This window comes from Electrophorus electricus, chromosome 10, assembly GCF_041902795.1.
Source record: "Electrophorus electricus isolate QZ-2024a chromosome 10, ASM4190279v1, whole genome shotgun sequence".
In the NCBI taxonomy this organism is placed as follows: Eukaryota; Metazoa; Chordata; class Actinopteri; order Gymnotiformes; family Gymnotidae; genus Electrophorus; species Electrophorus electricus.
The window spans coordinates 30125521-30197609 of record NC_137506.1 but is presented as its reverse complement, the minus strand read 5'-3'; the positions used below and the strand labels follow the sequence as shown (position 1 = coordinate 30197609).

At 40.4% G+C, this 72089-nt stretch overlaps 2 protein-coding genes across 7 annotated transcripts; one reads left to right on the top strand and one right to left on the bottom strand.

Annotated features, from left to right (window-relative positions):
* Positions 1–7317: 7317 nt before the first annotated feature.
* nkx2.4a (NK2 homeobox 4a) lies at positions 7318–9304 on the top strand. Of its 2 annotated transcripts, XM_027004855.2 has the most exons (3): positions 7318–7691; positions 8179–8657; positions 8703–9304. In XM_027004855.2, exons 1-3 carry the CDS (start codon positions 7322–7324, stop codon positions 8859–8861), a joined length of 1008 nt encoding a protein of 335 aa, XP_026860656.1. In that variant the 5' UTR covers positions 7318–7321; the 3' UTR covers positions 8862–9304. The 2 variants fall into 2 exon arrangements, with proteins under 2 accessions (XP_026860656.1, XP_026860655.1); XM_027004854.2 differs by having other exon boundaries at positions 8179–9304.
* A 17587-nt stretch (positions 9305–26891) lies between these two features.
* Positions 26892–53971, bottom strand: kiz (kizuna centrosomal protein). Of its 5 annotated transcripts, none has more exons than XM_027004822.3 (16): positions 53834–53971; positions 53010–53072; positions 52391–52553; positions 50759–50836; positions 48881–49068; positions 48495–48775; positions 48132–48378; positions 44020–44139; positions 43277–43444; positions 42645–42795; positions 39929–40082; positions 36158–36220; positions 33913–34020; positions 33625–33676; positions 27649–27698; positions 26892–27102 (listed from the first exon to the last, which is right to left on the bottom strand). In XM_027004822.3, the coding sequence occupies exons 1-16, from the start codon at positions 53896–53898 to the stop codon at positions 26999–27001; spliced, it is 2055 nt and encodes a 684-aa protein (XP_026860623.3). In that variant the 5' UTR covers positions 53899–53971; the 3' UTR covers positions 26892–26998. The 5 variants fall into 5 exon arrangements, 4 of the variants coding, with proteins under 4 accessions (XP_026860623.3, XP_026860624.3, XP_026860621.3 ...); XM_027004823.3 differs by having other exon boundaries at positions 48495–48815; positions 48990–49068; XR_014125557.1 differs by adding an exon at positions 30715–30742 and having other exon boundaries at positions 27046–27102; positions 48495–49068.
* Positions 53972–72089: the final 18118 nt, after the last annotated feature.

Genomic DNA, 72089 nt, shown 5'->3' with positions numbered 1-72089 from the left:
TAATCCCAAAATAGATTAACACAGTGTTATATGCACTACTAAAGGCATTCTTTCTTTAGCCATAGGTCTGACGCAATACAATTCCTACATGTCATAAAAACCTGGCACACACATTTTCTTTGCTTTTTGAAATTATTTCTCTAATAAAAATAATCACAGCTTTTAACCAGATTAGGAAAAAAGGCTTTCATTTTTGGATGTACTGGTTTGTTCATGCATACAAAACTATAACGTTAAACTCTGCTTACCATTTCTAAACAGTGAAGCACACAGTGAAGCACACTTTCCATAAATAACTCAGTTACCTTGCTTTGTATCAAATAGCAGATATCAGGTATGTAATTCTTATCCAAATTCTTTATTTCTTACATTTGTTAACCATAGCAAAATATAATTTTTAACTGGGCTATAATTGAAGTAGGCTGTGGAGCACAGATTTTATTTTTATTGACTCATATATAACATCGAAAGTTGATGGGCTTTCTCTAATAAAACTACAGCTCAGCTTTGAGATTTTTGGCCAGCGTAGATATAATAAAACTCCTGTTTATTCCAGTAGCCCCTATATTACTTTGTACACTACGTTAATATTACTCCATGCCAGGACAGCCAAGAACACTTTCTTTTTATTCAAATAAAATCGGCAAGCTACTTACAGACTATTATATGTTTTGGCTATGAATTTTTTTCATGCCTCCTAAGTGCCAGTAAGAAGTATATTTTTTTGTTCTGTGAGGTTTGCATAATCCAGTTAGTACTAGAACGATGCCGCGTCCACTGGCTTACGGCCCACTCAGTTATGCGCAATGGGCTCTGATTTCTTACATGACCTCGACCTGCTCCACAGCCACTTGCAAAACTATACGATATTGTGCTATCCAAATGTGTGTGCTTCAGTTGCAAATACAGTTAAAATCTCAGACTATTCTTGACCAATATTATTACTGACATTACGATTCTCTCTCGCTCTCTTTCTGACTCTTCTCTCTCTCGCTCTCTCGCACTCTTTCTCTCTCGTGCCCATTTATCAGAAAACATAGAAAAGTTCATTTCAAAGAGCTAATTTCTGATTGTGTCAATCTATATAACCCACTTGTAGCTAAAGTTCTAAAATCCCACCCGTACCTCACACTGGGCAAAATATAATCGATTTAATGTTTATTTGATTAATGTTTGCCAATTAGATCACGTTTGCAGTTTAGCGATTGAAACAATTGTAGCTAACCGATATGGTACATACGATGCTTAAATGGTATCCTTGTTAAAGATTTGCAGACGTATACCACTGGGAAACGGATTAGAAAAGTTACTTTTGCCTTCAGGTTAGAATTTTACTGACTCAAACCATAAGCGTTTGATAGACACCGCATAAAATAAAAATAAAGAGACCTTTAGAGACCTGCTATCAACCACAATATCAGTTTCAATAGAGACGTTCATACACAACTGCTTACTATTCTTTTTGATGTTCTTTCCTCGAAAAAGTGCGTTTATGGGGCTCACTCAAACCTAATATGTAAACAGTTTTCAATCGCCCTCATTGGTTTATCAACCAGTGGTGTAACAGTGACCGACGATAAACCAAAGAATGACCCAAAAATGTTTTATATATATGTTGTTACGTATATTAAGATGGCTTAAAGTCACATGCTTCTCTCAATTAACATATAACCACAATTACAAGAATATACAGTAAGTAGGAAGAACATTAATTCATTACCAGTGTTCTTAATACAGGTCATTTTAAACATTAAAACTGGCTGCCTTTAGCGAAGCATTGTCAGAAAATTATATGCTTGGTATACTCACATTAATGCGCACTCTCCAAGAGAAAGATATTGCAAATACTTCTCAGTGGATTGGGACAGTACTCCTCATAGATTATACATGTTCTCTAGTCTTCATCAAGGGAAAGCAATCACAAAATCGTTTCATAAACTCCGTTTGGATCACATTTCGCGCGATATGTCTGCTGCGTTACGTTAAAAATGTTAAAAGCAGATACAAGCGAGTCATGCGTTCCTAGATGGTCCTGTATCCACGCCACTGTTTTTTACAACCTATTAGCGTCATTTCGTCCATCGAGCTCCATTAATTGCATTTGAATGAAAACTTGGGCTGAAGAATAACGTTTTGGAGAGGCCTGTCAGATACTTGGTACTCTAGGGAGGACCTTTAACCTTCTTAACGGTGGCTATGCACTGCTTAAGGAGTGCTTTCTAGGCAGCTAGGGAGCTGGGACAAGCACCTGCTAGCTTTTTTAGCAAAATGGTTGACAGCGTAAGAAGTGATCATGGCTTCACATGAAACATATTTCAAAGATACTCCACACAGAAGAAAGAATTCGGGATTCAAAAAGAATAAGGAATACCGTTCCAATGTAACAAAACAGATTCTAGTGGTAAAAAAAAAGCCAAAGGGCCTCATTAGAGTAATTTATATGGTAACTGTCTGTTCATTTTATTGTGGCAAAAAGTACGATGACACAGGCATTGCACTAAAAGTTTGCAATGCCACATGTACGGTAAGAAATACGTGATGTCTAGACGAAAATATAATCATAGGATTATTTTTATCGACAATAGTACTGACAGTCCCTGACAATACAAATGGCAAAGTCTGATGTGGACTGTGGTGGAACCATTAGAGGCATAGTGGCAAGTTAATTGGCATAAAAAGGAAATGCTTAGATGTTCTTCAACTATAATTGATCACTTTACGTTGATTTCTGCAGTGCGAGTACTAAAGGGGTATTGATTACTACGTCTGGAAAACAGCTTGAAACAAGTTGCTTTTAAATACAAATGTAACCTTTTAAAGTATGATTTGGCACCATATTCTAGTTTAGTTGAAGTCCCTGCATTAAAAAAAAATTAAAAAAAATGAAAACTTAATATGTCTTCATCCAGTCCAAGTGTTTATATTAACATGCTGACACTGTATGTTAATGCATACAAACTTTCTTCTTGGCTAATAACAAAACATGAAACTAACTACCTTGTAAGCAGTCTTTTGAGGCGTATACTATTTAGATGTAATCATGTAGGGTCTGGAAATGCTGGCATTAAGTTAAAGGAATATGCAGATGTTTACATGAGATGCGAATGCTTTTATGCGTGTCAGGCCTGTTTAAGATCTAAATTATGAAGTTTATGAGCAAAACGTTAGAAAAAAGGGATATAGCGTTAGCATGTAGCAGTAAGCGCAAGTACATATGCTGAGTTACACTAAAATGCTTGCGAAGCTTTAAAATACTTTGCACAATTTAATCCAATGTATGAGCAAATACTTCACAAGCTATTTACATTAAGGCGCTTAATAAGATAAACGCGCGTCGGCGGAACAGGCAACTTTAGCACTGCACCCAGTGGGCCCTGACATCTTATTATTTTCTTGTAATTGCAAAGTTAACAGATTTGATGTGATGATCTTAATTTATGTAAACTGTGCTCTAAATTAACGAAATAGAGAGGTTCGTGTGTTGGCCGTGAATCTGTAGTTCCGGTTCCTTGTTGCACTTGGCTTCTCCTTGAGCTTGTGTCTAACTTTAATTGTGCAATTAAAAACTATTAACATGCATTGGATCTTTTTAATATTCGTGGGTGTTTAATTTAGCGAGGATAGCCGCCGTTAGTCACGACTTATTGAGGGACCTGTCGTGCGCCTTGAAAATATTAGAATTTCGAAGTGTTATTTCCTGCCATGTATTTGTCAAAGTTTTGGAGTTATCCCACATCATACTCTATTTGTCCAAACAAATAAAAATATTATTTTTGTATGGGCTGCTCCCTCTCATCATTTAAGCTCTTCTGAAAATATACAGTAAGCTACTACAGTATTGCAGATGCGGACGCTACCCTGCAAAGGAGCCCATTTTGCTCACTCCGGACACTTTGTTCCGGCGTTGGATCTTTGAGATGACGGGTCAAGACCTCACCTCTCACTCCAAGCGCTCTTGCCCCTCTGAACCCTCCAACTGCGCTCTCCGCCTTGATGCATCAAGCACTCCAGTGCACACAAGTTTTAGCCCTTTCACTCTGCCGCAGACCACAGGCGTTCCTTAAAGTTGGAAGGGTTTTTGTTTGTTTGTTTGTTTGTTTGTTTGTTTGTTTGTTTGTTTGTTTGTTTGTTTGTTTTTTAAAGTGTGACCACATTACATCGTGGTCATTCATATATCAAATATCAAAGATTAAGTGCATCTCGGGTATAAAGAGCGTATTTGATGAATACGGCACCAGTGGTTTCAATTCTGATGGCTGGCCAACGGCGCTTAGCATTTCTGCTGCCTTTATCAGGGATGGGAGGCAAAGAGTAGCTAGAGGTGATCACACAACATCTAACCATCTCAAGATCAAGAAAAAAAACCACTTCCCTCAGAAACTATACTGCAGCCTATATACGAAGTATCAGGTTATATTCTATAGCCACTTTACTGAACTTACTCTAATATGTTAAGTGTACAGCCTCCTAAACAAGCCACTTTGGCATTGACTCGCATGCCCACTAGGTACAATTTTAGCCAATATAATTAGGTTAACTTTAATGTGTTTATTAAACTCTGATAAGACAATGAATGAGAACCGCATGCACTTATATGTAAGCATAGCTCACCTTTTGCTGAGTGCATTATATTATAAAGAATATCAGAAGTACGGTATTTGAAATCAAGCAAGAACCTTTTCCGTGGGATCCTAATTTGATTAAACATTCACTAAAACGTCCCGTACGAACACAAAATATCAAATTCACATTCGTGCTATATTAAACCCGTTTATTACATCCATATTTAGAATAAATACCTACATATTATATATTGTAAGCTGGTTTTCTTACTTTGGGTTTGCATTGCAAATCCTTTCACGCATAGACGCTCGAAGGAGCGCGCAACACACGCACACACCCATACATGCGTATATAGGCGCTCGCCACACGCATATACATACAGAGTTATATAGCCTATATCTATCTATCTGCTGTATCGCAGTGTCCACATGACAAATCATCTGTTTCAATACCTCAGTAAGTGTGATCCGGTGCCTCCCAGTCCTGTCTGCATTTGTTACTCTGCTGATTTGTTCCTTAATGAAGTATTGCTTACTCACGGATTTTTTGAAAAGTGAATTGTTACACTTGAAATCCTGAGCGGTCAACCAGCCACTGGGTTCGTCTGAAGCAGACTGAGGCGGTTAGTTGGCCCGCGGTCATGCTCTCTGCCTTAATATTGCACAAGGTTGAGTGGTCGGGCTCATTTACCTAATGGTTGAGACGCACATACCCTGGCCAAGTTTCTGTGAGCAACTAAGTAGCCTAACCTGAATCCAGCCTACCGGTTCCTGACATAAACAAAACACATCGGATATTTGTTAAATATCAAGGTATGTCAAATGTTTGCCAGCAAGCCAAAGAAGCAGAAGTAAATTAAATGCTGATGAATTTCTAGGGCTTGCGTTAACATTTTAAAAGTGGAAGCTGTATGCAGGGTTATTGACCTTTCATATTTTTTCTTTTGTTTGTGGAAGTGGTGATTTTAAGGCACTGGAATAAGAAAATGAATTGTGTATTTTTTCGATGTAGTGTCTGCTGTGCAAATCAGAAGTCTGGTTTAGCTACAAAATTCTACATAATTAAACTACGGTTACAAAAATCATTTCAATGTTACGTACATTCTACTTTTGAGTCTTAACGACGGAAAATAAGCAACTAGACATTTCATAAAGCAATTTAAACATGCATATATCCAATGTGTATCAATATAGTACAATTTTTACATTGTGTATATGTATACAATGACCCAACGACAACAAAAATCTCTAATTTGAAAAACTGAGCTTTCGTGTTTAGGCCTTCTTGTATTGATGTCGCTGGCTTTCACAAATATTAGACTGAGCGCTTGGGTAAAAGACGACTCAGTGTCTTTCAATTTAAACTTTTCATATTTAGTAAAAAAAAAAACCCGATGTATTTTATTTTTCAATTTTTTTTAACAGTAAATTACATTTGTGAAATAACAAGTGAACTATAGCTCATGTTCAAGACCTTTTCTGTCTGTGAGCTTTTTTTCTGTTTAAATGTTTGGTTGGGCAATATGTTGCCTATAAGCCACAATGTTAATAGTTACAATACATTCACAGTTTATTAGCTTAATAATTGAAAACAGAAAATAACATTAAACACATTGTGTATTGCTGGAACAATAATAATAATTATTCTAATATATTTTCCTAGTGCATGCCTACGGCAAGCCAATATTATAATAAAGAATCTGGTAACCTAAACTATTCTCTTGAAATGTCGGAAAAGTGCAAAACTTTATAAAGTTCTAGAAAATCGATAATATGTAGAAATATTTACCTTTTTTAGACGTCAGGCAGTATTAGACTATATTTGCATTATTCATTAACAATAATAACGTAAAGCGAGACCAAGACCAAACCCGTCCCCAAATATATATATATATATATATATATATATATATATATATATATATATATATATATATATATATATATATATATATATATATATATATATATATAGTGAGAGATAGTGGCTCTTCCTTTTTTAACTCGAGGTAAAAAAAAAAGTATACATATATGACTCTCTCTCTCTCTCTCTCTCTCTCTCTCTCTCTCTCTCTCTATATATATATATATATATATATATATATATATATATATATATATACGTTTACGGATTTTACCTTGAGCTAATTTGGAAGAGCCCTTCTCTGGTGGCACAAAATGATTCTCAAGACGCATAAATTAGGTCATACAATGGAGGGGGCCTTCATTGTGCCTCTTTGACAGTGCGCGGTGGCGCTTATGTCTCGTCAAAGTGCTCTCAAACTTGGGGGAAAGTATGGAATTCCCTATTGACGCAGAGCAACAGACCATCGAAAAAAAGTCGAGTTGAGCCGCTGAAGGGAATGAAAACAGTGTCTCAAAGAAGGGAACACTCATTTAAATGATACTACTACTGTATAACAAAAATGGGAATTATGGAAAGGGGAACATTTTATTCGACACAATGCTTACCATAATATGAAACTAACAACATTTTTCTCAATTATCTTGCAGAGATGTCAATGACCATTGTTTGCTCGTCCAGGACGTCGCTCCGCCCCTCATGTTTGTCGTAAACCTGGCGCCTGGCTACAATAAACCCGAGATAAGAGTGGCCAGGGCTCGCCTCCTTCTCGAAGGCGATCAATCGGATCTCAGGCATACTACAAGCACTCTCTTACGTCGACGTCCACGAGAACAGCGCTGATACAACAACACGGCTGAGCTGCTCCACAAAACATCTACCTGCTTTCTGAACCATGTCGCTGAGCCCAAAGCACACGACACCTTTCTCAGTGACAGATATTTTGAGCCCAATTGAAGAGACGTACAAGAAGTTTAGTGGCATGGAGAGCACGGGGAACCTCGCATCTCCACTGGGAGCATACCGGCAACCTCAGGTGTCCCAGACGGGCATGCAGCAACACTCCATGGGCCACAACGCCACAGTTGCTACCACCTACCACATGCCTCACTCCGTCTCCCAGTTCTCGCACAGCGCTATGGGGGGATACTGCAATGGCAGCATTGCCAACATGGGGGATTTACCCTCTTACCAAGAAACTATGAGAAACAGTGCAGCAGCAACAGGGTGGTACGGCGCCAACGCGGACCCAAGATATTCAACAAGTAAGTTGTATTTTTTTTTAGTTTTATTTAACAATACGTTAAGGTTATCAGAAATATATATATATATATATATATATATATATATATATATATATATATATATATATATATATATATATATATATATATATATATAAACTTTTCAACGACGCACACTTAGATTAATGCACCGAAATTGATTAATTTTACGCACCAACAAATATCACTTAGCTTTTATTTACAGACATATTTTCCTTTTGCATTTGTGACTGACATTACACAGACTTTGCTATTTTATTCTATTTTATTCTATTTTTACTATATTTACTCTATTTTATTCATCCTTTCCATGACTAAAGCTATTATAATTGTGGATATACTGTATGCGCAAATACTATGTTTTCATTTTCAAAAGCAACATGTATATTAACGAAAGGTGGCTAAACTCGACTTTATCCTGGTACTGCTAATGATTGAATGGCCGTACATGTTTATGTATATTTTTAAGTTTCTAGATTCATGGGACCTTCCACAGGTATGAATATGACAGGAATGGGAACGCTGACCGGTATGGCGGACGCTTCCAAAGCCATGACGCCACTTCACGCTGCTCCAAGGAGGAAACGAAGGGTGCTCTTCTCTCAAGCACAAGTCTACGAGCTCGAACGGAGATTTAAGCAGCAAAAATACCTCTCCGCGCCAGAGAGAGAACACCTGGCTAGCATGATTCATCTCACCCCCACGCAGGTCAAGATCTGGTTCCAGAATCATCGCTATAAGATGAAGCGACAGGCCAAGGACAAAGCTGCGCAGCAGCTGCAACAAGAGGGCAGCCTGTGTCAACAGCAGCAGTCACCGAGGCGGGTAGCTGTCCCCGTCTTGGTTAAGGACGGAAAACCGTGCCAAAACGGTTCAAACACGCCGACGCCAAACCAGCAGCAAATGCAACAGCAACAACACCAGCAACAGCAGAACGGTTCTGGGGTGGTGCTCACTGCTGCGAGTAACTCTATAAGTCAACACCAGAATCAGCAGGTCAATGCACTGGTGCAGGCCCAAGACCTGGAAGAAATGTCGCCTAGTCCTCCATCACTTCACTCTTCACTGAACAACATGGGACAGATTGACGCTTCTGTAGACTACGCTAACAACATGGTCACATCAAACCTGCTTTATGGCAGAACGTGGTAGGACTGGCCACAATTTAAATTTTATACAAAAACGTACACTAACTCTAAACTAAACACGAGGCCAAAAGCAGACGAGACTTGACATGTCTACTGATATGAGAATGTGGAACGAATGTACGGACAACACAAGGCTTCGAGGCAAGCCTGGTGCGCCACTAATTCTTTTCGAGGGCATGATTTTTCTACATTAGACACTTCTGCCAATGAAGGACGTGGTGTCATTTTTAGCCTTATTCTGTGCGTTTTGGACTTCCCATTATTGTTGTAGTAGAAGGTTATCTGTTGTTGAACAAGGTCGCTGCTCCTCGTCAATGATAAAGACAGCAAACGGGATGCTAGGATATCAGGTATGAACTAAAGATCTACGTATGATCATCGAGTGGCCAGATCTTGCAACGATCCTTCCGCAATGAATACCTGAACTTTTTATGATATGACTATTGTAAGCTAATGTATCCTTTTAGAATAATGAAAAGTAGGGACTGTATATTTGGCTAACAATTGAGTTTCTGTTTACTTGTAATATAAATGTAATTTTTTTGTTGTTTATTTTATTTCTTTTTGTAAGTTAAGACAAACACATACGCGATGGCTGCTGTATATGTTTCAAATCAATTGAACGTTAACAATAAATCAGTTGGAGTGCAAGCCATTCTCCGGGAGTTAATTTGGAGTGCGTTTTGATTAGGCCTGCGTTACGACCGAGCGCAAATGGAAAGGAACATCGATGAGCAGAAAGTTAACAAGATCAAATGCTGAATATTAACAGCTGGAAAAGCAATATGTTGCTTCTTGAGGAGGATAGTTTATCGTGCAAGTTACGATGCTTTACTTTAAATATATTATGTCAAATGCAGACTACACACTCCGCGACTTTTTCAAATCAACTGCAAATCAAAACACTTTCAGTAAATAAAAAAGATTGTTGCCAAAAATGTGGAATAAATCAACTTCCGAGATTCATTTATATTGGATTTTATGCTGTCTTTAATTTATCACCGTTATTCATTTTTGAAGAGGACAGCGCTTTTATATCTCAGAATGAGCAGGTCTGTATTTGAGTAGTTGATTTGGATGATTAACTACATAAAACATATGACTTTTTAGAAATCAGTTCTATTTTACATTGCTATAGTTTTCTACATAAAAAAAATTAATAAATAAATAAAAAAAAACGAGCACTGTATGGAAATATCAGATAAGTATTTCTTATTTTGAAGATTGTGTGTGTGTGTGTGTGTGTGTGTGGGTGTGTGTGTGTTTGTGTGTGTATATATATATATATATATATATATATATATATATATATATATATATAATTTATTTATTTTAATTTTTAATACTTTTGTTAATTTATTCTAAGTAATTAAAGTTTAAAGTATCCAAATTTGTCAGACCTAATAGGATAATGTTTTTGGTTTTGTTTTTTTGTTTTTTCCACGGGCTTATATTTAATCTTTCGTTTTCAAAAATAACTAAAAAGTTATAATATTAGAGAAGGGTGAAAACTAAAGTATAACTTAAGTATATTTTGTTGGTTTACTTCGCCTGTTTTCATTGTGATTTCTTTCTTCTGGTAGGCTAAATTAATTTGTCATTTGCGATACACGAGTTCTGTGGAAAATATAGATATGGCATAGTGTATGGAAAGCTTAGCTAATAAAGTTTTCATATAGCTAAAACAAGTTCAGTGAGGCAATAGAAATTCACAACAAGTACTACTAAAAAACACTGTCAGTATTAAAAGAACCAGATAAATCTTGCGGTCGGTGGCGTTACCAACATATTCGAGAAGAGTCGTAGCCTAAAGACCTGTTGACTCACTTTTGACTAAACTATTCGAAGCCAGAAGCTACATGAACAACCATGCTGAAGAGGCTTCTGTACTTTTTCATTTATGAGTGGAATTATGATTAAAGATATAAAGTTACATAGAATAAGAAAAAATGTCACTCGTGAGTTCGCCCTCCAGCTCACTTTTGCATGTGGGCTACACATGTAAATTATGTGTCTTTAATTGTTGTTCACGATGGTTGCAGAGGGTGTATGAGTAGTCTTATGGTTCCAGCAATTAGATAATACATTTCCTGGCAGTCTCTTTCAGGCCAATCGCCAGGTTTACTTTGTGCAACCATAGATTATAGAGTGATTAAAAGTATCCACGAATGCTACTCAGTGTGTCTACCGAGAATCCCATTCAAAAGTGGCGGCAAACTCAATCCACTTTTAAGGTGCATTATGAAGAGACTGGTTAATAGTAGCGATAACTTCTGTCTAACGTGCAAACTCGGGTTTTTGATTAGCAGCCATTTGGCAATTATTGCAGGCCTTAAGCATCCATCTTTCTCCTGCTGTAAAACAAATGTCGAGTCCACGCACAGTTACACAAGATTATGTGGTCATTATGAAATGGCTACTGTCCGATAATGGCTGTTTTGTTCGACATATTTGAAAAGCATGCCTTAACCTGTTGCCACCTGATTACGATAGTGCTTTAAGTGGCATTTGGAAGACTGAATGTGTCTGCAGATTACGTCCAAATAATATTGCGCTGGACAGTGGCTGGGAGTAAACAATGGACTATGACTTTGTTCTGGTTTCACTGTTCACAGTCTTTAGAGGTGAGCTATAAGGGCTCTGCTACAGTTCTGCTGGACAACTGTTACAGCTCATGCAGCCCTTCATATGACACTTTTGCTTTGTTATTTGCACCAAACCAATGAACGACGCATGCCGTTTATTATCCTAAAGGCCTGAATATTACATTTACTCTCACTAATAAACATAAGTAAAGGTGATAACACTGATAGCATTAAACTAAAAATATTGTAACTTATTGCTATTAGAACTGATACAACTATAATGACAGGCTGTATTTCATATACTTTGTGTAAGAGTTGCTCAGCTATATTTTAGCGGGTATCAAAGTTTAGTTCATACCTCGTTTTTACTATTCGTCCGCGTGTTTACCAGAAGATGGTAAGCTCTTTTTTTTTTTTTTTTACTTTATATCTTTTAAATACTTGGAAAACATAAAGGTTCAAAGAGACATTTAGTATTTCTACTCTCTAGTTCTACGCTGTCTTGGATTCCTTGGAGCGCCATTCTTTGCTGCTAATTGCAGGATCCAAACGAATCCTTAACAGCGAGTAATTTGAATCCAGGCTAGAGGCCTTGCCTGTATTTTCCTCTGCCATTATTCTACTTAATATGTCAGAAGGTCTGATCGCAGAGAAACCTTTTCAAGTTCTATTGATGTGCCTTTCAATTGACCATGGTGACCTAGCAACCTGGCCAACGCTAATTGGAATAGGCTGACGTCAGGATTACAGTTTTTGTGGGAACAAATGTAGTGTTCATAAAAAAAAAAATTACAAAATTATTAGAACAATGACTGTAGACTATATCTAGGCAAAACAATATGTGACTGTATAAAGAAAAAGAAAGTGTTTCGAATTATAAAATGTAATTCTCAGGTAATGAACATATAGGTTCCATGAAGGCATGACAAATATCAATAACTGTTAAATATTCATATGCAGAAATGAGAAGGAGAAGGCTAAATTACCAGGAATAAGGCCATTGATTTATTTGTTGCACTATGATGTGCAAATCAGAGCTTATTTTCTGAAATGATTTAGCCACTGAGTAGATTTTTATAATTGTTTGGAAGCAACTGGATAGTTTGTGGATGTTTTTCACACTTTGCTAATCTGAGAAATTATTTAATAAAATGACTGGAACCCTTTGCCACATTTTTAATTGTTTTCTCTTTTTTGAAGGAGAGAGAGAGAGAGAGAGAGAAAGTATGATGCTCCCTACCCCCACCAGACCTCTGTGACAAGCTGCAGGCTGTGTCCCCTCCAAACACAAGAGCCACTTCTGTTACTACCAATTCAGGAGGTCTGAATATAGTTTATTTCAGACCTCACACTCATGCAAAGAGAAGTATGGTATTCTGAGCTTCTTAAAGCAGTCTAGGTCATATTTGAACATAATATACAATATCTGTTGGATCTGAATAGTTGAGCTGTTAAGATTTGTTTCTAAAAAAAGGTCTCTGTGCATTGCTCCCTAACACACTGCTCCCAGTACTTTTATTTTCATGGAAACTCTTGCCAAACACAGCCCTGTATTCTCAAACATGGCCCTGTATTCTCAAACACAGCCCCATATTCCCAAACACGTGCCTGTATTCCCAAACATAGCCCTGTACTCTAAAACACAGCCCTGTACTCCCAAACACAACCCTGTATTCCTGAACATGGCCCTGTATTCTCAAACCTGGCCCTGTATTCCCAAACATAGCCTTGTACTCTCAAACCTGGCCCTGTATTCCAAAACACAGCCCTGTATTCCCGAACACGGCCCTCTATTGCCTCCTCAGTGGTAATAGAGGAGCCAGTTTTTTTTAAAGAGCATTACCACCAAATATGTGTTGCCAAGGTTTTAATTTTATCTTTTTACAGCAAAAGACATTTATACATTTTGAGCCAAGTTCAGCATATGACACTGGTTGTGCCATCACAGGGGTCCTATGGGTTGACCTAATGTAGTCACTTCTTTTTCATATGTTTATGAAAATCCATCAGCAACCATCAGTGCTCTGGGAAACAAAAACTTTCCTAATTCCAGCTATTTCAATCTGGAGAGAAATGGCAGGCAAATAATCATCCTCCAGCCGAACGAAAAACATTTCAAGGATGCCAGAGGACTCAGAAAGCAATCCTCACTCTAATACATTTCCATAAAATTAAATCAATGATAGTACATTCCAGCAGTGTCTTTGCTGAGAATTATAGCACACACATAAAGTGGCACACCGCGCACACACACACTCACATAAAAAATGCAATACTTTTCAAAAGCTTAAAGTATCTGGTTCTGTAGTTCACTATGAATACGTCAATATTGTGAAAACAGTTCAATCCTCTAAAATCTGGCCTGTTTCAGATCTACAGAAGGAGAAATGCAGAGAGAGAGAGAGTGAGAGAGAGAGAGAGAGAGAGAGAGAGAGAGAGAGAGAGAGAGAGAAGGAAAGAGGGAAGAGTCCCTTATTACCAAACCATGTCACATTCTTCCCAGTGCCTGCTTCTGCTACACTGGCTAGCCTGTAATCCCCCTCCAAGTTCCCCATGCATCTTATTCAGGTTGCCCATAAGTAGTTAAAGAAACTGTTTTCAGTCACCACTAATAACTACTGACCTAGAGTGACACAGGCCCACAATGGCTTTGCAGGGCCCAAGCTGCCCAGCCAAAGAAACTGATTAGTACTTGAAGAGGTTTGAAGCAAGAATCAATGGCTTGTCTGTCCCTTCCCGCTGGGTTTGGCCTAGCTGTAATTATGGCAGCGTACCATTAGTTACGCCTCATTAAGTTTAGCAAACACCCCTGAAGGAAAATTTGTTTACCTTTAAACAACTAATATAGTCTGTATTAGGGTCCATATTGAACCTGGGTGGAAGGGGCAAAGAGAATATAAGACTGGGCATATGTTAAGAAAGTGCAAATGAATGATTCCTTTTGAATGTGAACGTTTCGGGAGATGTCCCTTTAAATGTGAAAGTTTTTTGAAGAGTTACTGTTGTTAGTGGAATATCATAATAAATAATCCAAAAGTATTCATGTATGTAAAATATGTAAAGTATGTATGTATATATGTATGTATGTATGTAATATGTATATGTATTGATTAAATGATCAAGATGACACTTTGATGGCAAAACGGAAATTGGAGGCCTGACTTGAAGCCTTGGGAACATTTATTCAACTCCAGTAAACTACACATTACTATAATAGTCCAGTGCTCCTGTTTTGATTACTTTCTGAGAAGGACATAAAGATCAAACCTCTTATTTCCATTTTGTCTTTAGCTGCTATGTTCTAAAAAACAGGTCCATTGCCTTCCTCTCTGTCAGCTTACATTACAACACTTGATGAGACAGAGCTTTACTCCTCTTCTCCTGCTAACTGTATTCCAATATAGATTTGAATTACCATCATAAAAAGGCTCTCCATTTGATCCTTGGCATGTAGGAATATTTTATAAAAAATTTATCAAAGTTTTTTTTGTCTTTGATGTCTAAACACAGGCTATTTCTTAGCATTCTGTTTAAATATATAAAAAAGGTTAGTATGCATGTATAAAAATGCTTTAGATAACAATAGCATCCTCAAGAGACGGGAGTGTCCAAGTTGTACTCACTCCCCAAAATTCAAATCGGCCTTGAATGGGTTGCATTGTGAAGTGCTGAAGTATTCCAGGTCGCTGCAAGGCCTTTACAATGCTACACTTTCTAACTGGTGCACAGCTTCGGCCCAATCCCCAGTTGCCAAGGCGATGACCAGCTGCAAAGCTGGGCCTTGTTTGTTTATAGGAGAAGGTCTGGATAACAGTTCAAATGGATCCAGGCAATAGCATGAATTGTTTGTGTGTGACCACTTCAGGAGTGCGAGAGGAATGAATGAAGTTGCATATGTTGGGGTTCTGCTTTATTATGTGTGCAGTATTGTCAAAAGAACTTAGCCCATTATACGTCCACGCTTAGACGCTCACGTGGACATGGGCTTTCATATGCACAAACACACACCTGAACATACATACACACTAGTACACAAATTTCAATACATACTCAAACTGTCCAGCCTATTCAAGAATCCCAAATCTTCCCTTGTTAATTGTTTCTATTGCTGAAGCTATTACTTCTATAATAAGAAATAAAAAGCAATACTTTTTGAAGTGTTACTTCAAAAAGTGACAATAATCAAGGATTATGTAATAATTTGCAAATGTAATTATCAAATGTTCCCTGTCCCTAGCCTCACAGGACCAATTTGGTCTCTGAACATATGTATATTAGTTTAGGAATAAATAGGTTAACATAGGTTCATATCCTTACATTTACCCATGGGATAAATCCACTAATAGGTTTAATCAGCCTAATTAAGACTGACAAATGAAGTGACAAATGCCTGCTTCATTAAGTGAAGATGAGCCTAAGCATTTCAGCGCATTTGTAATTGTGCTGTCCCTGCATTCAAACAGTGCTGAGCAAAACCCAACGCACAGACTACGCAAACTCCAAAAGACAAGCCGGACCACCCACTTTCTTTCCAATTATCATCCTGCTACAACCTGTCTCCCCTTCACTGTTCACCAGTAGGCACAGCACTCCAAGGAAGGCATTTGACTGTTGTTCCTCTTAATACATTTCTAGACGGTTGCTTTGGAATCAATAGCCTGTGGTCCATGTGCCCCTGAGGACAAACAGGATTACACCGCAAATCCCACGTTCCTGCTACTGCACCTCCTCCAACTACTGTGTTACCAAGGGGTCAGACTCTCAGACACTCAGAGCTGGTATGTAGGCAAAAGATTTGAAGAGACAGTGCTAATGAATGAAAAAGGTCTCTACATCCATTAATTCATCCTTGCTTCTATCTATCTATCTATCTATCTATCTATCTATCTATCTATCTATCTATCTATCTATCTATCTATCTATCTATCTATCTATCCATCCATCCATCCATCCATCCATCCATCCATCCATCCATCCATCCATCCATCCATCCATCCATCCATCCATCCATCCATCCATCCATCCATCCATCCCAAATTGTATGTGTCTGTCATTTCATATTTGTCTGAGTATATCTGTGCACTTGATCCTCCATATCACTTTTCATGCCTGTTCCCTGACGCATTACCCATAACCTGCTTAATATGATGTGCGCGATCCATGTACATTATGCAAATGAAGCCAATTAGGCCAGGAAGCGCTTGGGATAAAGGTGTGCTACAGCTGGCTGGCCTCTTAGCCGCGGCAGACGTTGGAGTGTTTGTTTGGCCTGATTTAAGCAGCTGGTCGCAGAGGTTAGGCCTAGCAAGCAGGAGAAAGGACACATTCAGCCTGCCAGTGGGGGGTAGTGGCCATCTGAAAGGGAAAGTTAACTATGTTTTAGCTTCCTCTTTACAGCATCCCTCCTGGAGGTGTATGTTGGGATTGGTGAGGATAGGGTGAAAGAAAGACAAAAAGCATGCAACCAGTTCTTGGTGTTTTCCCACAAATCCTCTGTCCAGCCACACTTCCCTAATCCCGACAGCTCATTAAAGCTGGGCCTGATCAGTCCTGCTGCGCTCTCACTCACAAGACTTTATTCTCAAAAGGGACGCACGGGCTCTAACAGAATTGATTTGAATCAATGTTCAATTGGTTATGTGAGTAACTGGAAATCCATGGCCAAGGCAATCAGTTTAACAGATCATAGGATGCTTAAAATCATTATTGTTCATTATGCTGGAGTTCAAAATAATCAATAAAAAATGGGATGGGGGAAATGGTGGAGTAGATATTTAGTCTACAGGATAATTTATAGATTATTTTTTCAAATAATTTTATATTTTGTTTGTATATAAGAGTAATGTTATTCAGTGTTACTACATATAAACAAGACCTTCAGAAGAACATTGTTTACACTGATTAAGAATATATATATATATCTCAGCTAGTTCAGAACCAGTATTTCTCCACAGTTTTTTTTACCTATTACATATCACCTAAATTACAACAGGCAGTTATAGCAAACTCGCAGTGCCTTTGCTTCAGTTGGGTTTTGCAGGGTGTTGTACGGGGTTATACGTTTTTTTCTGAATGTATTATGCAGTTGCATTCTAATCGGCGCCGGGAGCTGCAGAAAACGGATCAGGTAATTACTGTACTTTTCAGGACTATAAGGCCATAAATTAAAATCTCCAACAACTTCTCAAGTGACAACTCATCTAATCATAAGGACAATCATGGAGAGGCTATGCTGTTTACTGATTGCACTAATCAAAAATGGCTTCTTCAAACGGCTCTAATTGGTAAGTTTATCCACAGAATCACATAGCAGATATACAGGGGACACTGTCGTGATTCGTCCAGCCCAAATATCCCATTTGCATTGAGTGCCTCCAGACTGCTCTTGACTCCCACAAGTTATCAGCAAACCAGACAATTATTCATCAGACACAAATTGGCACATCGAAGTCAAATCAGGGAATTATGGAGAGGAACACCCAATGTCAGGGCTGAGAGACAGAAGATGGCCTTTGATTGACCGCGTTGCCCTTCCAGAGTCTTCGTCCACATTAACATGTTTAATTCCCCACTGAGGCCGGACAAGTGCTAAACTCAGATAATGGCCATTTAGATAGATAAATGGAATTTGGTTATTTCCCCATTGTCTCATGAAATCAAGACATAATAGTACATGACGGAACTTGGACACCTCAACAAATCCATAACTCAAGAAAACTGAAATATCTGAGAAATATAGTAGTGTGAGATGAATTCAAGTGTAATTCGGTGTTCAGCATAAATAAGCGAGGAGCAGTAGCACCTAGTTTATTAGACAAATGATCGATATTCTTGTGCACATAACCCTGTATCATACGTGGTTGTTTTAGGCTGTTATTAAAGTTATTTCTGGCAGACATGACAACTGCACTCCAACAACAGGAACACTTTTTGGATTAAAGTACATTTCACTTGAATGCTTTGACTCCCTTCTTAAATCTGTGACACTGAGCAAGGTGAGGCAGGATGCAAATGCTGAGGCAAAGCAATGTTTAGGGTAACCGCTAATGGGGTATTTGGTCCAACAGCCTGAAAAAAACAAACCAAATCGGAAAACATAAAGATACGAACTAAACAATGGGAAGAGAAAGAAACGAAAGTAAAGATTACGACAACATCGGAAGATAACATCAGAAACCATGACGCCTAAGGGAAAACAGGCAAGAATACAGGTGTACAAAACAAAGGGTGCAGATAAACAGATAAGATAATATGGGGACAGAAACGAAATCACGACGCCAGGGAGGGTGTTGGAGTTGGAGACCACAACAAATATCCCCCTGATCTTGATTAAAGAGAAACTGTGGCCTTCCTGCATACAATTATGCCCGAGAGCTTTGCTTTTAGGAACTTGGGGGACCAAGACGATACAGAGTTTCAATGATTATATAAAGATCTGCTTTTAAGGCGCTCAGTTATGACAGAGAGCTATAAGGTTAGTCAAGCTCAGCATGAGCACAAGAATAAGAGACTCACTCCTACGCTTATAAAACAAAAAAATCAAGTCTTTAATTTTGTTAACTGTCGAGGGCAGGCTTGCGGCTGTAGGGGGTGGGTGTCAAATCAAATTTCACGCACACAAACACAAAAAAAAAAAAGTACGATTAAATAAAAGCAGTGCAAAACTGTACAGTGTTTTCCACAAAAAGCTTATATTATGTGGAGACCTGAGCGGCGGGCAGTCAGAGCAGCAACCAAATGAATGCGGTTTGGCCTTCCTTTGCTTTAGAACCGCTTGATGGTCTTTTGATTCATCAGCTGAATGGCACATATTGCCGCACTTGTAAATGTGTCCTACATTAATAAAAGGTGGAGATGCTTACATGAACAGACAGACACTCACGCTCGAGGACCAAGCTGTTCCCTGATTTTCGCACTGGCAAGTAAAACAAACCATACAAGTCCCTATTCAGCACTGGTCATAAAGGAAACTCTTCAAAACACTGCACTCTAGGACTGACACACGCATTACAGATCCTAAACGAGTGGCCTTGTAGCAGTTTTATGTGAATGGAGGTAGAATTGAATATGGAGCAATTTGTCTCAAATTAGAGCGATATCACTATCTCTGGACTCGTCCCACTCTAATTCCACTTTAGCTATGCAGTCACTTGCAGTGGTGGAAGGTAACAGACTAGATCTTTAGTGCGGCGTGTCTTAACTGAAAAATTAGTTTCATTACACTGCTTTTGGAAATTACAGTTACATCACATAATACATCCACAGTGATTAAAAACAAGCCTACATATGAAAGCTGTTGTTTTGATACTTTGATACTTCATTTCCAGTATGTTCTTTTACACACTGTAGCCCATATGTTTCCATAAACAATCTGTCCACCTCCCTCGACCCCATTCATTTCTGGGAGGTTTCTCCTCACAGGACTGGGTATTTTTACATATCACCAGGTACTATTTAGTCGGTGAACCTTCTTCACACTGCAGTGAGACTGACATGACAGTGACATGGATGTGTGGTTGCGCTGCTATGAGGTGTATCAGACAAAGCAGCGTAGCTCGAGTGCGTCACAAATCACTGTCATTGCCGGATGGTCTGCTGTTGAAAAATACCCAGGCAACAGTGGAATTGGTCAGAAACCTGGCACTGATGGAGTTGGAGCATGGCGACAGATTGCATATAGGCCTTAACTGTACACCTGCAAGGTGTTTCTGCGGTTTCTACATGTATGAGTCAGAACTAAACTTGGAGTTGGAAATACTTGGTTAACGCCTAACAGATCTATCACATTCTGATGAACAAGGTGTTGGAAAAAACCCTTCATTAGCTACATTAAATCCTCTTATATACCATTACACTCTTCTCACACTTCCTCAATATAGCATGGAGGGTGAGGATATCATTGCCTTAAGAGAGATGATAATAATCCTTCTTGAGAAAATTGATAGCCCTTCCATCTTATTTGGAGTATGAGATGTTGTCAAAACACTAATTGTCAAAATAGTCGGTATACCATACATTCAGACAGCTTTTGAACTTGAGAGCACTTGTTTCCCTTTTTCAAAACACAATGCATCAAAACAGCACAGCAGACCCTGGAGAGGTCCCATGCTCTTCACACACCTTTATGAGTGATCCTCCCATCCTTTGATGAACAAAGTCTCTAAGCCAACAGGGTGGAGGTCAATGACTACATTGCTTTTATGATACAAAGAAACAGGAGAGCATTTCTTAAAGAACTACATCGGAACGTAACGTACTGTAATGCACAACCTCAAGGATATAGCCTTCTGTATCTTATTTTGTGGCGTTTTCCTGCTGGTTGGCTTTTTAAAATATTACATAAAGAAACAAGTAAGGATCATGTGGTAATTCCAGTGCACATACTAGATACATCACGCATACACATCATCACACGTGTGTATATACTACAAATATATTATATACATCATATATACACACTACATGTCAGAAAGGACCGTTGGCACAAAATGAGAGTGAGGTAATATTGTATTACATCCTACTGAACTGTTGCTGTCCAGTAGTTTCGTTGAATATGGACACTGCCTCAGGAGCCGATGTTGCTCTGGGCTGGAATCTCTTCGCATGCCTCCTCAGTGTCTATACTTGGTGCCGTTGGGGAGCAGGTGCCCGCAGTCCAGAATTAGCATTTCCCATTCATGCTAATGGCTGAACCCTGTTCCCCCTGTGAGGAGCACTGAGCCCACTCTCCTCACCAGAGCACAGTGCATGCTAATAAGAACACACTCCACAATCCCCACACTGTGTGTCTTGGCTAATCTTGTTTTATCACCTTTGTTAACATCTCCATGAACAACAGATTTAATCCAGGCAGAGATTACCGTAATGTGACTTGTGCTGGCCCGGACAGAGCCATCGGCCGGCGGTCTATAAACATTTGTATTCCCGCAAGTACGGCAGACTAAGGGGGAATGACGAGAAACGCAGTGGAAGTAAACGTAGGTTATGAACTGGGTTTGAATATGTGAGTGCGCAGGTTAAGAAGAGACAATGCAACATCAACTTCACACGTACACTCACATACTCACACACACAAACCTGCAGAGACCAGAAAAAAAGTATGATAGTTGGGCTTCTCTTCTGCATGAAATGAGAAGGATCACCTCTTGAGATCATTTGATGCTGTTTGAGTATTCAGAGAACTGCAGAGCAATGAGTCAGTACATAGCAGACAGAGGGAAACAAGGCAGCCCATCTCTGCTATACCTGCAGGACGCGATGCTGAATAATTCTGCCTGTCCCTAGAGATTGCCTTCAATCACACAGCACAAGGTGCCAGCACTGTGGCCCTGCGAGCAGTGAATTAGTTCCTGACAGATTGCCGAACAGGCTCTAATAAGATGCCGCGCGAGCTTAATTACCTGATGGGTAGTCAGAACTCGCGATCTGAGGGTGGGCTGCTCTACGCAAGAGCAGCTCGGGTCAGTTGAGGAACAGCGCAGGTAGCAGGGAGTCTGGTCTCTTGCCACCCATGTACGCATATGAGGATACTGAAATGTAACACTTTAGCTGTGGTGCACATATGAGGAATGCATTTTTTCATAGACTGAGACTGTTTTTACTGAACAATTTTCATACTGCTGCAATTTACAAACAACAGAAAGAAATATAAAAGGCACAATAATATAATCTGGGTCTCAGAAGCCTAGTGAAGGCTTTCTTTTGTCCTGTAACAGCTAGATCCGATGATCAGCTGGGGTCTGTGTTTATATCCTGTTTTTAATATTTAAAGCATGTAAGCTGCTTAATCACGCATCATCTGGAGTACTTAAAATATACTCCTGAGTTAAAACAAATTGACTGATTTAGGAACATTTCAAGCACTAATTCAAAGTGGCATTGAGACTTGACTAACTTTAACCCTAGAAGTTTGAAAATAATGCCTGCTTAGCTTATAATGACAGAAGGCATATGAGAACAACTATACCATTATTTTTTAGAAGAAACTAAAAAAAGTCAAACAAAACCTTTTAATTTGGGAAACATCTATATTTGTAACAAGGAATATGACATTAAAGCTGTCCTTCTAATGCCATATGTACAATAAATGTCATAGGTCTGGGGTGGCACAAAGATTTAAAAGAAAACATTTACATTTACAGTGTTACATTCCATCTTTGTGCTTAAAATCAGCACTTATACTGTACATCTAGATGCATATACAGATACATGAAGTTTGGTACAGCATCAATTAATTTAGAACCACATATGTTGCCATAGCATAACATATTCAATTGTCATTCAGTTCAGTGGCTCCTAAGAACAGGAACTCTCATCTAACCCTTTTCCTTATTCTTTCTAATTTCATAGTATCATTAGTTTTAACTAATTACCCGAGTAAACATATGGCCAATAAATTTAAGCCATTCTGATTACAGCAAAGTCATGGAATAAGTGTAAATGATGGAATGAATGTTATTAACAGACGCAAAGACCCTGCTGTAGACAATGGCCAGTAATCGTTCACTCAAAATATGCCTCTTGTTTTTACTTGATATGTGTGGGGTTAAAGAATCACACTGTTGTTCCATTTAGCATATCACTGAAATTGATTTGCCACCCAAGGAAAGGCCCACACTGCACACCTGCACTGCTCAGTGGCATTCTGCTCACATAATCAAGGATGAACGTTGTCTGTCTACCCAATCTAGCCCCCAGTCCCAATGGGAGAGGGGACTTGTAGCAGGAAGACCTGCATGAATACTAATTCAGCCTCTTGGCTTTAACAGCTTTAGCAAGCCCATCTCACAGGAATTTGCCGAGCATGATGCATCCCCATATTAATTACTCCATGGGCATGAGGGGAAAAAAAAAACATGGAGAGATCACAGGAAAACCTATAAGGAGGGACTTGCTGCTCCAACTTAAATGTGGTTAATTATAATTTGATTTTGTGCATTAGACACAGGGGTCCAGCAGTGTGGAGTGGTGTTGCCTGTCAAGACCTTGTGTGTCATCGTAAACAGTTCTCTCTGTCCCACAGTTTAGCTTTGTAACTTACAATTTCTAATCAAAAAGAGCCAAAAAGAAAGTGCATATTTATTTATTTCCCCAAAGACATGAAATAAGCTTCACAGTCTCAACTGCTTGGTTTAATAGCCATTAAACACGTTGTGATGTTAGGGTAGAAGGTGATGAGCTATTGGGGAATCTCCTCTCATTTGAACATCTGAAACCTGTCTTAAACCGCCATTCATATCGAATGCAAGCTTGTATCATTGGCCTTTGAGTGGGAAGATCTTCACCTGGGCTCCAAGACCAGAGCAGATCCTGGCACTCAGAGAAAGCATCGAGGCCTTGCTGAATCACCACTCCCCTTTCACATGGGCCATTCATGTGCAAATGGCCCTATTGTCTCCCTGCTCCTTCAGATTCTTGTTGAATTGAGTTACATTTTAATGACAGGACTCAAGACAGCTGAATTCATATATGGAGGGATGTGTCTTATTAGTGGGTGCATAATTCACTGCAGACTAAAATAGCTGCTATATTCACTAACCTTTTAAACTAGTTTACATTGTGTAACTACAACAGTTTTGCCCTATGTCTGAGTGCTATTTTTTTCTATAGCCAGTTAAATGTATCTGTCATATTCTATTGTCATGTACTGCACATATGCTATTCTGTATCTTTTTCAGATTAACCACAATCTGACTAGAATGCATGCTAATTAACATGCCTGAATACATGTAGGAAATGCATGAGCACATATATGTATGATAGCAAATCATAGACCATTCTAGTTCATCTGGAATTTCCTTTTATTCTGAACATCTCTTATGGCAAACTCTGCAAAATCCAAGGTTATAGGAAGAGAACTGTTTTATAATCCACATATGTCTAAGTCTTTCAAAAAGCTCACATGGGCTTGAATAACAAAAAGCTTCGCCTTTGTGTCTTCACTACTCTCTCTCAGAAACACTGTCAGAGAAACCATAGCTGCATGAATGAATATTTAATTAAGGCCCATTGAAACAGATCAAATGACCTTGTTTTAAATCATTATTCCCTGATAAAAATAAAAGTGCAGAGGGGGAGAATGGAAGCTACACACTTCAAACTTCAACTTGCCCAACAAGCAAGAATAAATTACACAAACACGAAATATGCAAATGACAATGCTGCCATACCATTGTTAATGAGAGTGTTTAACTTGCCTACTTGCTTTCATCTGGGTCTTCTTTTCTTTTACTGTGCAAGTTGCTGCTGGAAAAGGCATGAATGCTTGGTTTTCATTGCAAAGGGACACAACAGTACATGGAGCTGAGTTGCTGGCAATTTTGAATTCAAATTTGTACAAATCGAAGTCTCTAGTCATGTGAGGCACGCAGCTCGCTTGTCCACAAGTCGGTGGCACTGCACACTTCAAGGCTCACTTATCCAGGCTCATTACTGCTTAATCATCTATACACTTAAGCAAACCAAATTCTGTATGCCACGACACGAGCAAATGGAGGAGTCCATTACAAAACCCGGCTTACATGAACCAATATACCTCATGCAATATTCACATTCAGGCTGCCAAGAACTTTTCAAGCTCACTGTGTATATATGAACCAAACTGTCCGTGGCTACTTTAATATTCTTCACTATGATATGTATAGACTACATTCCACAGACATAGTTCTGAAAGATGGCGTGTAAAGATGAATAGATTAGCATCTTAAGTAAAAATACTGTTAATTCTATCTTTTGTGGATTTGAAACCAATAATAATAAACCAGCCTGGTCATAAGAAGCATGTGCAAAACGAACAACTGGCCAGTGGTGGGGTTACGTGGTTCAGGGAAACGTGCCATGTAAAAGTAGCATGTTAAAGCTAGATCAGTCTCATCTCCTGCGATATGGTGTGGTGCACGCACGTGGCGAGTCACCCCCAGTGATCAGCACAATAATAATTCATATGTGCATTTAATTCTTGTGACTGGGATCACGCAGAGGAGCGAGGTCACAGCGAGTGAACACTGCTTCCCAGGCTAAACTGCTTGGAGGGAATGGTCCTTTAAAAAGAGTTTATTGTGTTGTTAGAGATCAGCACAATGTTACTCTCTCCCAGGGCTATCTTCCACCACACAAGTATCTGTTGACATGATCCTTAACATGGATATTATGTGAGGGGCGCTTTTTAGCAAACTCCAAATGATGCAGACGGGTACTGGTATGTGCAGCACTCCAGGGTCAAGGCTGCCTGTAGCCATTACCGCTAATGAGCGTGGAGTCCTACTTTAGCGGGTTCAGCCTCATAAAGTCACCTAAAAGCTGACTAATGGAAACCTACTGATGGGCTGAATGCCAGTGCTTTTATATTATTACAGGATTCTGTGCCTTTATGCATGCTAAATATATTGTGGCAATGATAAAACCAAATGAACTTAAGAGCTTCAAACAGATTGTGAGGCAGACAAAATACTCCCACCCCGCTGGATGCAAGTCACAGGTGAGGAGGAATATTGGTGAGAAAACTGATCTCAGTATATAGCGATTTTAGGGCGTACTGTTATTTTCACACCCATTAAAAATAGTGGCACTTATAATAACTGATTAGCTGTTTTTCATGTTACAATAATGATACTGTTGTACTGGATTGTCTCAGTTCTAAAACCCTAGTGTATTACAAATTTCTATTTTAATTTGAATAAACAATTGCTAGTAGGGTAGATCACAAACAAGACAATGACTGGGAGTTTAGTACACATCACTAAAACCATATGAGTTTACAGTATTGCCTGACATATATCTCAGAAATGACAAATCTTCCTAAACACAACCTACCTGAAATCAGTTTTAAATGACCTCATTTTCATAAATGCTTCTCAACATGCAATTCTAAGACAGTAAACAAGCATAGAGCACGGAATTGCAAAATGTGAAATACACCGTTTAGACATTTTAGAATTTTACCATTTACAAGTACATGCTTCCATATTTGATGTAAGGCACTGACTGCAGACAGGAATACATTGTCGTGTTAAGCCATCAGATATTGTTCCTGTGCCACTACAAACATAGAGAGCATTTGTTTCTATATTGAGATGAGCGCGGCGCATTTTGTCCTTCTAAATGGGCCACAGGTACTTGAGCGAGTTCAAAGGTATTTCAGCAGCATGCAGAGAGGCCATTGTGTACCGGCTTTTCAGAGGAGTTGACTCACAACACTGCACTCCAACTCTCTGATGCTAAAACGTGGTTGAGATGCCTGCAACATCTGAAATGCATAATATTCACCATAGAGCAAAGGAATCACTTTAAAAACCAAGTTTAATCTATTTCAACCAGGCCCAAGTGTTGTTCAGTTAAAGAGACTCAAGCAGGGTTAACACGAGCATGTTTTTGAAAACTCTCCACATTCTTTGCCCACAATAAAGAGGTCTCCCCTTATTTGTTGTCATGAAATGTTAATACGATGCCTGTCAAGATTTGTGTTTATGTTTTTATTTTGCAGGAAAAAGCAGTTCATTACAGTACATTAACAAATGGAAAAACAGGCTAGATGACGTGAGCTGTCATTACAGATTACTCAGTCATAGAAGTCATCAAAGTCATCATCATTGGTGTTGTGCGGCTGAGGTCGCAGAGCCATTTCAATGTCCGAGTTGGAGTCATCTGAATCCCCCCAAAAAGCTTCGGGGGAGGGGGGAAGGACAAAATGAATCAGTAGCTGGAATAATGACAATGAATGAGTGCTTTGGATTACAGAACTGTACTCATACACAAGGGTATTGATAGGTGAGTTAATAATTGCATTTTTCATTCTTGTGGACTGGAAAATGCCCATTCATGCAACAAACTGCCCACACTAAACCAGAGATTATAGCACAGGTAAAACAGTTAAGAGCATCAGATTAACCTTGCTGCAGTAGTCAGTGCATATTTACAGTGATTCCTCCTCATGCCATCATAAAACTAGCTGAAAGCAAGTTTCCGTAAAAATGAAACGTGTTTACTGCTATTATATGTGCAAATATATACTGTTCTATGGATGTCCCTCGGTAGCTATTGGTGACATTCCAAACATGGATGTTTTCAGTAGTATTAGCAGACTGCATTCAGTGCTTCAGGACTTGCACAACCTAAAGCTCCGAGTTACTATCACATCAAGTTGCTTTACATATTTACTGCATTGCTGGTCATTGCTACTGTATGGCGTTCTCTAGTTAGCCATCTTACCTTTGGACTGAACAGCAGAGAAGGCCTGAACTTTCCTCTTAGGATCCTTCCTGTGAAGAGGGAAAACAAAAAACAAAAAAAACTTCAGTCACAATGTCACAGGAAGGTACACTATATATTTATAAAGTGTGCATAAATTATATTTCATGAGAAGTCTTAAGATCTTGGTGCAGTTTGCAGGTGTTAATAATATTTAAGAACAATTATTGACCATGTTCAACAAATTGAAAATTGATCACAAAGCAATGATGCAATATAAATTACAATATTTCAACACATTTTTAATAACACAAATAACCTGTAAGCAATGAATTTTGAAAATTAAAAATCCGATTAATAATTAATACCCACATATAACCTTAAATTGCAGATATTGTTGTGGATTTCTGCCTGAAACTAATCAATCATTTCTTTTAATTTATTTTTTGGACAGTGCTTAAGCATTTCCCTGCTATAACCAATTGCAGATGGCCCGAGTGGCCAAATAAACTTCCTTGACTCCTTTTCTAATTGTGCTGGAGGACCCAGTCAAGGCCCTCTTTATTCATAAGTGTTCTGAACGCAGGGTTGCCGGGTTCCCATAGCATCAGTGATATCTCTATGTAAATGAGTGACCCCTGTCAAGCCTTTGATCTGAACCAATGCATATGCAAGAGCCTAAGCTACTTTTCATACAGGCGTCCTCTTCAATTTACATCAGCACTGGGCCTATTCACACCCTAACAATGTCGTCTTCGTCTTCATCTTCATCAGGGTCCTCTGTTATGATACATCCATATTGTTTATTCTGTTCTTTTCTTTTCTTGTGAAGTGGTAGTAAACCTTCAACTAAGAAGAAAAAAAACCCTGTTTATTCCTCTGGCCTGTGCAGTTCAACAGATCAAAGTGACACAAAGCGGTGTAGATTCATGCGTTCACTCATATTGCACAAACAACCTCAATTATACGCACTCATCTTCTGGCAGTAGCCAAAAGAGCTAGGCAGAACTCTTTTGGTATGTTTATGTCTAGTACCATTCAAACATATTCTACAGTCTCTTTCACATTTCTCACATATAGTTTTCATTTTCATTGGTGTTACAAGTATACAGAGATAAATATATTGTGATGCACACATTTGACCGGTAAGTCTCTTTCCTGGAGCAGGTTTGGCCATTATCTGTATAAGATTGTCAAATGCTTAAAAACAGCACACAACAGGCCAAGGTTAAAAGCAACACAAATACATTTAACCAACAAGAACAAAGAGACAAGACATTCATCTGTTTGGTAGGCCAGTGGTCATATGTCATAAATGAAACACATGGCATTGCTTTTGTCACAGTCATTCAGCAAGATGAACTAGTTATAAACTAGTTTATCTGTGAGCATCTCTGCAAGGCCTTTAGAGTCTGCTAAATTCGTGAAAGGAAGGGAACAAAAACATGTATTTATTTATTAAGAAAGATGTAGCCTTGATAGACCCAGTGTGTGGGGTGGGTGGGTCAATGGTCTTTTGAAAGTCCTTAATAAATATATAATCATCACACAGATCCATGCTGTAATATAGAAATTACTAATTTTTTTTCCCACTTGACAAAGATATCCTTGAGAAAAGTGCTGCATGTGTACATGAATGCAGAGTACTGTGAAGCCAGTTTTAGTGGAGTTTAATGATGAAACGCATGTGTTTTTACACACATGGTCACAACTCAGCAAAGAGAACCCAGTGTTGGACTTACAGCATTCTCCTATATGACATCACAACAAATAACCCGTTTCAATACTTCTGACTTCTTCAGTACTTTTACTCTAGCATTGGCCTAACATATACACAGACCTAACAAGGCAAGGCAGAAAAGAGAAAATCCTTTCTGTTCCACCAGATGCAGATGACAAAATTTCACAGCAGCCTGTCTGTTTAACTGCTGGAAAATCCACAACAACATCCAAGCCGTATCCTCCCCCCACCCTCCATAGCCATAACAAGCACAATAATAAATACATGTTTCAGGGCATAAATTGGGCTATTCTTTTATATAACTTGCGTGCCATGGGAACGCTCCATCAGATGCTGCTCTTCAGACAGGGACAGGTCTGATTTCAAGACGTGATTACCATAGAGAGGCGTGCATGCCTCTGACCCCGCCAATCTAATATTCCATTTCCATAAACATTTATGCCAGTTCATCTTGCGCTGAGATTCACTTAATTGAGGCAACGGATCTGAATATGTAAGACTGGACCGGCAACTGTTTGGCTCAGTCTCATACACAGAGGTGAATGTAATGTGCAAAATGATGCAAATTACCACTTTGACGGAAACCTCTCTTTTGCTTCCGCCGGCGCGTCTGTGTGTGTGTGTGGTTTTGGTCCATCCTCTCTGTTGCGCGTTGTTTAGCGCATTTGGACATATTTGCGGTGTGGTCCTGTTCATTTCCATGTGAGCAACTGATGCATTAATATATGGCATGTGTGAGTTGCTGTAATGCATTTGAACTGAGAATAAAAGACAGACGGCTCGCTGGGTTCAGCACGCTACACGTAAACAGCCTGGGATTGGGTCTCGCCATATGGGCGGTGGTTTTCATAATGCCAGTGATCTCACATGATTATAGCTGCATGTGTATTGTTTTTGAAAGGAACCAAACAAGTGGTCAAAAGTGCCTGAACTGTTTATTAGAGTTAACACCTCTTAGGAGAGGTGCTGAAATCACGAGCGGGGGGGAACGACAAAAAAAAACCAAAAACCAAAAAACAAACACAAAAAAAACAGTACGACGAAATAACACTGAAAAAGGGCGTCTCTCCTCAATCAAATCCATTTCTTAATCTGACACGTGATAGGAAAGCCATAAGAGCACCTGCATGTTACTGGACAGCTCAAGAATAATCACAAACTTACAGCCACTGTTATAATCGGCCCCTCGTTGTTAAGGAAGGTTCCCTTTATTTACCTGGCTCAAAAAAAAAAAAAGAAAAGAAAAGAAAAAAAACTGCCACCCACACAGAAATGCTAATAGAACATGCACTCTGGAACAATGTTTGTGTAAGGGTGCAAAAATGAGGCAGCGCCACCATTCTCACCTCCTCCTACACTCATCCCAGTACTGACCTGCAACACAGTGATTTAGGATTGATTAGACCTCTGCAGCACACCACAGGGGGCTCACAATGAGGTAATGACTGTGAGAAGAGCTGCAGGGCTGCCCTCTATGGGCTGCTGCCTGGAACTAACGCGTCGTGCAGGAGCGGGCCTTAATACGACTGCTCTCTGCTGGCTGTGCAGGAGAGTTGCAGGTAGACGGGGCTTGGAGGGTTTACTCAGAATACCCAGCCAAGAGGCTCTCCTGGGCCGTCTTAGCAGCATCTCTTAACATGTTCTCCCGTATACTGCGCCAGGATCAGCTAGTTGGATCTTAAACTATGAAACTAATTGTTGACTAATTGTTCACACTGTTACTAAACAGTAAAATACAAAATGTTGGGGGGGGGGGGGGGGAGTACAGTATTGAAATAACACATGAAAAATATATGACAGTGTTCAGTACATGAAAAATTTTTTGTAATGAAATCTAATGTCCAGGACATGATTTTTAAGACAACAAATGGAGAAGTGACTTACTGTACATGCTTTGTTTTGGTGAAAACAAAGCAGTGCACAAAGAAGCATAGCGCCCCCCCATGGGATGCTTATGCTAAATGCAGCTGCAAACAACTCACTCTCTCCCTCTCACACAGTGCACATGCACGCAATAATTGCCAAGTGCCTAGCTGATGGGTCAGGAGGACTATTCTCAGAGGGTGGGTTTGTGCGTGCGGGTGTTGCCTGCTGTTCCCTTACCCCACAGGCAGCTATAGGGCCCTCATTGTTGCTTGGGCACACGTGTCCTGTGCAGCCTGCCATGCAAATGAACACCGAAGGAACCCTTAAATTCCCCGAGCGCCGCCCTTCCCGACGCTGTCCACAAACGGCACACGCTGTTGGTTCCTGTGGACTCTGCTGCCAAAAATGAAGGAGCAAGCGGACAAGAGTGGGAGCAACCCCACAATGCCGTGCACATGCCTGCCGTGGCCGGGCACATGGTGGCAGTGGGAGCGGAGAAGAAGCACCCCCAGACAAAGGAGGGGGGTGACGAGTGGCCTTTCTGTGGCGCTGCTCACTGCAACTCTGTTGCTCCAGCACTCTTTCGCCACAATGTTGGCCAGAGGGTTACAGCGCCGCATCCTTTATAAACCTGAGCCGATCTGTCCGCTGCCCCATCAATAAAAATACAGGGCCAGGTAAAAAGAGGGAAACACGTGATGCTGTGCTCTATAGCAGTATTTAGCAGCAGTGTGCGGCACTGGGCGAGAACTTGGTGAGTAAGAGGAATATGAAAGCCCCCCAATTCTCTCCAGTGCCATAATAGTAAAATGAGCACATATAAATGTGTTAAGAGTATCTCTTGCATCTTGTATGGACTGCATGTATTTAATCTGGAAAGCTTATTAAGGGTGAGTCATTGCTATGCAAAGCAGTACCCAGTGCCTTTCTCTGCTCCTTTCAGCCGAGTGCAGAGTTTGGCCAATAGGCCTGGCCCCCCGCCTCCCATTGGCCATTCATAACATGCAACATTTGCACAATGTATCTCTCAAAGGCTGCTGAATAGGGGGCCTTAATACTCATGTAAACAACTGCAAACCAATTACTTAATGAATCGGCCCCACACATAATGAGGAGCGGCACAAAGGCCCATAAATGCATTTTTTGCACCAAAGCCCCTGCTTTAAACTCCAATCCCTCAGCTGTAGCCCCAGCTTAACTGCCACATTGTAATCATGGCTAAGACAACAGAGAGGCAACCATTTTTTTGGGCCCAGCCAGCGTGTTCTTTTGATGTTGCTCATCAGCTCAGTAACAAAATAACAGCAATAAGTGAGAGTGAGAGAGTATATGTGTGTGTGTGTGTGTGTGTGTGTGTATGTGTGTGCGCGAGTGAGAGAGAGAGAGAGAGAGAGAACGAGCGAGCATGTTATGCCAGGGTTTTGAGTGCACAGCACTTGTGGAAGCAATAAAGCATGAGCGACTACACTGTATGCACTATGTTAAGAAGAATTCTTAAACACAAGGGAAAAAATATTGAAAGCAGTCACTAGACAACTACACAAAGCTGAAAATATATCTTTCTTCCTATATACTTTAAATCCAAACCAAAACAAACCAAAACAAAAAGCACTGTCCCCTCATGACAGGCATGGCAGCTTCCAGGTGCTACGGTTGCTGGGTTGGGGGTGTGTGTGTGTGTCTGTGTGTGTGTCTGTGTGTGTGTCTGTGTTACTAAACACATTCTGAGGAGTCCTCTGTAACTCTCAGGCGAGAGAGAGGGGGTTATGATCCGAAAGCATCAGGGCCTGGAGATGGCTCATGTTTATTAATGTAGCCATTCATTGGGCAGGCCACGGCATCCATCAGAGAGCGCTGATAGAGTGCGGCCATTATGCCCTTCCCTCAGCTAATAGTGTACGCCAGCCAGAGGGAGGGTGGGAGGGAGAGGGAGAGACACAGGGAGAGAACCAAAGCAAGGGAAGGAGGCAGGCAGGCAGATAGAGAGGAGTGGGCGGGGTGCAGCGTGCAGAAGGGAGACCGGGAGCTGCTGCAGCAGACTTCTGGCCCTCATGTCAGCGCAGCGCTTGGTAATCACGTGAAATCAAAGACGATTACTCCTCATAATGTTTGCTCATCCATTACGTGTCCTGATGCATTCACGGTGAAGAGGCACAGCCAGCGCAGAGAGCCCAGCCGCTCGGCATTTCTTCGCTGATTGTATGAAGATCTACTGACGCACAAAGCTAAAATATTCCTCTCGCGAGCTTTCCGCGATTCAAAGGTCTGATTTGGGAAGGCAATCAATATTCGCCATGCTTAGAATAAGGAAGTGGGGAGTTTGAGTGATGGAAATTAACCACACAGGCCTCCTTTATAAAACCAAAGGATTGTTGCATGCAGTTTCTTACCGCGAGTCTTGAATGAGCGTTTCTCTCTTCGGCTTTTCTATATCAGATACACCTTTGCATAAAAAGGAATTGCATGTAGGTTACAAGCTAAATTTAAGGATCGATATTTAAACTACATATGTAAATGCTGCACTTTGTCAAAAACTACAATGATTTAATATGCTGCTACACAGAGAATATAGTACGTAAATATTCTCATGAATGTACAAATGTGGTCGTTCATATGACTACCCTGTGTGTGCTATCAGAGCAGAGCCTGAGCCTCGAAAACTCTGTCAGTTTGGTTACCTGACGGCTCCAAGTCAGACGTGTTGTTCTCCTCTTCCTCTTCCTGCCTGCTTTTCTGCTGCGTTTCTTGTGTGACCGATTGTTTAAGCAGCTGATATGCTTTTGTCTCTAGAAAAAAAGGAAGAAAGGAACAGACACACACACACAAAATAGGCTGATCAAATATTTGCCCAGGACCTGGGTGTCCAACTTTCCGGACGTTCCGTGTTTGTTGAACCAACAGACCCTTTTGAGATCTCTGACAGGCGAAGAGGTGAAAACATGGGGGTGGGGTAGCAGATAGGGACAAAACTATTGATTTGGCCTAGCCGCGCAGACAGGCGGGCACTGTTGCACGACAAGTGTGCCATCCATTAATCGCCACATCTGGCAGACATCCACTCAGACAAAATGCCCTTCGTTTCCGCAAACTTTGAATGTGAGCCATCCATGGTGGAGCAGCTTCAGTCTGGCAGGCAGCCTCTTTAATCGAAATCTTTCGCAGAGGAAGCAAGCCAAAGGCTTCTGATCCCAAGGCCTGACAATCCAGCTGATACCATCAGTCCAAGTATTAGAAAAAAAAAAATTCTGTTTGATCACTCTATTTGTTCTGCAAACTTATTACATGGATCTGTAGAATAGTCATTTCTGATTGGTCAAAGGCATTTGGAGTTTGTTGTGTCTGTTGTTTCAGACTGCTGAACTGTGACTGGACTTCTATACATAACCATTGATTTCTATGTAATTCTGAAACTTTTCCTAGCAGGGCCATGTACCTGGGTAATAAAATAAATTCAGAGCCATTATTTAGTGTCATTATTCTTTGGTAATTACTCATATAATAAGTGGAAAAAGGAACAGTCACTTAGTCATTACTGGAAAACAAAGATGACAGGCTGACAGAGGACTCAAAGACTCAAAGACTATAGCTCCACCTGGGTTTATATTGTGGTATTGACTGGCTGGCTGTACATTATCCCTTACTCGTAGAGCTTCTAACAAAACATACACATATGGTTTGTTTAAAGAAATCTCACCCAAATACCTCTTTTGGAACATTGATTTAGTATAATTTAGCATGATTTAATATCAATACAAACAGTGACATGTTAGCACTGATGCTTATTTGATGATCAGCTTTTTTATAAGGGGACAAAACAGAAATTAATTCTGCTTCTATTTTAAGGAATTCAGCATCTCTACAGTGTACTGCAGGTAAATAAAGAATATTTAATTAGTAATTAATAGCAATTAAACAAGACATTAAATTGCCTTGTGAAACACATAGACCACAATAACTGAAATATCTTCATCTGAAGATCCAACAAAGGATAGCCAAACTGAGTCATGCCTTCAAAGTGTCTTACGCTCGGCTACATGCAAAGAGCACAAAATGCCCCATTATCTTATTATTTCCAGTGATGTTGACATGCAACTTCCTATAACAGTACAACACAGGTCTCCCTTTTTAATGACTGAGAAATGCAGGCATTAGTTACATGTAAAAAATATGAAGGTCGCTTTCATGTGCATAACATAGCTGTTTTGTACACACATGGAAATGAACAGAGACATGAAAACCGGTTATATTTAGATGATTCGGATGTTTACAGCGAGGGTGGCTAAAGCAACTGCTCACTAAGTCTCCACTGTTCGCCTGTAAACATCTCCTAAGAAGGCTGCGCAGGCGGAGGCGGTGTTTGTACTAACAGGCCTTTGATTAGTTGCAGTGAGGAGCCGGACTTCTTTCTGTTAGCCGTTGCACTTTGGCGAGGCCAGCAGATGAAAGGCACAGTATGAAATCAGATGGCCAAGTGGAATAATGGACAGTTTTACATTTCTGAGCCCAGTGCTGGGGACTTGCTACCCTGGACTCTTAGAGACATGCCTTCACATCCAGCCTTTTCAAGTCTGCCCCTGGCTGCCATTGTTTAGAAGATAATGAGAGCCGACGCCAGATCTCGCGTGGCACCCCCTACCCGGCCAGAGGACAATTAAACGGCCGCATTATGCTGCCCAAGGATCTCACTTTCACCCATACTAAAGGGAGAGGGGGTGGTGGTGGGGAGCTTGTTTTCTGTGGCGATAATTAGAGGACATGCTCTACTCTTCAGGTGGGACTTTGACCCGTTTCACCTTGATCATCCTTCCACAGCTATCCATTTGGGAAAAAAGGGGACCCCCCCATTATTCACTGAGGCAGCAGAAAGACAAAACAAGCACGGAAGAACTCCCAAACGGGCGGTTCTCGGCACTGCCTTTTTACCTCTAATAGGAATACTTTCCACAGGGCTTTGGTCGGCACTGTCCTCTTCACCACTTTGTACTTCTGGAAGAAAGGAGACAGAGAAAGCAAAGCTCAGTGTGAGGGGGATTGCAGGAGAAAGTGAGAGAGAGAGAGAGAGAGAGAGAGAGAGAGAGAGAGAGGAGAGAGAGAGAGAGAGAAAGATACAGATGCAGGGGGCTGTTGAGCAGCCTTTTTGTATCTGAACAGCAAGACTGATGAGAACAGAGACCGATAGGCTTAAAAGAGGAAAACAAGGTCCACAAGGCTTCAGCAGAGCGGAGAAACAGAATTCTGAAGCAGGGTTCTCTCATGAGGACCTCAAAACCCTGGCACCCTGCTCCATCTTCTACCAGAATGGAAGTTACAAAATGGAAGTGTTGGGGCTCTCCATCATGCAGCCTTCCAGACTGCCGCTTACAGCGTGTGCTTGTCTGCTTGCTTGTGGAACACTTACAATTGCACTCTTTGAGCTGTGGGGCAGCAAGTGCTGAAAGCAGCTGATTCTGTTTCTGTCTTAGGTGGGTGTGGCTCTTAACTCTACCGGGTGCTCGAGTCTCTTGAAAAGCTGGTTGACACAGCCAACATAGTACAGCCATTGCTGCTACTGCTTCTTCACCAAACAACCAACGACAAGAACGCTTTTCAAATAGACTATCAGTCCTTATTAATATAATATTAAACATAATTATGTTATTACAGAAACTACTGTCATTATTACAGAAAACACTTGGGAAATATTCTATTTTGCATACAAAATGTTTATGACATTTTCTTTACCCTACCATGTATAAGTTCTCTTCTCCATTTTACTGGTTGTAGTTGTATGTTAATGACTGCATGTTATAGCTAGGCACCCAGCAGCCAAACCACAAGAGCTGAACAAAAACAGATTAGAATGCGACAGATGCAACTGGCACCAAAGTAGAAAGTTACATTATTATATAATCAACCCAATTTCTGACCCAAATCTGGGGTCATTATCAGTGTTTAAATAAGGTTAATAGGTTTGACATAAAACGCTGTCCTGTAGTGCTGAGGTATTGAGCCTTTATGGGCTAACACCAATCTACATCTAATAGCTTTACTAACCTATGTATATGGAATACATAATGTATAGCAAATTAGTCACTTCACCAAAGTAAGAGCTGATAAGTGGTTAAGATTAAAACTGCACAAAAAGCCCGTCCTCTGTGGCTACTTTCCAAGAAATGAGTCATATAAAGACGCTGCAGCTGAGTTTGGGGATGTGGGTCCTCTCTGGTAGAAACATGTAACTGCAAGCAACTGGCAGAAGAACATTTTGTACCCTGTTGTGCTGTGCACCCTTCCCCTCAGAGGATTATAATCTGATGATTGCAAATGAATACACATTCAGGGACTATTCTATGTGAATGTAATTAAGGTTTAAAAATTAAGTGGGAACTGTCTTCTGGGGATATAAATATATGTTGCCATTATTATAGCCTCCTCAGTATCAGCATGTTATGAAAAATAAAAACTGAGTCCAATATCAATGTGTCTAGTTGAAAGATTTAAAAGTGCCATAGAATGGAAAACTGTATTTACCTTGGTATAGTTGAATAAGGAGAATTCAGTATGTGGAACCGATATACCGTGAACCTCAAACTCTGTTGTCTCCTCCTTCAAATGTAAATCCGGCATAAGCAAAGCAGGTCTGTAAAATGGACCAATTCCAAAAACACTGTCTTGACTGATCAATTTTCACGCTCCTAGAATTTGCATACAACCGCCCATAATCCACCCTAAGCAGTAACAACACGGACCTGCATAGCCAAAACAATTCTGCATGTATTGTGAAGAACAGCAGCAGAGCACCGGGCATGGCTGATGGTCATATTTAACAGGATGCCACACAAATTGTTCATTTTCTCTGCACATTTCGCTTTGGACAGTTTCTCCATCCTTAGACTAGTATCGAGAAGGCTTTGCTCAGTGTCTGACACTGAAAAGAAGGGTAGTTCCAACTTTATTGGCATAACAATCCAAACTGCAACCTGCAAGTAGCTAGCTAGCCACGCTATGCGACTTTTATCAACTTTTTGCCAGTTGAAGCAAGATCATCTTACAATGAAGGTTTGATAGTAAGATAACTAGTTTAATTTACTGTGTTCTCAACATCGAAAGCAAGTATCTAGCTAGCTAGTACAGGTATCATTAGCTACTAGCAAGCTCTATGTATCTAACTAGCTAGCTAACTAGTCTGATGACCTAGTTTATTCACAAGGAGGTTCACTTGATTTTCCTGCCTGTTTCCAATTTAAAGAAATGCCCCATGTTGTCACATAAATCTACAAAATAATATGCATCTGACAATCCCTTTGTCAAGTAAACTAACTTACAGTTAATGAACAAGACATAACTAAGAAGATATGGGTGATTTGGCTGTCTACTAGCTAATTCTAGCTTGTCCATCAGTGATGTGGAAACAATGGTCATTTGAAAAGAGATCTAGTCAATCAGTTTGAGTTCAAATTTAGTTTGAGAACTAAAGTATCCCAAAAGCAGGCTCAAACATCTATAGCTGTATGCCTAAACACTTTTAATTTACTTTGTGTTTTTGAGATCAAAAGCAAGTAGTATAGGTTACAGTTATAGTAGTTAGTTATCCACAAGCTTCAAGTAAATAGCTAGCATATAAAATTTTTAGTATTAATAGCATGACAACCTATGTAAATTTTATCGTCCTGCATGTGACCCATTCACAGGAATAGCCTGCATTGTCATAAATCTACAAGATATATTGTAGCTAGCTAGTTTGTTTGCTTAGTGATATTCAGTGTAGGCCTATAGATGGCTAATGTTAGTTTTTCCATCACTGAAGTGGAAATAAGACATCCGACATGTATCCAATCTGTTAATCAGCTTGAGAACTGAAATATCCTCTGACGCAGGCTCAAACATATACACGGTTGGATACCTACGCACCCTATGGTTCACCTCTCACAGTTAGCAAGCAACTGATTTTGACCTGTTGATTCTGTGTGAGCCATTGTGGTGCCTCACTGTAAACCAGCCAATCAGAACCGTGTTCTTTAATTATTCATGAGCCCAACAACAAAAAAAAAGGTTGAGGAAAAAAAAAAAAAAGACAAGGCTGTTTCATTCTAGGGCCAACTCACAGGGTTGTAAATGTGCATGCAAAACCACATCTGGACATTTTTTGCCCCAACCAATTTTAAATACTCTCTATACAGACATCAGAGAACAATTAAAAAATACTGGATAATTGCATTCTGGAGCACTTAAATATTAGCTATCAAAGTAGCTGGTTAATCTGACACTTCAACTAGGAGAAAACAAATATTACCTAAGGACTAGGATTGTTTTTAGTTAACAATGGGTGAGAACACAGAGTACAACTGTGGTTATCATTTCAAAGTATCCTCCAGGTTCGATGACAGTTCATAATGATGGCTCGCTCAGTGTATTACTTATTTATGTGACCAATGCCTACAATACTTGGGTATAAAACAGGAACCTTTTTGCAGCTAAGATTATAACATCGATCCATAACAATGTATAATGAATTGCCCACCAAGCATAAAAAGACCATGCTTGATTTACTCCATGTAGAGTGACTTACTAAGTCATGACACAGTAGCAGTAGCTTTGGAAACTGTGTCACCAATCAGTATTCAGCATTTCTGTAGATAACAAAAACCTTGTAGAAGTGAGATTTGCGACATGTGCATAACCGTAGAGAGCAGCTGGGCCTGCATATGCACTGACCTTGTGTAGCAGGGTTTTTGGAGTGTCTGCCCGGCCTGATCTCTGGGCCATCGCGCAGGAGTGAGGGTAAGCTGCAGGATGAGGACTCCTCGCTCTCTGACGAGAGACCAGTCTCGGCCACATGGGTTAAAAGCCTCTTCAGCAGCTCTTCGGCCTGCGTCCCACACCCACACCCACACACACACCTGTAATGCCAGACATGCCGACCCAAAGCACACTTCTACTACAGACTTCTACTTTATCCAGCATTCTGATCCTGAATGACTTCTATTCCCTACCACTTGCAGACAGACACTTCTGGTGTGACATGTCTATTAATAAATTCAGGATTTGTTTGATTGTTTTGTCTCTAGTTGTGTAACTGATAATAATGTACTCAAATGTCAATCGCTATCAGGTGAGGCTATCCCGGCCCCATTATCCACTTATATTATCACTCTGTAGAAAGTACTGCAAGATCAGAGTGAACATATTATAATAAAATAGAAGTCTGATAGTCGCTGGTGACATCTTTGAACACATCTACAAACCAATCATTGTAATCATAAAAAGGGACTCTCAATTCTTCAGCACTACAGAGCTCAGTTCAAAACTGCTGTTCACAACTTAATTTAATGTGTATTAACAGAGGTAATTGTTGATTGGGAGATCTGAACACTTACACACTTCAAATATTTTACGCAATTCTAGGGACAATCTATGTAACTGAAATCTGATAGTACCCACACAGATAAACAGAACAGACTCTGGCATGAGCAGCTGGGTGTACATCACAGTCCCGTAGCTTCTGAACAGAAGGCTGAATATCAGTTAAGTGCACCATGCTGCAAGGGTTTTGATGAACCACTGCGTTTTAAATATCAATGAATGCAACTGTTGGCACTCCACTATTCGGAGAGGGTTTCTTCGTGTGCATGTTTGGTACATACTGCCTCTTTTGTATGGGTATATGTGTATGTGCGTTTTCCTTCCCCAAGCTTTGCAGCAGAGCAACAAGATCCGCATACAGAGAGCCTCCTGCCCTTACCTGCCTGGCCACTCCCACTAACCAAAAGCATGTGAGGGCTGAGCATCCTGCTCTCAAGAGCGCCACCTCCCAATAGCTCTCCACCTCGTTCACATGCTCTCCCTCCTAATTTTCAATGGCTGCCACTGTGGCACAGCTCCTCGAGATACTAATCTAAAAATGAAGCCCATCTACAGACATTTCTGAAGTGGGTATTCAATACGCAACCAAGTATTGAAATTAACACTTCGTTAATAAGGCTAATTCTATTTTATTTATAATTTACTTATAATAAAACATATTACAATCAAAATAAGCAAACAAGAACATTGTGTCATGCTAATGAGGAGCCTTTTGGTTTTCATCCTCCATCTGACAAAACATATTGAGGGCTCCAATATTAAGGCTGTGCTTGGGCGTTAAAAGGAACCAAATTTTACCAATTTTGTATGGTCCATGTGTATTTCTCATCATATGTTAATTTGCTGGACAGAAATAAATAGACCTGTGACAAGGTGAATGGAGTGGTGAGACAGGGCATTTAAAATGTGACATTTAAATATGGTCAGTGCAATGATATTTTTCAGCCCATTTTGCCTCCTTGGACCTGCTCTTAGCTTAAAATACAAGTACAACACAGTACTTTCCTCACTACAAGCAGGCACATAAAAACATTGTCCAATTTCTCACAATGAGACTTTGACCAAAAACATCATCCTGCTAAAATTGTATTGCTCAGTTACTAAAAAAATGCAATTGATTTAATTTTTTTATTCACAATTCTATTGTGTATCACACAATTGACATCATTACACATGGAAAAGTATATTATTTAAATAAGTAGTCATATCACAATTATGTAAATATTAGTGTGATCTCCGTGAACAACAATAATAATCATAATATTAACATGTATTATAATAATTATTGTTGATCATTACTATTGCATTATTGTCATTAATAATAACATTATTATTATTATTATTATTGTGAAAAGTAAAAATTATTGCCATATATTTGTGTGTGGCAACTGTGTTCTTGCATGACAAGCATGTCTGTTTCCTCATCTGTGCATCTGCTTGCTGTACTGTATCGCAGGCTCAAGGCTTGGCTTTTAAAGGGAATGATGGGAGTTAATCTGACTGTATATTGCTGTGGCAGCCTAACCACACCTGCTGATTATGCGTTCAGTCTAACCCAGCCTCTTTTTGGAATTGTGCGGCTCTGCGCTGGATTAGTGCAGACAACATTTCTGCCACTCCCGCACGTGCCAACACTGTCTTATGTCATTTATCTGCACTTGTGCTGCATCCACAAAAATCTATGACAATGTCTGTGCTAATAAAGCATGTTAATTATCTGTTCAAGTAACCTTATTAGGCAAGTCATGTGATGGCTTTCATACAAAAAATATCTGTAGTCATTTTATGTGTAGACTATGTGTAGACTATGTGTAGACCAGTGCATGATATTCACCTTTGTAATTCTAGGTGATTTTGTAGCATTGCCACATTTCCATCCAGCAATATGACAAGAAATTCCAGAGCTATGGCTACCAGACAAACTCTGTCTCTACTGTTTGTTTTAGTGTGGGTCAGGAATTGCTGGATGGCCTAAATGGCTTTACTGACAATAACCGAAATGGCACAGGGTCACCCCGAGAACCTGGCTGTGGCCCTCTGTGAGGGCCCAAGAGGACGGGGCTGCTACCTTGTCCGTGTAGGAGGCACCTTCACACACTAGGAGTGGCGTGAAGAGTCGCAAAGCGCGCTCGAGTGGCAGGACATCCAACCTTAGCAGCCGACAGACATGAGTGAGCCAACGCTCCCACAGGAGAGCACTATCGCCAGCCAGACATGACCTGCACATGCACATGCACACAGAAACCCTTCAATATCACATCCACATCAACATATGTATAACCGGCCACCATTTAAAACCAGACTATTGTTATAAAATTAGAGATGATTAAATGGTAATAATTTAATCCCCAAAAGAAACCAGAACAAGACATAAAGGGGAATATTAAGTGCAACATGAGAGCATGCAGGAGAACCAAGCTCCAAACTGTAGCCTAATGTGTATATGATTATTTTGTTTGTTTTCTTCTTTTTATTCATTTATTTTTGTTAATATTATTTTCAGTAGCTATAATTTAAGATAAATAATAAATAAACAAACAAAAATTGTGTGCCTTTATTTAATTTGTACAGGTACAAATCTCATAAAATGTTCTGTATATCACAATTTAGTTTTACTGTAGAGCTGTGAAGAAGAGCAGGCACTACTCAGGCATGCAGTTGCAACCCGCTCTGAGAGAGCAGCATGTGAGTGGAAGTTACCGGATCTGCGCTGCGTCTGCGGCCGTGGACCAGTAGGTGTGGACCAGGCTGCTGGGCAGCAGGCAGCGTTGAGGCATGCTCCGTGCTAAGCAGGGCAGCTGCTGCAGGACCACAGCCCCGCATGAGGCCAGTTCTTCCCTGCGAATCCTGCAGTGCCCGTCACTTCGGCTGAGGAACACACCCACACCCACACCCACCCACACACCCCCACACACACACACCCACCCACACACACACACACCCACCCACACACACACACACCCACAGGTACCTCCATCAGGTGTCACACACGCAGTACGCATACCTTCTCGGACACCAACACAAACGCGTGGTTACGTATAAAGTGTTTTATGCACATGCACGCAAATGCAACTGATCTGCATAGCCATAAAGCATTTATGATAATCCAGTCACAAGTTTTAAATCTACTGTAGCTTTAAACCTGCAAGTAAATCAAAAAATGGAGGGAGATGATTCTAAGATAATATACACATCTATTTGCACACAGACCTCCTAATGATTAACTCCAGAATTAGACTGCAAGAAGGGGGTTTACTATGACACTTCTGTGATTTGAAACCCCTCAAAAGCTTGGATTTATGGTTAGAGTGTTGTTGGTCCCACATAATGGCACTTAATTGAAAGTGAGTGCTCTTAAAAGACAGGAGAATGCAATGCACATTGGAAGGTTGAACACTACACAGTAATGGGGGAGGAAAACTGAAGCGATCAGATTAACAGACCTGATAATATCTCTGAGCTTCTGCTCACAGACCGCAGGGCTGCTGTATAGTTCAGTGTCTCTAGCAGGCAGATGCTCCTCAATGCTGTCCAGCAGATAAAATAATCCGTCCAGTGAGAGTCTAAAAATGAAAGCAAAAAAGCCAGATATGCAAAAGGAAACACTGCTCACAAGTGAGTAGCAAACACGTCCAACACAAAACTTAATTTTTTTTTTGTGTGTGTGTGTGTGTGTGTGTAGAAATTATCATTGTAGTTAGCTATTAAATAATAATAATAATAATAATAATAACAACAATAATAAGAAAAAGATGACAAAGTTGACAATATTGTATGTCAAAGTTGTTCAGTTTATACATCAAGTCCTCTCATAGGCAATTTAAACATTACACTGAAGATATCAAATCCTCACATAAGTCCAACATTCGGTGTTGATTTTAAGGAAACATTTCGCCATCAGGCTGATCATGGGTGGCAGTAAAAACAAGATATGAACCATGCGTCTAATAGGTGTAGACTTAGTGGTGCTATATCTGTCTTTCTGCAGTATTAAGCACTGGGTGGCCCTCAGTGAATGGACCTTGCAAAGCCCAGGCCCAAATCCTAAGCGCCCACCACATGAAAGCCCCCAAAAAGAATTTATGACAATCTATAATGGGCCTGGGGGGGGAGGGGGTCAGAGGGCGCCGAACAATCCCCGCCTCTCTTTGGCAGGTCGTTTCCTGGTAACATCCTGATTAAGCTGCCCGTGCGAATTATATCCATGACATTCTGTGGAGCACAATCCATCTGGGCTAAGTCCACTTCAGAGCGGCTGCAGCAGGGCCCCTCCCCTACAGCAGGGAGACAGAGAGCTCCTCTCCATTTTATTTGGCAAGACTCTTCAGACCAGACCTTTCCCAAGAAAAAAAGGGGAACATGACTTGCTGTGAACATTTGATTACTTATTAGCTACACCTCTAGGTTTCTATAGTGCTTTACGATCTCTGCTTATTATAAATTATTTTGTGTCTGCCATGACGGTTCATCAATATTCCAGTGAAAAGATTCTGGAAAATGGTTATAAGGAAACTGATGTCATGAGTCAGGAGAATGAAGACTTTAGGGTCATTCTGGATAACTGGATTACACTGGATAACTTGCGGAGGGACAAAAAAAAACAAAAGAACAAAATAAAGCAAAAACCACCAAAACATGAAATTGTGGGCAACACTATAGAAATAACCATGGAAAAATGCAAGTGTAAACATGCCAAAACACGATAAAAATGTATTTCTATTCTTGATTGCAATATTAACTTGCTGTGGTCAGCTAATACGAAGCCACTGACCACAATCCCACATTCATGACCAAGACCATTATGATCGCTTCAAAATATTACAGAACTTTATATTCAATCTGCTACAATAATTTACTGAAATGCCACGGTCAGCCTCTTACATGTGGCATGCAGAGCCCTAGACTGAATGGCTGAGTGAGAATCCACCTGGTGGCCTGCTCTGCCTGGTCAGAGGGCAGGCGAAAACAGTAGAAGAGCTCTCCTTTCCGTGCTGAAATGGAGGACTGCCTTTACCCTGCACTCCACAGGCCAGCATGCAGTACCGCAGTATATGCTAAGATGTACACTAATGGCTCACTCTCTCTCTGAGCCCAGTCAGATGGGATGAGGGTCTCCCCTGCACTCTTTAAAAGCAGAGTGTTCACACCGACACAGAGTGGCTCGACTTACACATTACGCACAACAGTGTAACAGAATCAGACAGTGATGCTTGGCCTTTGTGACAAGTGGATAGAGGGTCACTGTTCCACAGCAAGCCGAAATGCAGACACTGTGAATAAAGTGGTCATCTTAAATCAAAAAGAGACCCCTAACATTAAAGAAATATTAAAATATCTACCTGGCATTGACAGAGAAAACTTCAGTACCCTGAATGTTATAGCATACTGCATCCAAATATGTTTGTGTAGTTTATTTTTTAATGATACAGTGTATGGTTGATATAAAGGGGAATTTCCTGATCATTCCTGATTCCCTATCAGATATAGCATTACAGAGTTAGCTTAGGGAGCTTATATACTGCATGTGTTCAAGATTGAATAATGAGAAAGTAGGCATGTTCTTTCATTATTCAATATTCATACTTACTGATTAATCCATATTAATTTATCATCATCAATGTTACTACATTTCATTTGATTAATTTATCCATATCACAAAAAAAGTATAATGAACATAAAGCATCAAAGCTGGAAATATAAATATATAATACATTGCCTGGCCAAAAAAAAAGGTCACCACCTGGATTTAACTAAGCAAATAGGTAAGAGCCTCCCATTGGATAATTACTGCATGGTGATTATGTTTCAGCTGGCAACAAGTTATTTAACCCTAACTGATGCAGTGAATAGCATCTCATTTGTTAAACAACCATGTCGAAAGACACATCCTGTGGTTGTGGAAAGGATGTTAATTTGTTTCAGAAGGGTCAAATTATTGGCATGCATCAAGCAGAGAAAACATCTAAGGAGATTGCTGAAGCTACTAAAATCAGGTTAAGAACTGTCCAACACATTATTAAAAAGTGGAAGGACAGTGAGGAAACGTCTTCAAGGAAGGAATGTGGTCAGAAAAAAATCCTGAATGATCGTGACTGGCGATCACTTAAACGTGTGGTGAAATAAAATCATAGAAAAACAACAGTAGAACTCAGGGATATGTTTAATAGTGAAAGTAAGAGCATTTCCACACGCACAATGCGAAGGGAACTCAAGGGATTGGAACTAAACAGCCGTGCAACCCTAAGAAAACCACATGTCAGTGAGGCTAATGGGCAAAAAGGGCTTCAATTTGCTAGGGAACATAAAGATTGGACTCTGGAGAAATGGAAGAAGGTCATGTGGTCTGATGTGTCCAGGTTTACCCTGTTCCAGAGTGATGGGTGGATCAGGGTAAGAAGAGAGGCAGCTGAAGTGATGCACCCATCACTCCTAGTGCCTACCGTACAAGCCTGTGGGGGTAGTGCTATGATCTGGGGTTGCTGCAGTTGGTCAGGTCTAGGTTCAGCAACATTATGAGCCCAAAGAATGAGGTCAGCTAACTACCTGAATATACTTAACGACCAGATAATTCCATCAATGTAACCCCATTGAGAATCTTTGGGATGTGCTGGAGAAGACTTTGCGAAGTGGTCCAAATCTCCCATCATCAATACAAGATCTTGGGGGGAAAAATTAATGCAACACTGGACAGAAATAAATGTTATGACATTGCAGAAGCTTGTGGAAACAATGCCACAGCGAACGTGTGCCGTAATCAAAGCTAAAGGCGATCTAATGAAATATTAAGAGTGTGTGACCATTTTTTTGGCCAGGCAGTATATAATATATAAATATATAATATATAAATAAATAAAATACATCAGTATGGAATCAAACCGACTACCAAGCAGTTTTCTACAATAGCATTATTTAAACTGGTGGACATCACCTTGTGCTCTCTTTTCTTAAAGTGCTGTCCATACTTCCATTCGTCACGACACTCTGGGGAGTCAAGAAATTGTGGACTCCACTGGGACTTGGACAAATCTCCCGAGCAGAAAATTGCTGTGTTAGGGCATTATCTGGGATTAGGGCAGTAATGTTGGATTCGGGGTCTGAGCCCTCCCTCTGAGGTGTCTTCAAGCTGCTACTGAGCTGCAATGAGTGAGACCCTCTGGAGCGTGACTCTAGTTCATCATATTCTCATGGACCCGTACACACACACACACACACACAAGCACACACAGAGCAGAAAACTGGGAAAAAACTGAACCAAACCTGTTGTTCTTGTCCTACTTTGTGTCTTTAAAGAATCTCAAAGACTCATCCACCAGCCGTGACACATATGTGGGCTGATTCAGCAGCCCGGCAGCATTCTGCTGCAGTGGCATTTGTGGTTTCAGCCTCTACCATCCTGCCCACTAACTCTGGCATCTTAAAATTCAGACAATGGGTGTACTACAAACAATATGAACTGTGTTCCAGTAGGTTTAAGACAGTCTGTTTTACATAAACCTTCAAGTGCTTGAATGATAATTTAGCTGTTTTGCTGAGAGGCTGCTAGATGCAGGCCTACCTGTGCTCTGGATTTGAAGAAGGAGGTCCTCCAGGCTGCACCGTGTCCTCTGGTGTTCTCCTGCCCATGCAGGGTGTGCTGTTTCTGCCTGGAGGTGGAGCCCCTCCCCCTGGGCTGCGTGGCTCATGGAGACTGTCGCTGAACGAGACCGAAACATTGCTGTCTGTGTTTAGTGAAGGTTGGGGTGTGACAGCCACATCAGAACTGGGAATACTAAGAGTACTGGGGCTTCCGTTTTGACGCCGTTCTGAAGGCAAAGACAAAGCCAGAATGTAAACATAAACAAAAACACTGAAGACGTGGAAGGAGCAGGTGAAAGAGGAGGGAACTTGGCAATGTGTTAAATAAGTAAAGAACCCCTACCTGGAATGTCTGGGCACTTCCGTGGCGACTCAGCTTCCACTTCTGCCCCTCCGCCGGCCCCTCTGTCCTGCTCTCCGGAGCCACCGAACCTTGCAGGGCCTCTTGAGTGACGGGAATCTGGGGATGGGCTCTGGTTGAGGTGGTGCTGGAGCAATGAACCACTCACAGTTCCATGATAAGAGGACTCCGCAGACGCCTGTGAGGTCTCGCATGGCGAGGCCGGTTGGCCCGGCCCATGCTCATGCGCCGCAAAGTGTCTGGCAGCAGACGGTAGGCGCTTTCTGTGCACAATGCCCGCGCCGTCAGATGAATCATCCAAGTCTGGAACATCAGATAAAGCTGCAATGATGCTGGTTTTGGAAACTGGGGCATCGGTCAAAGGGTACCTTTGTGTATGGGGAGTTGAGGAGTGATCAGGCATGGGCCCCGTCAGACACGGCAAGTGTGTGCTCAGGACGCGGCACTCCACTGAAAGGTCATGAAGAGCCTGCTGACCTGTTACCGTGGTGGCATGTTGGGATGATTGCCCCGTGCTGGGGGGAATGGATGTGCCGTACTCCTGCAAATTATTTCCCTGAGAAAAAAAAAAAATAAAAATTACAAGCAGTGGATGACCTGAAGAGAAAGCTTCTGAACTTTGGTATAAATTGCCACCAAGTTTAGAGAGTTCATGTGCTAGGAGACTAATTTATGCAAGATCATCCTCTCCTTTTACCCCTACAATCACTAGCCCAGGCCTACTATCTCTCCCATTTCAGGGCTCCTTTCCAATAGACACAAGTGCAAAGTGTTTAAAAAGTGCCACTTTTGTCCTTTTTAACAACTGCCTGTTTGGGTCAAGGTTAGATTTCTTCTCCAACTGTCTTTTCAGCCGAGTGCACAGAGATCAGTGTCTTAACTTTTAATCTTATTAGTGACGCTTTGCTCCCCAGCTCTGATTCACAACTGCCACCGAGCTACGGAGTGGCAGAGGGGAAAAAAAAAAAAATCTGCCACACACAACAACAAAAAGCAGGGCTTCTGTTTCTTTTCTGATAAGGGTCTTAAATACCAAACAGTTAGCTGCTTAATAACATCCACTATAAACCGCACAGCCAGCCTGGCAGATCCAGCACAGAGCTATAAAAAAGAAAAAGAGAAAGAGAGAGAGGGAGAGGAAGGAAAAGTTAATTTCTTGGCTGAGTGATTCCATCGCTAGCTGCAGGGCAAAGCAGAAAGTGTTTCGCTAAAGTAGCAATTGATTCTTCTATCAATCCGCGGCACGCGCCTGCTCTTCCAAGGAATGTATTAAATATGAAAATCATATCCCGTTATCATGGTTTCCCAGCTTTCAGGCCGGTAAGCTCCCCTTAATGAATGCTGCAGCCTCGGGGACATGCACGCAGCCAGCAGTGGCGCGTATGCATAATGGAGTGATTCCTCCCATCTCTGTTCATTACAATATCACCAGGCTGGAGGGAGGGAGCAAGGGAGGGTGGGGGGGTGGCACACAGTCACAAGTGACTGCTCGAGACAGCATGCTCCGAGTCATTATGAGCTGTCTTCCACATTTCATCTGAAAGCGCTCGAACTGCTTGAAGTGAGGGAAAGAAGCAGCCACAGGCTTGAACTACATCGGTGGCACGGTCATAGCGGGCCGGATTAGACACCTGCGCCATCACAGATACGGCGACGAAAATGAACAGCCTCCACCCCCAACCAGACCCACACTAACTCTACTGAGCCATCAACATAATGGCGACTTCTGTTTCACAGGACTAAAGACTGAAACTAAGGCTGTTTTCCTGTTGTAGTCACAGCTGGCTATTAACAACTGTTTATGGTGGTTTTCCATGACTGGTAGCTAGTACGAAACATTGAGAAAAGCAACTTTTTTCCCCCCTTTTCAAGAGCTTCATAAACTGTCTAACATAAGTTGGTTTAAAGGTTTAGATACCCTTTTAATGAACTAAAAGAGCAATCTGAAGTTGTGAGTAAAACAACAATGACCTCAAGCAGTTCCCAAATTGCTTTTGATTATAAATTAATTGTGGGCTTTCAACAATGACACCCTCTATAAACTATAAAAGAGTATAAAGAAGAATTGTGAGTATACTACTCCATTTTCCTCCTCCAACTCTCCTTTCTTGCTTGCAAAATGTGAAAATGTTAGCTATACTTTTAAATAAGTTCCCATCATAGGATGATAGTTTCCTCGAAAGCTGAGCAATAACTTTGTAAATGTACAGCAGTTTGTACTCCAAATGATATCATAAATCTCTTACTTTAGGTGCTTCCAGCTGCTTCTCGCTCTCCTTCTCGCTCTTCTCCAGAAGTCTTGTAATGTGATGTCTACATTCCAGCTGTGTGGAATTCCATCAAAATTGATAGGTAAACAAACATTCATCTCATTCATCTTGTAAAATCCTGCCATGTAAAACCACTGACAATGCTTTGTTGAACATTGACCACATTAATGTGCATGTGTTAAATGTTCCATCATCCCTACAGAGCATACTTGAAGCTGCACTGTGGAAACAAGACGGTGAAAACAGTGAACTTGAAGAAAAGAGGAGGAAAAAGAGAGGCTTATGCTTATCATAGAAAATGTAGTGTCCCTCAGTGTGGGTATTCAGCTCTCTGAGTGCCCTTAACACTGCCTGCCAGGGCTTGTAATCAATTTTGTGGTTAGCCAGACTGACTGGCCTAATCCAAACTTCAATTAACAAGCCTAATGGTAGCACTGCGGGTTCTGGGATTACCTCCAGCCCCCCACTTCATCCCCCTAAGACAATAGCAGCTCCCCCCAGAAGCAATTTTGCTTGCTAAGCACAATCTGCTATCTGTTTGCAATGACTTTCAAACCAGCAATAACAGCTGTAGTGGACACATAATTATAATTTTATAGGCAAATATTGGTATTGTAGAAATATGAGTGGGAAAGGGAGAGAGAGAAGGGAAGGAAAAGCCTGGGAAAAAGCCAGGGCTGTTAGGTATCCTGGTGATGGAAAGCTGTTATGTCAGTGCTGTCAGGGATCATGGTGAAAGCACCTTGGCGATTTAACAATTTCATTAACTTAGGCAAGACAACTATCAAACTTCTTAACAGCTGTCTGTTGCAACTGGGAATGCAGCTTCCATATCAATAATATTAAATAACCTGAAAAGAATACACTGCTTCTTTAATTAAAAACAAATGCAATCCAAACACAATGAAATTGAGAAAGACAGTATAATTTCAGAAAGGGAATAAACCAGAGGTACTTCAGTGTCTGAATAGTGGGCAATTAATTTGGGGTAGTGTAATTAAACAAATTGGCAAATTTGATATTAAGCTGTTGAGCAGCGTTCAGTTTTAAGCGATAATCGACAACCACTATTGTTTTCTTTTCCCTCATTTCCTTTCAGTGATGACTGGCAGTGTTAGAGTGTTTACAATTGTTACTAAACAAAAATGAGTGTAAATATTCAATCAGCAGATGAGAATTAGACAATGATATTGGATTATAGGGAACATGCTAATTGAAGCTTACTGTGTATGTGAAACATGTCTATCTGGTTTCAGGGCAATTAGCTATTATAAAGAACATATTAGGCTAAATCTGTTACCAACATTCATATAGACTACAGCACACAAAAATATAACATCTGTGTTTAAAGAACTGGAAAAAATGATATGCTCTGGAAGGTTTTTCAAAGCTCAGTTTAATATAAGCAGAAAATTCACTTCTAACAAAATAAAATAAAACACCTTTAGGTAAAAAGTTAATTATAGGTTTACAGAGTCTGGTCTGTATTAATACAAAACATTAAAACATAAATGTTGTGGTGACAGAGATACCACTGGTTATAGTTACTAATCAGCACTGCACTCAAGGACACTCTAGCCTAAAAAATGCTATTATTTAAGGCTTTACCTTTAAGTGATGAAGTGCACTGAAGTCACTGGATAATTCATTCGCTTTAGATATCAGGCTCTCGACACTTCTGAGGAGCTCAAGGTTGCGGGCTTTTGCTTGTTGCTCTCTCTTACAGAGTTCCCTGTGATAGTACCTCATCTTGACACATTTCAGCTTTGCTCTGCAAAAGTCAGAGTCAAATTTATTTATACAGCACTTTTTACAACAGTCATTATCACAAAAACGAAGATATTAATTAATCCATTCTCTAGGTTTGCAAAACATAACATCCTGTATTGGTGAATCTTAGTACATATACTTTATGAAGTATGTTTAACTACAAGCACCATATGACTAAAAATGAAAAATATAAACGAAACACCTATTCTAAAGAGGGGGGTTATTTATATTTTTCATTTTTAGTTATGTGGAGTTTAAGGATTCCTAGAAAAACGGTGTAATTATATATATATATATATATATATATATATATATATATATATATATATATATATATATATATATGAATAAGAGAGAGACAGACGTTTTCTAGGAATCCTTAAAGGCTAAAAGCTTCTAGACTTTTAGGTTTTCATTAAAGTTGCATCAGCAGTCACACACAAGAAGCGACACTCACAGCCTTTCTTCTGATCTTGTGTAGGCAAACAGCTCTTGCTCCAACTCATGTCTTCTCTTTTCCCTGAAGTGTAAAATCGAGGCATTAACACGCCCAATTAACCCGTTTTTTTTGCAGGACAACATAAAGCAATAGCTATTCGCTATTAGCTACTAAAGTTAACGACCAACGAGAACGGGATTTTTGGGGCTAACGTTAGAAAATAGCAAGTCAGCCACAGCACTAACCGACCTGTAACAGACCTGAAACCAGATGTACCCGAAACAACATGCTTATAACAACAGTTTTAAAACCAGCAATGTCCCTTGCTTTATACGTTCCTTATTGAAACTACGGAAATGCAGACATGCCGGAAAGCAAAAATAACCAAAATACTAACTTAGCTAGCTAAGCAAACAGTAATGTTTTAACTCGGTATTGCGTCAGGTAAGTCACCTAAGTAGCTAGCTAGCCAAGTTTAGCTAACCTCATAAAAACTTGAATAGCTAGATAGCCACTTAGCTATTAAAATGGACCCCAATATAGCTAGTTACCCTAGATTGTTAGGTCCGTAACTTAGATAACGTTACAATATCATGTTTGTCGTACAAAACAAACTATTGCTACGTTACTGTTTGATCACAGGATCATTTGGCCGGAGACGGCGAGCACCTAAACGGTTAGCGATGCTGGCTAGCTAGTCAGTGTCTCCCTGGCAGGCTAAGCTCGAGAACGGAGAACGTCTTCACTTTGTCTCGCGGGTTCACTCGCGGCCTCAACAGTCTCTTTTCGTGTTGGGGTTGGTTGCCATTTTAGCAAACAATGCCCGAAAATGTCCTCCTTACCTCTCATGCATGCTCTTCTGGACAGACGCAGTTGTGTGGAAGTATTCACTGCTGCAGAAAGCCATTACAGGTAAGCGCCTGCGGACACGAGCTGGGGATGTTTACACGCGCCGCCACACGCTTGCGCACTGAACCTTGTTGCTGTGTTCGAACTCGCTCCCTATTATAGAAACAGTGTCCTATATTATAGAAATAATGTCCTATATCATAGAAATAGTGTCCTATATTATAGAAATAATGTCCTTTAGCATAGAAATAGTGTCCTATATTATAGAAATAATGTCCTTTAGCATAGAAATAGTGTCCTATATTATAGAAATAATGTCCTTTAGCATAGAAATAGTGTCCTATATTATAGAAATAGCGTACTGTATAATAGAAATAGTGTCCTATATTATAGAAATAATGTCCTTTAGCATAGAAATAGTGTCCTATATTATAGAAATAGCGTTCTGTATAATAGAAATAGTGTCCTATATTATAGAAATAATGTCCTTTGGCATAGAAATAGTGTCCTATATTATAGAAATAGCGTACTGTATAATAGAAATAGTGTCCTATATTATAGAAATAATGTCCTTTGGCATAGAAATAGTGTCCTATATTATAGAAATAGCGTACTGTATAATAGAAATAGTGTCCTATATTATAGAAATATTGTCCTTTATCATAGAAATAGTGTCCTATATTATAGAAATAGCGTACTATATAATAGAAATAGTGTCCTCTATTATAAAAATAGCATACTATGTAATAGAAATAGTGTCCTATATTATAGAAATAATGTCCTTTATCATAGAAATAGTGTCATATATTATAGAAATAATGTCCTATATCATACTATATCATAGAAGTAGTGTACTATATTACAGAAGTCGTGTACTATATTATAGAATTAACATACTATATTATAGAATTAACATACTATATTATGGAAATAGTGCATTATATTATAGAAATAGTGTCCTATATAGTGTGTCGGCCATTTTGTAGTGTAGTTTGCATTCTCATTGATAAACCTGACTCACTATATAGTTCACTATAGAAAGATCACGAGCCACAGCGGATTGTTATGTATGATACACTACACGCACAGTATGTACAATAATTCAGTGCGCAAGTGTTTCATGATCTGCATGAGAATAAAATTAAATTGTCGATTTGGGAAGAGGTAGTACAAGGAGCAAATTTAGCTAGTTAGTTACTAGAGTGGGATATGCATTATTTGAAAGCTTCGGATAGACACAAAGTCTTTGTCTCTTACATAATGTTAAAGTAACTATGACTAACTATGAAAAAATGGAGTATCTTATAAATCCTACAGAGTTTAGAATGAATTCGTTTAAATGAGAATTTAGGATACGGTGTCGTTAAAATCACTTGAAGACACAGGCTTACAAGGCTTATCAAAAGAGCAGCAGTCAACTTGATTAACTAGTTAGGCATCTAGCTAGCTAAATAAACAATAAAGTCTATGCCAATGAACAAACGATTAACTAATATAAACCTGAAGGTTTATATACTAGCTAGCGAGCTAACGAGGCTGTAATTTGGTGGAGGTAAAACACAACCCATCACATATTAAATATGAACTATTTTTTGTTGTTGTAAAATACCACGATGAATCAGATTATTATTATTATTAATTTAACAGAACATTCTGTTAAAAATGTTGATCCTATATTTGACTTATATGTTGAACCTTTCCTGATAATGTCAACAGTGGCTGTCCATCCTAGACCCACAGAGCTTCCTAACTTCTTCAATACTGGAACTGTACAGAGAATGATTGGTGCTTGAGCTTGCCTGACGTACAAAGCTCTACTTTGTAAGTCCCATTTCATCATATCCTTTTCCAATCATCTGCCCTGTAAGCCACTACGAGAGCCCATCCACACACTCTCCTTCGTGACCCTAAGTCCAGGCAGCAGGTAAACATCCCGATTTCCTTGAAGCTGTGGTTCAGAAAAATAACTTGCTGAAGAGACTACTGACCTTCATCAAAAAAGAACCACCACTGTTTTCTGTCTCACATACAGTGAAAAGGAAGCTGAATGTTCCAGGAGCTCATTGGGCTTTTCTGTCAGAACAGGGGCAAGTAACTGTGTTAGATTCTCAGTGCATGAAGGTAAGTGTCTCTCAAGTCGATAGAGGTGAGTGAGGGGCATTGACAGGGATACGGAGGTGACACCATTGGCTGCAAGTTGTGATTCAGTTTCTATAGTAATCTTCCGGATTTTCACAGTTTCACCAAGATGAGATAGAGAGAATTTGAACCCACTTACTGTAAATTGCTCTCCTATTCTGGCATCTAATAATATATGTTTGTAGCTTCTTCCATTTCCCAGCTAGCCTGTTTTACTATAATAGAATTCTCTTCAAAAAGGGCACGTTGAAATCACTAGCCCTGGAATACTGCTGCCATTTACTTGAGTTCAGATGTAATGGAGGTAAAATGGCACAAGGTCAGTTTTAACAAAATGCCAGAATCTGTTGCTCTGCTGTTTAACAGAGCCCAGACATACATCAGCAATTTAGTTTCACGCTGATTGTCATCAAATACATTTTGTTCCAAAACCTGTTCCATGACTATTATTGCAATATTATTTAAGGAACTATTGTTAGGTCAAGTGTTTTATATTATTTTACAAATAACACAAGGCTGAGTAGTCTGAGCAGTATTAACAAAATTCATAATATTCTGATTGGTAAAGTTGAAATAAAAACCAAAGATAAAACCTTAGTGTCAGTTGATGTTTTTTTCATTCTTTGTCTCTTAGTGACCCATACAAATCGGTAAGTATTCAGCAGGCCATTTTTTCGGTATGTCCTGTCTCTGAATAAACACATGCTGTAGAACTCAAACCTCCTCCCAAGGGTGATCAGGACTCGTTCTGGGGACAAATGTTAGTTTTGGGCATTGAAGTTTGGGAACCATTGTCTCACTCTGACATTGTTTATCAACACTCACTTACAGACATCCCAGTGAGTCTCATCATGCTTTGACAGCTGATCCCTCTGTATTTTCTATTGCTGTCTCATATAGCTGAGGTGATTCTGACTCTTCATGCCAGTGTGGTCTCTAACCAAGCAATTTCCCCAATTCTAACCCCATCAAATTACTCTTTAGCTGTTGAACCAGGGAGTTTTGCTGTGCTTTTGACATGCTAATCTACCCCATTCATGGTCACTCTGTGAGGCTATTTGTTGGCTAATAAATCCTCTTGTTTGCTTCCTGCATGTATAGTTGATATTGTTGCACAGTGCTTTGTTTGAGCAGGGAAGGGCTGAAAGGCATTATTTTGGAGGCGATAACGGCGAGATTTGAAACGCTGCTCTTCCTCTGACTGTCAACACAGCTTCCCCTGAGATCTAAAGCCATCATTCCTTGACAAATGTGTCACTAACTAAGCATTCATACTACACAGTGGGTTTAGACGTTGCTCGTAAGGACCGGGCAGCAAAACAGTGCACTCGAGTAAGACTGACGCTGAAAGAGAAGAAGTAGGCTTTGTTTTTAGCCCTGTTGTAATGGTCTGTTGTTGGTGTTTGAGGTTAGATCAGTGCTGACTGCTAGAGATTTTATTTATTTTATCGTATAAATAAATTGTATATTTAAAAAAAGCAGGTCACGCGTCTTCTTCTCTCCCACACATTCTTGGGCATCCTGAACTCACTTTCTTACAGAATTTGACTGTGTTTTTTTCTGAAGGTTCTATAATATAACTGACATTATAATAATAGGAGTAACAGTAGGAGTAACAGTACAGCCATACTTTTAAAATATTTTTTGTTATAAATGCATGGAGAAATGCAGCCTATTGTCTTGTGCTTGTATCAGTGAGATTGCCATATTTTGCTCCTCCCCCTCTGCCAGTGTGTGTTGTCCCTCAGATACTGTATATAGGGTCATTGATATGCCTTAACAGAGGTCAGAATTTGCATGTGAATTAACAGCAGTAAACTGAATTGAAATTCTGGGCACATCACAAATTATTCCTTTAGACCTTTGTTTCTGTGCCTGGGAGATCCAGAGCGCAGCCGTGAAGCAGTCAGAAACATCTGTCTGCTCAATAATTTGATAAACAGCTTATACAAATAGTCTCCAAATTGCCCTCGAGAATATTTGTCTCCAGTGTAAAGTGCGGAGCCTTTCGGCTCAGCTGAGTGTCTTGTTGGGTTGTATTGGCCCTTTCTGTTCATTTTTTTCATGGCTGTCACTGCTGATCATGTTTCTAAAAATTGGGACCAGTTTGAAAGTGATGTCCACCAGTGAATGTAACCTGGATTTCATTTAAAACCCTGCAAAGGTCCCAAGAGAAGGTAAAAGCCCAGTGTGTTCTCTAGTGAATAACACAAAATGGGTAATGTCATAGCTACATTTTATCACTGTTCACTCAAATATCTCATTCAACTTCAAGAGTAAATGCTGGATATGAAGCCACCCACCCAATCTTTTTAGCAAGCACAAAATAAAGATTTTTTTTCTGTATTTAAGTAAATTGTCTCCATGAGGCTCAAGAGAGTCCCAGAGCAATTGCAAATGGGGTGAATTAATTTTTATTCTGAATGTATTCTACATCGGAGTATAAAAGCTTTCAAGTTCTTTGTGTTAATTCAATGGTCACTTGTTTTATAATAGGTTTATGCCATCAGGAGAGTGAATTTGACCAAGCTTTTATCATTGTTTCAACAAATGGACACTCGTGGTTAGCATCATTGAGGTATCGTTTTGACACAGGCATATCAAAAAGGTTGAATATGCAATTTGCAAGTAATGATCTGAGTTCTTAATGTGAAAAATCCTAAGCATTTTAAAATCTGTAAGAAAATTTTAATTCAATCTATATATCTGTATATTTTTGAATACATCTCTATATCATTACTTTATTCTACACACTTTATTTTAGCCTTTAATGCATCGTGTTAGCAGTGTAAAGGGGAAGAACAGTACATTTGTGCAATGATAATAGTTTTCTAAGATGTTTAGTATAAGGGTCTCTTGAGGACTGGTCCCTTTTTGACTCTCTGTTGACCAAAAGTATGATCATTACAGCTTGAGGTATAATTTCAAAACATCTGTCACACACATTAAAACTTTCTAAATCTATGCATATAATAATATTTGCATATTTATATAGAAATGTTCTTGTGTACGTTATATTCATGTGACTGGTTCTAGGGATGTGTGTGTGTCAAAAAAAAAGTGGAAAAGGGGGAGAGAGAGAGAGAGACAGAGAGACAGAGATAGAGAGAGAGGCAGGCCGATAAAAAAAAGAGTGGGAGAGAGAGAGAGGGAGAAGCAATTAGTGAAGTGCTGTCAAGTGGATAAAAAGGTGCAAAACCCTCCCTTTTTAAAATTTGTGTTAGAAACGTTAATAAAGTAAAATGGAGAGAGGCTTGACGAGAAGCAGTCCTCTGAAAGCTTTTCTTCAAAGCCCAAGATTAAGGGGGAATTGGACACAGCCTGTCTCCCAAACAAATGTCAAGACGTTGTGTCACCCATGCCGTTGACAGTAATTGTCACTCTCCAGTAGAAGAATTCAAAGTTGACTTGCAGAATAGATGACCTCTCTCACATTTTGAATTGATGTGGTATAAAGCTAATTTAAAAACAAAGGCTTCCGTAGGTTGGACATGTCATTGTGTCTAATTATGAGAGATAATTTGAAATGCCTCTGGAAAACATGCACTGTTAAATGTAAAGCATTTTAATTGGGCCAAATTGATTAGAATGGAGAGGACTCTGCTAAAAGCATGTAGTGTCAAATAAGGTAACCTGCGTAAAATCTGCCTAGTAACACCTAGGTGTAAAAGCTGTCCATTACTGGAGAAATCCAAAAAAAAAACAGAGTTCAAGTAAAATAGATGGTCTAAATTTGTCAATTATGTCTAAGTCATTTTGGGTACATTTCACAAAATTGGTAGCCTACTAATATCCTTCATCCTGTAATTTTTCTCCTCTGAGATTAAAGAATATATGATTGTTTCCTAATATTTGTTTACTTATCCAGAGTAAAATTGCAGGAGTCATTTAAGTTCAAACAGGCAGCACAAGAGACAATTTTTGTTTCTTTCTACCAAGTAAAAACCTCATTTATTCACTTCTCTCAGTTAAGTTCCTACAGATATAAAACCATTACCAGTTAATGTGCAGAAGAGGAAGATTGTATTTATACTGAAGACAAGGTTTATTGTTATGACACTATAAGGACATTTAGGGCATGGGGGTGTTTTGGCTGCCTTAAATGGCAGAATATGCAGAGAAGTGTTAGGAACAAACTTTTACGAGAGCACGGCTGTAGATTCACCTACTAAGGGCAAATCAGTAGTTCAAACAGCATGCGCTCTCAGTTCATGGGAAGAATTGCTTTTAACATGTCAGAGGACATTCAAGGGTGTCTTTTGGAGAAGAGAATTACACCTGTGGGTGACACCAAAATGTGTTTTCATGCAATGAATGTGATTCTTTTCTTTGAGCAGTGCCCAAAGCCAGTTGTATTTCAAATCACAATGGTAAGTTCACATGTCATTTCTGAATGAATTTCTTATCATGTGATCATAAATCATATGAATTTCATATCATGTAACTGTGACGAAGAATTTACAGTAGTGGTGTTCGTACCATGTTACTTCGTCCCTGCTTTGCAACCTTGAGACTAGAAGCATGCAAGGGAGGAAATAACAGGGCAAACGAGGTACGTTTTGGACACCTCCTTGTGTTTGCTGCATGGCTAGTGCATGCTGTTGCCAAAGCTCTGTGCTGTTCACTGTTGGTTTGTCATTCTCGTGGACGGTCCACTGGTGAGTTTCATTAGATAGGTGGGGGGTTTTTTTGTGTTTGTTTGTGTTTTTACAGTTACAATTTTTATTGAAATATGTCTCCATTGTGACAGGAGAGAGGGGGAAAAAAAGATTGTTGTTGAATGTTTGACAATAGTTAGAGGAAGATTCTGTCAGTCTGAATTCAGCAGTGGTCAATGTCAATACCATCCCGAGGACTATTTGGTCAGAAGAATGCAGCCAAGACTGGTGGGAAAGAATTACGGACCAATCTGAATTTACCAGAATGTCTATCATTCTTTGGCATACAGGGCCAGACATTTAATTTGCAGTGCTTCTGCTTTCATAGCTTGTATGCAGATAAAGTAAGTAAATTAATTTACACATGGCTTGAATGTGGCCAAAATCCAAAAATCCATGCCTGACATGCTGTGAATGTGTGTTTGCGAGATGCACGGCCTGATCACAAAGTGTGCTGGGCGCCCCTTGCTAGACCTTTTGAAGCAGTCAGTGAAATGTGATCCTTATGCGATAATCGAACACTCTTGATAACGAGAGCTTTTTGAGGGCGATGGAGAAGGAGGTGTGGCAGTCGTGACAGTGGTAAACATCTTAACTTCTCCTCCACCGTTCGGATAGATCAAGCAGAATAGAACCACCCTCAAGGGTATGAATAAAAAACACATATAGAGTCCCACAAGATTGTCTGGTTTTATGAAAAATAGTTATCTCTAAGACTTTTGTCAAGTAGTAGTGTTATTCTAGACCTTGTGCACTCATTGATTCAGCTGTTATTTTTGTACAGGCACCAGTTCAGTCTCGAGTGCTGTCTGGGGAGACAGTCATGCGCTGTGTGTTAAACGAAGCACTACAAACACAACAGTTTCTGATTGTCTCCATGTTTCCACTCTGCTTATGGTGGATATTTCACGTCATGGTGGATGAATTCTGCCCAAGACTTATTCACAGAACTGTAGAGTTATAGAAAGCAGAAATTGTTGTACAAACAAGAAAAAAAGAAAGATTTGTCTTAGTTTTGTTAGTAATATCAGTAGAAGATGGCAGAAACATTAATAGTTTGTATTATATAATTATATTTGTATTTATTTACTGTACTTTGTCCATGCAGCATCTTGTAGTCTGGCCCAACTAGCTAGGTTGTGTCAAATGAACACAGCAAACACTGGCATCCTAACACCTGATTTCAATATGAGAGTATTGGTTGTGACTACAAAATGACCACATGGTTCACATTGATTCTGATGGATAGGTCTCTTATGAGTTTAAAAAGAACTTTTAAAGTTGGTTTATCCAATAGTTACACCCTTGCAGTTCATTAAGAATGAATTAGTCATATCAAATGAGAGGTTGTTTCTGTTTCTGTTTAATAAAAATTAAATGCAGCTGAATATATCTTTAAAGATATTTTAAAGACTTATCTAAGTTTAATAGGTTTGCGTCATTAGCTCATTTTTATCATTACAGACCCTTTGGGAATTGGATTTCTCCATCTCACTTAGAACGTGATCTTAGAAATGCATTATTTAGAAAAATATAAAAGTCTTAAGTATGAAAGTCTTTTAAATAATCATCACACAATATTTCACATTGACATATCTGTTGAATAAGTGGTTTAAACGATCAAGGTTGGATGGTCAAGAAAGGATAGAAAAATGTGTGAGCCTATATAATAAAAGCTATATGGAAAGCAGGTAGGTGGAGTTAGTGTTCTCATTTTCTCTGTTTTTGTTTTGATGTTCTCTGCCATGCAAAAACCACACTACCTGCTCTTCACAACGGAATTCTGTTCAAGTGCAATGTGACCCAATCAAAAGAGATTGCAGACAACCTCTGAAGAGAGGTTTGCTGCAGCTTCTAAGACTAGAAAGGATTTGTAGTTGGGCAGTTTACAATCAGAAGAAATTCAGTGTCATTGTTATTGTCTCCAGCAGTGGGCATTCCTCCAAGGATGGAAGAAAAGGCACGCTGAGAATTCTCTGCTAAAAAGCTCTAGGGGAACAGCCAAGGATCTGTGGGCATCATGAACTGTGTTCATGAGGCTACCATAATAAAAACAATGAACAAGCCTGGGTTTTGTGGGAGGTTACTACAGAGAAAACTGCTACCTTCTAAAAACAATCCCACCTGTCTCATGTTTGCAAAAGATTACTTGGGTGTTCCGTAGCTCTTTTGTATCAGTGTTCAGTGGACTGATGAGCCTAAAGGTGAAACTTTTAGTAAATGTACCCAGCAATATGTTTGGAGAAAACAGGCTAGTACATATCAGTATTGAAACCTCATCCCAGCTCTAAAGCACGGCGCAGGTTGTGCAGTGGTGTGGAGCTGCCTAGCTGCATTAGGAGCATGTAATGCTTGAAATCATAGAGAATCCAAAGAATGGCAAGTGTAGCAGGAAATTATACAGGAGGAAGTTGTGCAGCATTTTTCTATGACCTAAAACTCAAAAGGGGCACATGGAACAAGAGTTTGACCTAAACACTAGAATACAACCGGCATTCGAGCAGCTAAAGCAGAAGCGTTGCTGTATATCAGCGTACAGAGTACTGACCTTAGTCATACAAAAGCCTGTAGTGGGCTCTGTTCAAGCAACGCATTCCAAAAACATACACCAAGTGTAACGTGGCATAAAAGTTCCTTATAAATAGTGCTCTCATCAGCCGCTACAGAACGCCTTTTGCACTGGGGTTACACACAGAGGAGGCTTTGCAAATTAGCATGGGTTTACATGCTTTATCGGTTAATCATCTTGATTGTCAAAAGATTGGTTCAATGAGATGTGGCACCATAACATGTGTTGTTGGTTAAATAACAGTGCCTTTGTTAGAATACTCTACAATATTATTTCGAGTAAAATCAAATCCTGAATACACTTGTTTTTTTCCCTTTGCTGCATCATGGTCCAGTAACTATTGACCTGCAGAATTGGACCTTGGTAATTGTAATGTCAGCTTCACAGCCTGCTTGTCAATTACATTATTTACCCATTTCTCCCCCTTTCCCCTAACCTCAAATCAGCTCCAACCCGGATGTCCTATTTGACACCGTGACCTGCCTTTGAAAAAGAGCTGTGGGGTTATTCAGAGCACTGACTGCAGGCAGCATTTATTTGTGTGTTTGTGAGGATACAGTCGCATCCTCACTCACTGTGGCTCGCCCTCTGCACCACCCCTGGAAATGTGCTTATGTGGGCTTTGTCTCCTAGGTCAAATTATCCTCCAATTCTCCCAGCACCATCTGAAGTCCATCTCCAGTGGATGGGATCGGGCTGGGTGCCGTGTCCTTCCCATTAAGCCATGTCAGTTATATAAGGCAAGCACGTATGATGAACCCAGTCGCCAGCTTGCCTGCCTCCAATATCCCCATAACATAGCATGCATATTGATTGCAGAATGTGCCTTTGAGAGACCTTCCCCCCACTATATCCACGAGGAGCAAGACTATCGCGTTACACCGCAGCTGATTAGAAAGCTCATGCATAAGAAATCACACGTCCGGAGCTTCTACTACTCCCCCATCTGCCTGCAGTGCAGGTGAAAACAATTTACACATTGCTGGGCTAATGGATACATTCATGGATAGCAGTGAGCGAAAGAAAGAAAAAGAGGGAGTGGAGCTACAGGGAGTGAGAGAGAAAGTGAGGGACAATAATGGGCCGAGGCCAATGTGGGCCAGGAGCCATGGTCAAACAGACACCGCGCATAGTAGCGGATCGGATAACATCTAATCGGACGGGTCGCGCGCTAATGAGTGCGGTCGTGCCCTGCAAACGCTAGCTTTTGGCCCGTGCTAAAGACACTCGTAAACAATTCGCCTGCACACGCTTCAAATGCGGCCGTAATGTGTTGATTCAGCAGGTAATGAGCTGCTCCCCGAATCAATACCCTCCGCCCCGTGTGGCACCCTTCTGCCCTGGTCCTCTGCAGCGGAGAGTTGCTAGCAGAGTTCAGCGCTGGCCCCTCCCTCCGTGACCCCTCCACTGCAGTAAGGACGGAACACTGTCTGAAGAGGACCATTCTCATATTGCAGAAGGCAGCCGAGTGTCAGAACTTTCATTCGCGGGCGAGCAAATGAACAGGCAGCCGCCGCATGCTAATGAGGCGCAGGCTATTTTCCACCTTTTTTATCTGCACATTATGCTCTTGACTCTGGAGAAGGTGGGAATTAGGTTGGACCTCAGTGTCAGGCTGCCTGATGGCTGCGCTCAGAAAAACTGGTAATTGAAGCCGATGGCTGCCGCGGAGGAGGCCTGAATTTGGAAATAAACAGTTTCAAGCATCGCACGTCATTTCTGGAGAGACAGCAGGGGAATGGAAATGAGCTGTCTGGACCTAATGTGCTCACACAGCAGGAAAAAGGACGGGGGGGGGGGGGGGGGGGGTCTTTGTGGATGACAATTTCACTCATTAAGACCTGAATGCAGCCGTAATGACAGGGAGCCTTGGGATGGTAAAATCAGAGAGGGCAATTAAGGGACGTCCTCTAAACAAAATGCAGATGGCATGTAAAAAACCCCCAAAAAACCCAAACTTTACATTGCTGTGGTTTCACCTTGTAAGATGCATGTAATTGTCTTGAAACAGGGTGAGGTACATGCCATAGGAGCCCTCCTGCTGAGAACTGTATTTTATTTTGTATTTTTTTTGTCAGACTTGGAACTTTGTTTATCATTATAGTTTGTGTATTAGCATAATGGGAAGTGAGGCCAATGATTTCTCCTCCTGTTGGCAAAGTAACTTATTTGTCTTTGCCTTTTAAGTGTGTGTCTGTGTGAGTGTGTGTGTGTCAGGTTGTTTTTTACTGTGCCAGCATGATACCATACATATTGTTTACACCTGTTACATAATGTTGCGCAGATTCCAGGATCGTAATTAATGTTTCAAAATGAGGCAATTATCCAAGCACAGCCCTCTTCATCCAGACGGAGGCGAGAGTAGCCTGCTTCCGCAGCATATGGTAGTTATGGAAAATAGGCCTTTTTCTGCCTATTGTTCTAGTCTGAGTGCAAAAACTTTAAAGCTCATGTGTTGAATAACGAAAGCTGTTGCTGGAGCTGTGGCCTCTGTGCCCCGTTCCTCCACAGCTCCCCAGTGGCGGACCCCCCACGGCCGTCTTCGGCTTTCTCCAGCGGTCACATCGGCCCGCCGGTAAGCTGCCAGGATCCACTGCCTTGCACCTTCTCTGAGACCAGCCAGGCTCTCTTTCAATTTCCACTAGATTATCAGCAGCAGTGCATTTCAGCAGATGCGCAGACCACCCCCTCAACCTCTCCTAAAATCCTGCTGTCCCTTCCCATGAAAAATAAAACTCATCTTCTGCAGAATGAGTGTGTCTTGCATACACTAGTGACCTGGACTGTTTTAGACTGCCACGGCGCTACACCAGAAACACCCGTCAGTTCCTAAATCGACTCGGAGCCTGTTAATCCCTGTTGCTTTTTAATATGGTACACCAGAGCTGAGACCTGGGCCCCAGCGTGCACAGGCGTGAAACCTTGATGTGCTATGAGAGACTGCGGGGGTTTTTCTCGGCGACAGAGCCTTCATGCGCATGAATAAAACCGAGGCTTACCAACCTCCCTGAGCAGCTAACACACAGCACCAGGTCCCGTTCGATTTGTTTTTAGGGTGCTTCGGAGGAACAGCATCTCGCCCTTCTCCTGGCCCCTTCTCCTTTCCAACACAGAGGAGGATGTTTTAGCATGCTTTTACTGGGCCTGTGTTTTGGCACTGTTATTGTGGTTTTTTCTTTCTGTGAACTTGTGCTGTTCTATTTGCTTATGCCCCAAATACAGACAGAATATCGTACCCAACTGTAAATGGTGTGGATGCCTTGTATGAAATTTCAGTACCCGACAACTGGAAAAGCAAATTTAACCATGCCTTTTGCTGAGAATGCTGCACCATTGATGTTTTGCCAGTGCATTTACAGGAAATATGATATTAGTTACATATGTCACAGTAGGTTTTGGTATTTCTGAATTTCTGAAGAGCATTTCAAAAGACTCATACACAAACCAATTCTTGTCTAATTCATAAATGTTTAAAAAATAAAAGGTATATGATGGGATCAGGCGTGGATGGAATTTTATTTACTTTTTTGCTTTCTGCCCCGTTGCACATCTACTGAACATTGAAGCTTAGGTAAAGCAAACAATATCTCTGTGAGACAGCCCAGTGTGGTCCTTTTTCCAGCTGTGGCATAACACCTTCAGCAGCTTTGGCTGCAACTATTTTCTTCACCTGAACCAAGGTGCAGACGAATGGTGGACTAATTTCAAGCAAGTATTTTACATTCATATTTCTGAGCAAATGTCATTAATGTGCCACCTATTAATGGAAGTAGACTAGATTTCTCTCATATTTCGGAGAGTTGTTGACAATAAAGGATGAATATTTAGAATGTGAATACTTTAGTCATATTTATTTACCACCCATTTAACATGTACAGGCAAATGCAGTGTCTTTTCATTAGTGGAAAGATATTTTGTACCTGGCTTGTGAAAAGCTTCCATCTACAGCCCCTAAAGTCAATTATGGTCTTTCATTGCTGACCACTTACCACTCTGACCACAATAGTGGTGTCATAGAATGATGTACAGTTGCTTTTGCTTAGAAACTTTGCCTTCTCCTGTTCAGTTAGCGCGTCTTCGCTTTGTCCATTGTGATACTCAGCAGGGGGCTGGCGTCTTAACTCGGACACAGATGACCATGCGATCTCAGCCTCTCTGCAGGACTTTATCCCAGTTAGTGCCAGGTCCACACCCATGTTGGGCAGGCCTAGACTGCCAGCTTCAGACGCTGCCGCGTTCGCTGGGTGTGTGGTCTGCTGTGAGACGTACCCCCGCTGTGCTCATCTGTGTGCTGGCATTGTTTCATCTTCAGTGTGTGACACGTGAGCTAGCCCAGCACGATGCTCAGTAAATCTCACTGGAGGATGTGCTTCAAATATTTCACAGACATTATTGATACGTTCCATTCACCGCGCTGTTTAATCAAAGTTATCGTTTTGTACAGGGCCCAGTGTTCCTTGTGCTCACCAAAATATGCTATCTCGTTTCTGTCTTCTGAATGAGATTTGGAACTATACAGTTTTAATGCGAATATGATATTGTATCCCTACCAGTATCTCATCATTTCCAGTGATTAATTTCATGTTGCATGTAATGTTACCTTTCAGACGTATTCCTCTTGGGTATTTTTAATATCAACACTTCAGGTTGTGTGTATTTTCTAACTTAGGCAATCTTTTTGAAAGGAGGTGCTGGTAGTGGGAGCACCCTGCATGGGTCTTTGAGGCTTCCGAGCTCACCTGGAAAAAGAAAAAAGAGGTTTCGTGTAAGGCCCGTTCAGCGAGCTGCAGTGCTCAATGGGCAGCCGCACGTCAATACTGTCCAGATTACTGAGATCAGAGGGTCAAGGCTGCTCTGGCAGTACAGGAAGAACTGCCCTTTTAAACTAGAGGGAAAGGGGCCTCTCTGTTAAAAGAAAGTTGAAGCTCAGTTGCAGGGGGTGCTAGAGAGACTATTTGAAATAAACAGAAATATGATTTGAAAAGACAGGACTGGACAGCTGCGTTCTTCCTTTATCAGCTGAAATGTCACAGCGAGTCAACGTTTGTGAAAAGAGACTGTCAGACATTTACAAACATGGAACAAATGTGAGTCGCTAAGTTCATATGATCTGTGGAAATCTGTTGGTGGCAACAATCGAAGATGAGAGCGTGCACTTGCCCCGGGGTAGAAGAGTTCTCTATGTCTATGAATAGTTACTGGTGTATATCAATCAGCAGGGATGTGCGTGCGTCTTTCTTGCTATGCTACTGCCCGCTTTCACTGGATGAATTTCAACCTGCATAGATGCCCCAGGTTTGTCTGTCCCAGTCACTTTCTACCTTCTGCTTGCCGCAATCGGAGATGACTTCAGTCCAAAGCCAATCAGTCTGTAGGTAGAACTGCCCAGTGTTCACCCGGCTATGCTAGTAGCAAGGGGTGTAGCCATTAGGCAATCATATGGATGAGCTTTGAGGAATTTGGTACCTTTTTTATTATTTCCTGTGCAGAAAGTCCTTAATGATTATGTAATATTTGGGCCCTAGTGGCGGTGATTGGTGTCCAGTCTTTGAACGGGTGTAGTTCTTAGTCAATTAGACACTGATTAGTGCATAACCAATCTACTTAATTCTAAATATGCTAATTAACAGTCTATGCTCTCACACCAGTGGTTAAAAGCACTAGTAACCTCATGCAAGCTTCAGATGTGCTGCTCTCTAAATTGCTTTCATGGGTTTCTTTGAAAGGCTATATTTAATTAAATGGCATACTGTAGCCAGTTGGAGGGCTAATGGAAGTTACATTATATGTAACAGATATGGTGGGGAATCACTTAGCCATCGTTAATGGATGCAATTTGACTTTGCAGCAGTTCCTTGCTGTTTCATTTTAAGAATAAAACAGTCTGTTTGAGGAAAAGAATCTGATTAAAAGACACTCAAATTGAATTAGTAGTTTAAAGGTGCAAATGAAAGGTGTTAATGTGCTAATAAACTGGCATAAATTAACACCGCGTGTATTGCAAATGCTCTCCTCATTTTCTCATTCGAACAACACTATCTTACCTTTCAGTTGAGAGGGAAACACTTGATTAGTCCATACTGGGATTTTTAGTAATATTCTATAATACTATAGCTTCTACATATCAGGCAGTATTTTTCTTTTTCCGAGGAATATGACAGATACAGTGCCTTTCATTTTAAACGCAGAATTTCGAAATGACATTGAATTTCAAAGTAGCAGCTCTGAGTGATCTAGCAATAAGCGTTCATCTCTGTTTAATTTGCCATAGCCAAGACACTTAAAAGATAAGTAATCCCCCTGAAAAGCAGTGCGAATGGCAAAAAAGACACAAAGAAAATGCGACTGAAATAATATTAAAACAAATCTAACCACTAAAGAACAGTCGTTAAATCACAGGCATCACAACAGAGCCATCTAGTGTCTGTGTACTAAAATTGAACACACTTGTAATGTACCTATAACGGCGTATACAAAACCGGGATTGTGCTTAACTTGCACAGCTTGTGTTTAGGATTCCACTGGAATGGCGGTCAAAATTCATCAGAAGTTGAAGGCTTCACAATTTAACCGAGACCCCCAACATACATAAAAAAATCGTTTTTAGGAATACCTTAGTTACTGTTTTATAACTATTCATGATTGCACTTGCAATTCGTTAAAATTTTAATAGGTTTATAATATATTTAAAATATATTTATTTATAATAATAATTACCGCCTTTGAATGCTTGTAAATGTGTTTTGGCCAAAACTAAAGTAGTGAAAAATGTTAAAAGTTGGTTAAGGGTGCCCCCATCTGGCCACAAATCTATTCAGTACCAGATGCACGTAACTGCACGATTGGCTCTGTTCACCTAATAGCTAGTAAGACAACCTTCATATGCGTACTGTTCAATGGGGACCTGCATAAAAACATCACACAAAAAAAGCATTTATGGGATTCAGGAACCAAATTACCTGTGATGTGAAAAATATAAAATAGCTTGAAAATACCTTGAAAATACCCTTTAATTACAGCATGTATACATATAGTGTATATACTATACATACTCTTAGTAGTGTTATTAATTATGGTGGCTTTTTTTATTTTAGGTTCAATGATGAATTTTTAAATGACATTTTATAGGTTTCTTTTTTCTGCTTCTCTTCCACTGTCATTTGTTTATTCTCAACCCCCTCCCTCTTTCTCTCTCTCTCTCTCTCTCTCTCTCTCTCTCTCTCTCTCGCTCTGTCGCTCCCTCTCTTGTGTGAATTTTACACTCTTTAAGGCTGTGAGGTAGCATTTAAAGACACGTATAGAGAGCAACAGTTGTTTTGGACAGTCTCTCTCTGAAGAGGGGGCCAACCTGCTTACATTCCTTTCATTTACAGCCTTGCTCCTGAGCCATTTTCTTTGAGCGCAGGGCTATTCTGTTTGCGAGTATAGAAGTCTATTAGGTGAGGCGAAATTGCACTGATGGACATTGAGCGCTCAGAATCAGCTGCTCAATAAAGGCCCCCTAATTGCTTAGCAACAGTGTTTCAGACCTCTCATTTGAGATCAAGAGTTTACTGGACTGAAGACTCTGCTTTGGAGAAATAGAGCTTGCACCATTAGATAAGACGGAGGAAATGGGCTATATCTGCATCCACAGGGCCCCTCCCATCCTGCTCCCCTGCGCTCTCACGCCCATCCAGCACTGCCAAACCTCGGCGCGATGATTATGTTACCTTTCAAATGGCTGATGTATTCAGTTCAGTAGATTATTCTCTGTCATCTCAGTTAATTGAATTCTGTCCATCATATTTGGATGATTTTGCATTTGCATAAAGGTTAGAATGGTGAAGAGTGTCAAACTTCAATTTAGACAATGTCATTCAAATAAATGTTCCACTGTATCAGCCCAGGCATGGTCTTAACAGAGTCTGGCAGGAATTCAAATATAATGTGCTGTATTGTCATGGACGGAGACCCACATATACATGTAAATATAAATATGAAAATGGCTAACGTAGGGCTTCGGGATGGCGTGTGGTGGTGTGTGGTGTGTGCATGTGTAGGGAACACTGCCCATTTTTAGTCATCTGCTCCTACTGGATCTCTATAACAGAGAGTGAGTGGGCACTGCAGTCCTCTATCTTAGACTAGAGCACTCAACAAGGCTGCTCTCACTCCCCTACTCATCCTCAAGTGTCTTAAGCCTCCAAAACCCAGAGAGCCGGGGGAAAACACTGCAACGAGATCGGAGGTTAAGTCCCACACCCCACCTGAATCCTCGGCCATGCCTTTAACCGCAGTAGCCCCCGTCGTCTATTCAACGCTTCTCTCCTTGTCAAGCAATTGATAAACCAGCATGCCTGTGAAAGAGAGAGCTATAAAGGCACCTCACCCCCCACCCTAGCCAACCCCAATGCTGCAAATAGAGTCAGGACTTAAAAAAACATTCTGGCCTGTCTGGAAAGGAGATTTGCTTTAGTGTCACATTAAATAAGCATGCCTCCATATCCAATTACCTTTTGATGGAGCAAATTGATTTGTATTCCTTTAGTGGCAATTTTCACATTAGCCCCCCTTTCACATAAACATCCTTTGGATTGTGTGCGCGGCATCTGCCAGGCCACACGACGCTGGCACTCGCGCCAGAGGTAGAGCGCGTGTCACTTAGTCAATACAGAGGTGCCGGAGACGGAGGGACGATTAGAGTGCTTATCTCCTTTCATAGCCGCTGAATGCTGCCTGAATTGAAGGTCAATATCTCGCGCTTCCTCGGAGCCGAGCAGGTGTCTGAAGAGCACGGATTCAGCCTGCTGCTGAATCATCACCGCGGGAACTGGGGCTCCAGTCACGGTGCAAGAAAAGAGAATATTGAGTGTCGGCCCAGACCATGGGCGCGCTGACAAA

What these genes read in the sequence shown, in the direction of transcription:
- nkx2.4a (XM_027004854.2), top strand. Translation starts at nt 7,322, where the DNA reads ATGTCGCTGAGCCCAAAGCACACGACACCTTTCTCAGTGACAGATATT. An exon ending in GGACCCAAGATATTCAACAA is followed by an intron (nt 7,692 to 8,178) that starts GTAAGTTGTATT and finishes TATATTTTTAAG; the next exon opens with TTTCTAGATTCATGGGACCT.
- kiz (XM_027004820.3), bottom strand. Translation starts at nt 53,898, where the DNA reads ATGGCTTTCTGCAGCAGTGAATACTTCCACACAACTGCGTCTGTCCAG. An exon ending in ACAAGATCAGAAGAAAGGCT is followed by an intron (nt 52,554 to 53,009) that starts GTGAGTGTCGCT and finishes TGACTTTTGCAG; the next exon opens with AGCAAAGCTGAAATGTGTCA. An exon ending in CAAAAACCCTGCTACACAAG is followed by an intron (nt 36,221 to 39,928) that starts GTCAGTGCATAT and finishes CCTTTCTTCCAG; the next exon opens with AAGTACAAAGTGGTGAAGAG.